The following is a 72,089-nucleotide window of genomic DNA, read 5'->3' on the forward strand; positions in this document are numbered from 1 at the left end:
GTGGGGATTGTATGATGTTGGAGTTTGTTTGTATGAGTGAGGGGAGGGTGGTGAGGGAACAATAGGTGGGAGACTATCCAGCGCCAGGGATGGGGGCCACCAAGCGAGCTGGGTGGGCTTGCTCATGGAAGCGCAGTGGGGGGGGGGGGTTGCATATGTTCGGTTTATTAAAGGGTTTGGGTTACAGAGTGTTGTTACTAGGGGGAGGGAGGGGGTGAATGTTCTGCTGACGAAGGAGTGATTTGGGCTAAGGGACAGAGAGGAGGTTGGGGGTGGAGGCTGTCTGGGGGCGGGCTGGTGGAGGTGCGGAGCATGGGCTGCAGGTGGGCCCAAAAAAGGGGATGGCTGATCGGTGAAAGGGGGGGGCAATGAGCCCCCCAACTAGGTTGATCACCTGGAATGTTCGAGGGTTATATGGGCCGGTCAAGAGGGCATGTGTGTTCGCTCATCTTAGGGGACTGAAGGTGGATGTGGTAACGTTGCGGGAGATGCACCTTAGAGTAACTCATCAGATTAGATTGAGGAAAGGCTGGGTCAGTCAGGTCTTTCACTCGGGACTAGACTCAGAGACTAGAGGGGTCGTGATCCTGATCAATAAGCGGTTGGTGTTTGAGGCGGGTAGAATAGTCTCAGATGTGGGAGGTCGGTACATTATGGTCCGTGGGAAACTGGAGGGGGTGCAGGTGGTATTAGTAAATATGTACGTGCCAAATTGGGATGATGTGAAGTTTATAAAGAGGCCGCTGAGGAAGATACCGGACCTGGACTCGCAAAGTTGGTCATGGGAGGGGACTTCAACAGTTATTGACCCTGGCTTGGACCGGTCAAACTTGAAAACGGGCAGGGTGCCAGCAATGGCAAAGGAACTAAAAGGGTGCATGGAGCAGATTTGGGGGGGGGGGGAGGGTGGGTAGATCCATGGAGATTTGGGCAGCCGAGAGTGAAGAAGTTCTCCTTCTACTCACACGTGCACAGAGTGTACTCCCGGATTGACTTCTTTGTTTTTGAGTAGGTGAGTAGGGCCTTATTGTCCTAGGTGGAGCAGCTGAGAAAGGCGAGGGGGGCGATCTATGGGTATGGAGAGAAGGCCAGTAGAATGCGTGCACAGCAGCTTAGAAAGAGGGAGGCAGCCAGGGAGATAGGGAAAGTAAATGGCAGAGATGGGAACCTGGTTGGAGATTCAGCAGGGGTGAATAAGGCATTTAGGGATTTCTACAGTAGGCTGTATAGGTCAGAACCCCCTACGGGGCCGGAGGGGATGAGGCACTTCTCGGAGGGGCTGAATTTCCCAAAGGTGGACGGGGAGGTGGTAGAAGGGCTGGGGGCCCCGATTGGGCTGGAAGAGATAGTGGAGGGCTTGAAGGCCATGCAGTCGGGTAAAGCCCTGGGGCCGGACGGGTACCCAGTGGAGGTTTATAAAAGATTCGCTGGGCTATTGGGGCCGGTGTTGTTGAGGATGTTCAATGAGACAAAGGAAAGAGGGGTGCTGCCCCCGACGTTGTCACAGGCAACGATTTCGCTGATCCTTCAGCGGGACAAGAACCTGGAGCTGTGTGGATCCTATAGGCCTATCTCCCTGTTGAATGTAGATGCCAGATTGCTGGCCAAAATTTTGTCCTCCGGGATTGAGGATTGAGCTCCTGACGTTATTGGGGAGGACCAGACGAGGTTTGTTAAGGGTAGGCAGTTGGTGGCCAATGTAAGAAGGTTGTTAAACGTGATCATGATTCCCCCGGAAGGTAGGGAGTTGGAGGTAGTGATCGCAATGGATGTAGAAAAGGTCTTTGATCGGGTAATCTTTGATGGGATTATCTGTGGGAGGTACTGGGACGGTTTGGATTTGGGCGGGGTTTTATTGACTGGGTCGGGTTGCTGTATAAGGCTCCTGTGGCAAGTGTATGGATGAATAGGACAACATCGGACTATTTTAGTCTGCACAGAGGGGCGAGACAGAGATGCCCCCTTTCCCCACTGTTGTTTGCGCTGGCAAAAGAGCCACTGGCGATTGCTCTGAAAGCCTCAAGGGGCTGGAAGGGGCTGTTCCGGGAGGGGGGGGGGGGCGTGGAGCACAGAGTCTCGCTCTATGCAGACGACCTGCTTCTGTCTGTATCGGACCCAATAGAGGGGATGGAAGAAATTATGAGGATTCTCGGGGAATTTAGCTGGTTTTCGGGGTACAAGTTAAATATGGGGAAAAGTGAGATGTTTGTGGTCCAGACAAGGGGACAGGAGAGGCGATTGGGGGAGCTGCCGTTTAGATTAGTAGGGGGAAGCTTTAGGTACTTAACCATCAAAGTGGCGCGGGAATGAGACCGGCTGTATAAATTAAATTTGGCCCGGCGAGTAGACCAAATGAAGGATGATTTCTGAAGGTGGGACGCGCTTCCGTCGTCACTGGCTGGGAGGGTGCAGACGGTGAAGATGACAGTCCTCCCAAGATTCCTGTTCGCGTTTCAATGTCTCCCAATTTTTATTCCGCGGTCCTTTTTTAAACGGGTCAACAAAGTGATCACTGGCAAGACCCCACGAGTAAGGAAGGTAATGCTTGAGCGGAGTCGGGGAGAGGGCGGGCTGGCGCTGCCAAATTTTAGTAACTATTACTGGGCGGCGAATATAGCCATGATCAGGAAGTGGGTGGTGGGGAGGGGTGGGCATGGGAGCGTATGGAGGTGGCTTCATGCAAGGGCACCAGTCTGGGGGCATTGGTAACTGTGCCTCTGTCATTCCCATCGGCACGATACTCCACCAGCCCCGTGGTGGTGGTGACCCTGAGAGTCCGGGGGCAATGGAGGAGACATGTGGGAGCAGAGGGAGCATCGGTCTGGTCCCCAATCTGTAATAATCACCGGTTTGCCCCGGGATGTATGGATTGGGGGTTCCGGATATGGCAGAGAGCAGAGATTGAGAGGATGGGGGATTTGTTTATAGAGGGGAGCTTTCCGAGTATGAGGGCACTGGAGGAGAAGTTTGGTCTGGCGAGGGGATATGAATTCAGGTATCTGCAGGTGCGGGACTTACTACGTAAAGAGGTGTCAACCTTCCTGCTCCTACCGCTAAGGGGAATTCAGGACAGGGTAGTTTCCAGAGGATGGGTAGGTGAAGGGAGCGTCTCTGACATTTACAAGGAACTTATGGGGTCAGAGGAGATGCAGACCGAGGAGCTGAAGCGCAAGTGGGAGGAGAAGCTGGGAGGTGAGATAAAGGATGGTCTATGGGTGGATGCATTGAGTAGAGTCAACGCGTCCACAACATGCGCCAGGCTCAGCCTGATACAATTCAAGTTCGTTCAATCGGGCCTGGATGAGCATATTTTTGGGGGTGGGAGACAGGTGTACAAAATGTGCGGGAGGACCAGCGAACCATGTCCACATGTTCTGGACATGTCTGAAGCTGAGGGTATTTTGGCACGGGTTTGCAGATGTCATGATCACGGTGTTAAAAACAAGGGTGGCATTGAGTCCAGAGGTGGCGATTTTCGGAATGTCAGAAGACCCAGGAATCCAGGAGGAGAAAGAGGCAGACGTTCTGGCCTTTGCTACCCTGGTTGCCCGGAGACGGATATTATTAGCTTGGAGGGACTCAAAGCCCCCGAAGTCAGAGACCTGGCTATCGGACATGGCTAGCTTTCTCTGTTTGGAGAAAATCAAGTTCGCCATGAGAGGGTCAATGTTAGGGTTCACCCGGAGGTGGCAACCGTTCGTCGACTTCTTCGTGGAAAATTGATCATCAGCAGAAGGTGGGGGGGGGGGGGGAGGGGGGGGGGGTTAGTTTAGCTTAAAGTAGGGGGTTATTAAAGGTGGGACCTGGAAGGGAGGGTGACAGCTTTTGCACTATGTATATAGTTTCATGTACATTGTTTATTTTGTTGTTACAATACCAAAAAATACTTCAATAAAATGTTATTTTAAAAAAACAACGGGAAGGGGCTGTTTTTGAGTCTCTCCGTGCGTGTTCTCAGCCTACTGTATCTCCTGCCCGATGGAAGGAGTTGGAAGAGTGAGTAAGCCGGGTGGGAGGGGTCTTTGATTATGCTGCCCGCTTTCCCCAGGCCATGAGAGGTGTAGATGGAGTCAATGGATGGGAGGCAGGTTTGTGTGATGGACTGGGCTGTGTTCACAACTCTCTGAAGTTTCTTGCGATCTTGGGCCGAGCAGTTGCCATACCAGGCTGTGGTGCAGCCCGATAGGATGCTTTCTATGGTGCATCTGCAAAGGTTGTCAAGAGTTAATGTGGACATGCTGAATTTCCTTAGTTTCCTGAGGAAGTTTAGGCGCTGTTGTGCTTTCTTGGTGGTAGCGTCAACATGGGTGGACCAGGACAGATTTTTTGAGATGTGCACCCATAGGAATTTGAAACTGCTAACCATCTCCACCTCGGCCCCGTTGATGCTGACAGGGGTGTATACAGTACTTTGCTTCCTGCAGTCAATGACCAGCTCTTTAGTTTTGCTGGCATTGAGGGATAGACTGTTGGTTTTGGAGCTTTGATATGAGCTTGGCTGGGATTATGGTGTTGAAGGCGGATATGTAGTCAATAAATAGGAGACTGATGTCGGAGTCCTTGCTGTCGAGATGCTCTAGGGATGAGCGTAGGGCCAGAGAAATGGCATCTGCTGTGGACCGGTTGTGGCGGTATGCGAATTGCAGTGGATCAAGGCGTTCTGGGAGTATGGAGGTGATGCGCTTCATGACCAACCTGTCGAAATACTTCATTATGGCTGAAGTCAGGGCCACAGGACGGTAGTCATTGAGGCACGCTGCCTGGTTCTTCTTTGGCACCGGTATGATGGTGGTCTTCTTGAAGCCAATCTGGACAGACACAAGGACACTGGCACCATGGAGAAACCATGGAAATGTGGGGATTGTGGGAAGAGATTCAGATCCCTGTCTGTGCTGGAAATTCATCAATGGAGTCACACCGGGGGAGGCCATTCATCTGCTCAGAATGTGGTCAAGGATTCACTCAGCTATCCAACTTACATAAACACCAGAGAACTCACACCGGCGAGAAACTGTTCATCTGCTCTATTTGTGAGAAGGGATTGTCAACTAACTGACCTCACTTCAAACTGACTTCTTCACTCTGACTTGAGGCCGTTTAAATGCTCCAGCTGGGAAAAGAGCTTTAAAAGTAACAAGCTTTTGCTGACTCACCAGCGAATTCACAGTGGGGAGAGGCCATTCACCTGCTCCGTGTGCGGGAAGTGATTCACTCATTCAGCCTACTGAGACACCACTGAATTCACACTGGGGAGAGACCATTCACCTGCTCCGTGTCTGGGAAGGGATTCACTCAATCATTCAGCCTGCTGAAACACCAGATTACACCGGGAAGAGACCATTCACTGCTCTGTGTGTGGGAAGAGATTCACTCAGTCATCCATCCTGCTGAATCACCAGTGGGTTCACACTGGGGAGGGACCATTCATTTGCTTCATGTGTGAGAAGCGATTCACTCAGTTATCCCAGTTTCAGAGGCAGTGTATAGGGGAGATGGTGGCGTAGTGGTCTTGTCGCTGGACTAATGATCCAGATACCCAGGATAATGACCTGTGGACCTGGGTATGAAGATGATTGGGCCTAGGACACTACCCTGAGGAACTCCTGCAGTGATGTCCTGTAGCTGAGATGATTGACCTCCAAACACCACAACCATTTTCCTTTGTGCCTGATATGACTCCAGTAAGTGGAGAGTTTTCCCCCTGATTCCCATTGACTCCAGTTTACCTAGGGCTCCTTGATGCCATACTCTATCAAATGCTGCCTTGATGTCAAGGGCAGTCATTCTCACCTCTCACATTCAGCTCTTGTGTCCATGTTTGAACCAAGGTTGTAATGAGGTTAGGAGCAGATTGACCCTGGCGGACCCAAACTGAGCATCCAAGAGAAGGGTATTGCTGAGTAAGTGCCACTTGATCGCACTACTGATGACTCCTTCCATCACTTTGCTGATCATGGAGAGTAGATTGACAGTGTGATAATTGGCTGGATTGCATTTGTCATGTTGTATACAGGACACACCTGGGCAATTTGCGACAGTGTAGATGCTAGTGTTCTAGCTCTGCTGGGACAGCTTGGCTAGGGGTGCGGCAAGTTCAGGAGCACAAGTCATCAGTACTATTGTCCCTATATTGTCAGAGCCCATAGCCTTTTCAGTATCCAGTGCCTTCAACCGTTTCTTCATATCACGTGGAGTGAATTTAACGGCTGAAGACTGACATCTGTGATGCTGGGGACCTCCGAAGGAGACCGAGATGGATCATCCACTGGGTACTTTCATAGATTTCATAGAATTTACAGTGCAGAAGGAGGCCATTCGGCCCATCGAGTCTGCACCGGCTCTTGGAAAGAGCACCCCACCCAAGCCCACACCTCCACCCTATCCCCATAGCCCAGTAACCCCATCCAACACTAAGGGCAATTTTGGACACTAAGGGCAATTTGGCATGGCCAATCCACTAACCTGCACATCTTTGGACTGTGGAGCACCCGGAGGAAACCCACGCAGCCACGGGGAGAACGTGCAGACTCCGCACAGGCAGTGACCCAAGCCGGGAATCGAACCTGGGACCCTGGAGCTGTGAAGCAATTGTGTTAACCGTGCACGGCGCAGAGAAACATCTATCTTGGAGATGTTTCCCGTGCCACGGAAGCCTAGTGAACCCACCTCACTGCCAGCGGATGTTTTCTTGCGAGGTTAGGATCTCGACTGGAATGGAAATAACTATTTGACCCATATTAATAATAACGTAACAGTAAAGACCAGAAACAGAAACAAAGGAGAAGGCCTTGAAGCACATTAAACATGTTCAAAGTTACATTCACCCCCCCCCCCCCCCCCCCCACTTCTTCCTGTAACCTCAGCTCCCAAAACAGCAAATTCAACATGAGGGGGACTCGGGCAAGATGAAAGATTTAAGCAACAGTTGTCCAAAACAAAAAAAGTGTCAATCGCGTTCACCAATGTGCAGGATGGGCGCAAATTAAAATATCACCAGAGACATTAAACCTTCAGGCACAAGAGTCACAACATTCTCGAGCCATTCGATTTGATCCTGGAGGTGAGTTTTGCCAATAATGTTTAGTAAAGTCTTCTAAGTATAATGTCCAGTGTCCGTGAACTCTTGAAGCAAAAGCATTCTCATCGGTAACAGGCGATTCTTCAATATCCTGGTTCCTCGGTATCTTCAAAAAAATAAATTTCAGTGCGATCTTGAGAGAGGGCGAGCCAAGCTGGAGGGAACAGCAGAATATCGGAGCTCAAGGAATCCAAGTTTCAGATACCAGATCTCGCAGGGTGCTAGAGGATTCCGCCACAATGACAGTATCCTCCATGAGGTTATATCTAGAGAGCTCCGTACGTAGCAGAGTGTCTACCACAGAGAGGTCGGGCCACAGTGCAGGTCGTACAACATCCCCACCACATATCTAGGTAATGCAAGAGGGGACTTTGCCAACTCTTAGATCAAATCAAGACATCCTTGATGCCGCACGGTGATGTGGAGCACAGAAAAGTGACAGATTGGGCAATTGTTGGTACTCGGCAGGGTTGTTAGAGTGGGGCGATTGGGGGTGGGCAGGGTAAGCACGTAGGCACTGGTCTGCTTAATCTGGTTACCACTCTGGTCAGAAACAAGCAATGCTTCCTCTCCCTTGCAGCTCCCGCGATGGCTTGGTTCACGCTGTGTTCTGGCTGATGATTGTTGCAAATGCCTCAGCCTTGCCTTTTGCACATATGTGCTTGGCTCCTCCATCATTGAGGATTGGGGTATTTGTGGAGCCTCGTCCTCCAGTGAATTGTTTGATTGTCCACAACCATACGTGACTGGATGTGGCAGAACTGCAGAGTTTGGATCTGATGTGTTCGTTATGGAACCGTTTAGCTCTGTCTATTACTTGCTGCTTATGCTGTTTGGCACACAAGAAGTCCTGTGTTGTAGCTTCACCAGATTGACACCTCATTTTTTGGTATGTCTAATGTTGTTCCTGGCGTGCTCTCCTGCACTCTTCATAGAACCAGTGTTGATCCCCTGGCTTGGTGGTAATGGTAGAGTGGTGGCCATGAGGGTGGCAGGTTGTGGTTGAATACAATTCTGCTGCTGCTGATGGCCCACATAGATGCCCAGTTTTGAGTTTCAAGATCTGTTCGAAGTCTATCCCATTTAGCACAGTGGTAGTGCCACACAACACGATGGAGATAATATCCCCAATGTGAAGACGGGACTTTGTCACCACAAGGACTGTGCGGTGGTCACTTCTACTGATACTGTCATGGACAGATGCATCTGCAGCAGGCAGATTGGTGAGGATGAGGTCAAGTATGCTCTTCCCTCTTGTTGGTCCCCTCACCACCTGCTGCAGTCCCAGTCTAGCGGCTATGTCCTTTAGGGCCCGGCCAGCTCGGTCTGTGGTGGTACTACCAAGACACTCTTAGTGATGGACATTGAAGTACCCCTCCCAGAGCATAATCTGCTCCCTTGCCACCCTCAGTGCTTCCTCAAAGTGGTGTTCAACATGGAGGCGTACATCATTCATCAGCGGATGGTGGCCGGTACATTGTAATCAGCGGATGGTGGCCGGTACATTGCCCATATTTAACCTGAAGCCGTGGGACTTCATGTTGTCTTCATGTTCTCAACAGAGTCCATGTTGAAGACCCCCAGGGCATCTCCTTCCTGAATGTATACCACTGTGCCGCTGTCTCTGCTGGATCTGTCCTACCGGTGAAACAGGACATACCCAGGAATGGTAACAGTGCTGTCTGGGACATTGTCTGTAAGGTATGATTCTGTGAGTATGACTATGTCAGGTTGTTGCTTAACTAGTCTGTGAGGCAGCTCTGCCAAGTTAAATATAGTGTTAAATTCAAAGTCAAAACGTATCTTGGCAAATATATTCCCAGAGGTTTGGGAAAGTTTTCAGAAAAAAAACAATAGATGAGCAAAAACAGGGAGGACATATACCATGAGGATAAACTAGGAAGTAATATAGAAATGGACTGCAAGAGTTTCCTTAAATTCTTAAAAATGAAGAGAGGCACTGAAGTGGACGTCGGTTCCTGAGAGAATGAGACTGCGGAAAGAATGATGGGGAGTCAGGAAATGGCAGAGGAGTTAAATAAATACTGTGAGTCAGTCTTCACGGTAGGAGACAGTAATAGCATTCCACAAATACTAAATAATCAAAGGCAAAAGGGGAAGGGAATAAACACAATAACTAGACCGGAGAAAAGGTATTCTGGAAACGAATGGAGCAAAAGTCTGCTATGTTCCTGGCCTGATGGGTTGCCTCCCAGGATAGTAAAGGAAGTAGCTGCAGAGATAGTGGATGCCCTGGTCAAATTCTTGAACAGTCCCGAAGGATTGGAAAACTGCTAATGCAACATCTTTATTTAATAAAGGAGGGAGACAAAAAACAATAATGATAGGCCAATAAACTTAACATCTGTCATCGGGAAAATGTTAAGAGCCCATTATAAAGGATGTAATAGCAGAACATTTTGAAAAGCATAATATCATCAAACAGAGTCAGCATGGCTTCATGAAGGGGAAATCATGTTTGAAACATTTTTAGAAGTTTTGAGGTGGTAACAAGCAGGATAGATGACGGGGAGCCAGTAGATCTAATACACTTGGATTTCCAAAAAGTGTTTGATAAGGTACCACACAACTGGCTACATAATAAGATAAGAGCTCATAGTGTTGGGGAACTGACCATGATAATGCATGTTCTCTCCGTGTCTCCGTGGGTTTCCTCCAGGTGCTCCGGTTTCCTCCCACAAGTCCCGAAGACGTGGTTGTTAGGTGAATTGGACATTCTGAATTCTCCCTCAGTGTACCCGAACAGGTATCGGTGTGTGGCGACGAGGGGGTTTTCACAGTAACTTCATTGCAATGTTAATGGAAGCCTACTTGTGACAATAATTATTACTATTATAAAAGACAGAAAATTGGGATAAGGGGGCATTTTCAGAATGGCAACATAACTAGCGGAGTGCCGCTGGGATCCATACTGGGGCCACAGTTATTTACCGTATATATTAATGACTTGGACAAGGGAAGCGAATGCACTTTTGCAAACTTTGTGGATGACACAAAAATAGATGGGAAGTCTACACACGGCTATAAACAGGTTAGTTGAGTGGGCAAAAACTTGAGAAATGGAGTATAATGTAGGAAACCGAAAATGTATGCACATTGATGGGAAGAATAAAGGAGCTGAATATTATTCAAAGTGAGAAAGACTACAGAAAACTGCAGCACAGAGGGGCCTGGGTGCCCTCGGGCATTAATCACAAAAGCTAGCGTGCAGGTTCAGCAGGTCGTTGGGAAGGTAAATGGAAGGTTGGCCTTTATTTCAAAGGGAATGCAGCATAAAAATAGAGAAGTCCAGCTGAAATTATACAAGGCAATAGTTAGACCACACTTGGAATACTGTGAACAACATTAGTCCCCTTTCCTGAGGAAAGATATGCGGGCACTGGAGACAGTCCAGAGAAGGTTCACTAGGTTAGAACATAGAACATAGAAAAATACAGCACAGAACAGGCCCTTCGGCACACGATATTGTGCCGAACCTTTGTCCTAGATTAATCATAGATTATCATAGAATTTACAGTGCAGACGGAGGCCACTCGGCCCATCGTGTCTGCACCGGCTCTTGGAAAGAGCACCCTACCCAAGGCCAACACCTCCACCCTATCACCATAACCCAGTAAACCACCCAACACTAAGGGCAATTTTGGACACAAAGGGCGATTTATCACGGCCAATCCACCTAACCTGCACATCTTTGGACTGTGGGAGGAAACCGGAGCACCCGGAGGAAACCCACGCACACACGGGGAGGAGGTGCAGACTCCGCACAGACAGTGACCCAAGCCGTAATCGAACCTGGGACCCTGGAGCTATGAAGCAATTGTGCTATCCACAATGCTTCCATGCTGCCCTTAAGAACAAATTAATCTACATTATATCATTCTACCATGATCCATGTACCTGTCCAATAGCCGCTTGAAGGTTCCTAATGTTTCCGACTCAACTACTTCCACAGGCAGTGCATTCCATGCCCCCACTACTCTCTGGGTAAAGAACCTACCTCTGACATCCCCCCTATGTCTTCCACCATTCACCTTAAATTTATGTCCCCTTGTAATGGTTTGTTCCACCCGGGGAAAAGGTCTCTGACTGACTACTCTATCTATTCCCCTGATCATCTTATAAACCTCTATCAAATCGCCCCTCATCCTTCTCCGTTCTAATGAGTAAAGGCCTAGCACCCTCAACCTTTCCTCGTAAGACATACTCTCCATTCCATGCAACATCCTGGTAAATCTCCTTTGCACCTTTTCCAAAGCTTCCACATCCTTCCTAAAATGAGGTGACCAGAACTGTACACAGTACTCCAAATTTGGCCTTACCAAAGTTTTGTACAGCTGCATCATCACTGCACGGCTCTTAAATTCAATCCCTCTGTTAATGAACGCTAGCACACCATAGGCCTTCTTCACAGCTCTATCCACTTGAGTGGCAACTTTCAAAGATGTACGAACATAGACCCCAAGATCTCTCTGCTCCCCTACATTGCCAAGAACTCTACCGTTAACCCTGTATTCCGCATTCATATTTGTCCTTCCAAAATGGGCAACCTCACACTTTTCAGGGTTAAACTACATCTGCTATTTCTCAGCCCAGCTCTGCATCCTATCTATGTCTCTTTGCAGCCGACAACAGCCCTCCTCACGATCCACAACTCCACCAATCTTCATATCGTCTGCAAATTTACTGACCCACCCTTCAACTCCCTCATCCAAGTCATTAATGAAAATCACAAACAGCAGAGGACCCAGAACTGATCCCTGCGGTACGCCACTGGCAACTGGGATCCAGGCTGAATATTTGCCATCCACCACCACTCTCTGACTTCCAGCGGTTAGCCAGTTCGTTATGCAACTGGCCAAATTTCCCGCTATCCCATGCCTCCTTACTTTCTGAATAAGCCTACCATGGGGAACCTTATCAAATACCTTACTAAAATCCATGTACACTACATCCACTGCTTTACCTTCATCCACATGCTTGGTCACCTCCTCAAAGAATTCAATAAGACTTGTAAGGCAAGACCTACCCCTCGCAAATCCGTGCTGACTATCCCTAATCAAGCAGTGTCTTTCCAGATGCTCAGAAATCCAATCCCTCAATACACTTTCCATTACTTTGCCTACCACCGAAGTAAGACTAACTGGCCTGTAATTGCCAGGGTTATCCCTATTCCCTTTTTTGAACATGGGCATGGCATTCGCCACTCTCCAATCCCCTGGTACCACCCCTGTTGACAGTGAGGACGAAAAGATCATTGCCAACGGCTCTGCAATTTCATCTCTTGCTTCCCATAGAATCCTTGGATATATCCCGTCAGGCCCGGGGGACTTGTTTATCCTCAAGTTTTTCAAAATGCCCAACACATCTTCCTTCCTAACAAGTATTTCCTCGAGCTTACCAGTCTGTTTCACACTGTCCTCTCCAACAATATGGCCCCTCTCATTTGTAAATACTGAAAAAAAGTACTCGTTCAATATCATACATATCATATCAAGGACACGTAGTACCTGTTCCTTGAACAAGTTCCACATTTCACTTGGGTCCTTCCCTGACAGCCTATATTCCCAACTTATGCACTTCAGTTCTTGTCTGACAACATCGTATTTACCCTTCCCCCAATTGTAAACCTTGCCCTGTTGCACGCACCTATCCCTCTCCATTACGACAGTGAAAGTCACAGATTTGTGGTCACTATCTCCAAAATGCTCCCCCACTAACAAATCTATCACTTGCCCTGGTTCATTACCAAGTAACAAATCCAATATGGCCTCCCCTCTGGTCGGACAATCTACGTACTGTGTTAGAAAAGCTTCCTGGACACACTGCACAAACACCACCCCATCCAAACTATTTGATCTAAAGAGTTTCCACTCAATGTTTGGGAAGTTGAAGTCACCCATGACTACTACCCTGTGACTTCTGCACCTTTCCAAAATACGTTTCCCAATCTGTTCCTCCACATCTCTGCTACTATTGGGCGGCCTATAGAAAACTCCCAACAAGGTGACTGCTCCTTTCCTATTTCTGACTTCAACCCATACTGCCTCAGTAGGTAGATACTCCTCGAACTGCCTTTCTGCAGCTGTTATACTATCTCTAATTAACAATGCCCCCGCCCCCCCCCCCCACCTCTTTTACCACCCTCCCGAATGTTATTGAAACATCTATAACCAGGGACCTCCAACAACCATTTCTGCCCCTCTTCTATCCAAGTTTCCGTGATGGCCACCACATCGTAGTCCCAAGTACCGATCCATGCCTGAAGTTCACCCACCTTATTCCTGATGCTTCTTGCGTTGAAGTATACACACTTCAACTCATCTCCGTGCCTGCAAGTACTCTCCTTTGTCAGTGTTCCCTTCCCCACTGCCTCACTACACACTTTGGCGTCCTGAATATCGGCTTAGTTGCTGGACTACAAATCCGGTTCCCGTTCCCCTGCCAAATTAGTTTAAACCCTCCCGAAGAGTACTAGAAAACCTCCCTCCCAGGATATTGGTGCCCCTCTGGTTCAGATGCAACCCGTCCTGCTTGTACAGGTTCCACCTTCCCCAGAATGCGCTCCAATTATCCAAATACCTGAAGTCCTCCCTCTTACACCATTCCTGCAGCCACGTGTTCAACTGCACTCTCTCCCTATTCCTAGCCTCGCTATCACGTGGCACCGGCAACAAACCAGAGATGACAACTCTGTCTGTCCTGGCTTTTAACTTCCAGCCTAACACCCTCAACTTGTTTATTACCTCCACACCCCTTTTCCTACCTACGTCGTTGGTACCAATGTGCACCACGACTTCTGGCTGCTCCCCCTCCCCCTTAAGGATCCTGAAGACACGATCCGAGACATCCCTGTCCCTGGCAACCAGGAGGCAACATACCTTCCGGGAGTCTCGCTCGCGACCACAGAATCTCCTATCTATTCCCCTAACCATTGAATCTCCTATTACTATTGCTTTTCCATTCTCCCCCCTTCCCTTCTGAGCCCCAGAAGGGGTCAGACTCAGTGGCAGAGACCTGGCCACTAGGGCCTTCCCCCAGTAGGTCATCCCCCCCCCAACAGCATCCAAAACGGTATACTTGTTTTGAAGGGGAACGGCCACGAGGGATCCCTGCACTGTCTGCCTGTTTGTTTCCTTTCCCCTGACTGTAACCCAGCTACTCTTGTCCGGTACCTTGGTGTGGTTACCTCCCTGTAACTCTTCTCTATAACCTTCTCTGCCTCCCGGATGATCCGAAGTTCATCCAGCTCCAGCTCCAGTTCCCTAACACGGTCTCCAAGGAGCTGGAGTTGGGTGCACTTCCCGCAGGTATAGTCAGCGGGGACACTGGTGGTATCCCTCACCACCCACATCCTACAGGAGGAGCATGCAACTGGCCTAGCCTCCATCCCCTCTTACCTTACAGAATATAGCTGCCCTGTGGACCAACTGGACCCCCGCCCTCCGACTCTGCTCCCAGTCAGTTGCACTCACTGTAAACACCTGGCTCCCTTCTCGCTCTTTGAGGAAATGTAGGAAACAAAATGAAAGGAACACCTTACTCCCTCCTCACCCAACTCCCTCAGTCACCAAACTCTCACTATAGCACTCAAATGCACCAAATTCAGCACTCAGTGCAAACAAAGTCTGCACTGTCGGTGGATCACTTTTATACTGTGAATCTAGCCTCTGAAAACTGGCCTAATCCAATGAACTAAAGGTTAGTCCCGGATATGGAGAGATTTTCTGATTAGAAGAGGTTGAGTTGTTTGGGCCTGTACTCATTGGAGTTGAGGCGAATGAGAGGTGACCTTTTTGAGACATAAGCATTCTCAGGGGGGTTGACAGGGTAGATGCTGAGAGGACGTTTCCTCCTGTGGGAGAGTCCAGGACCAGAGGGCATAATCTCAAAGTAAGGGGTCTCAAATTTAAGACATACATGAAGCGATATTTCTTCTCTCAGAGCGCAGTGAATCTGTGGAATTCTTTAGCTGTGCAATCATCCTGTCGCTGGAGTTTAACCATAAAAAGGCAAAGGTGAAGATGTGTTTACCCGGATGGGCCGCTTGGTGGCGAAGTGGCTCTTTCACTGAGGGGCCTTGAGTTCAAACACATCCCAGATAGGACTGGTGAGAAATATCTGTCTGGGAAAGGGGAGAAAACTGGATAATCGGGGAAATGGAGCGGTGCCGATGGGCCTGAGAGAAAGGAGTTCAGACAAGTCTTATTTTCTTCATTTTTCATTCAATATTTATTAAAATTTCAGAGAACATATTACACAAAAGTTTATTTTGAAGTTGGCGAAAGGGAACATAATGATTGAGGGTCACAGTGAGAACAGAACACATGCCCTCTGAGCTGCCAAATGTATGTACAACTGTAACAGACACCAGAAAGAGAGGACAGGAGCTCAACATAAAGGGAAGGCCAAAGTTATGAGTAAGGAACGAGATAAGTTACTTTATTTAGACATGATATTGAGGGAAATTATTAGCTACAGTTACATTACAGCCAAAATTATCTCGTACATTTCAAACTGGGAAACAGAAATATTGTCCATGATTGTCTCAGTTACAGATGCAGAATAATAAACTGAGAGAATTTTACTGTTAGAGTCACCAAGAGGAGATATTGTATTTGTGTCACACACAGATCATAATAAACAGCTGAGGAAAATCTACAGCGTCCGAACGTCAACCGATCACTTGATCTGTAAAAGAGAGAGAAAATGATGAAGCAGATGTTTATGATCGGGGACATTGATGTTAGAGTTTTTAATCAATCAAACATTTAGAGATTTTTGAAACGGCTTCTGTCAGTTTGAAGTGTGAGTGGATTGAATCTTCTCACCTTCACCAGAGTGACTGCAGCGCTGTAGGAAATGCTCAGGAAGAACAGGGTGATGAATGTGGAAGCGGTTGTCCAGATGTTCCCGTTATCATCCTCATCGTCTTCAGTCCAGGTGTGATCTGTGGTATCTACGGGGATAGAGCAAATAAATATAATCAGATTGTTTATTAATCCAGGATATATTTTTAATATTCTCGTTTCATTTTCTCCCGCTGCTAATTCATTCTTTAATATATTTGTCATTGCATATCTACTGTTGAGTTCGTGACACTCAGAAATTGATGTCTTTAACTTTTTTTTTCTAATTAAGGGGCAATTTAGCCTGGCCAATCCACCTACCTTGCACATCTTTGGGTTGTCGGGGTGAGACCCACGGGTCATGGGAGAATGTGAAAACTCCACTGGGCCAGGGACCCAGGAGCGGGATCAACCCCAGGTCCATGGTGGCGTGAGGCAGCAGCGCTAACCACTATGCCACCGTGCCGCCATTGCCTGCCGTTTCTGTTTGTTCCTTAGCTTTTGTGTCTGTGTCGATGCGAAATTCCGTGTTTTGATTTACTCCTCTGTTGTGTGTCCAGATGTCTGTGTAGGTTCACTGTGTGTTCATCGTGTCAATGAGTATTGGTCTGTGTATTTGTGTGTCAGCGCCTGTGTGTGAACTTTGTTTGCCTTCTGTCAATGTGTATATATGAGTGATATATTGTATGTGTATGTGTTGAAATCTATGTTTATATATTATTGCCTGTGTTAATATGTGTTTATACTTTCCTGTCCAGTAATATATGTGTTAATGTGTCTTTTTGCGTTCAACATGCATGCCAGTGTCTTAATGTTTGTGTCTGGATAAATGCGTTTGTGTGTGTCAATGCGCGTATTTCATCACAGAATCATCATCATATAATCCCTACAGTGGAGAACGAGGCCATTCGGCCTATTGAGTCTGCACCGACCCTCCGAAAGAACACCCTACCGAGGTGCACGGTGCACGCCCTCCCCTATCCCCAGAACCTCGTAACACCACCTAACGTTTTGGGCGCGAAGGGGTGATCTAGCATGGCTAATCCCCCTAACCTGCACATCTTTGGACTGTGGGAGGAAACTGGAGCACGCGGAGGAAACACGGACACGGGAGAATGTGGAAACTCAACACGGACAATCACCCGAGGCTGGAATTGAACCCGGGTTTCTGGCGCTGTGAGGCAGCAGTGCTATTTGTGCGTTGATGTTTGTTTATATCTATTGCTGTGTATTGACGCCTCCATGTGTATTCATGTGTGTTTGTATGAGCGTGAGTACGAATCTGTTAATATGTAACTACATGCGCCCATTAGTGTGTTAATGTGGATTATTGTCTCTGTTTTAATGGAAATATTTCTGTCATTGTGAAATTGTGCGATTACGGGCGGCGCGGTAGCACAGTGGTTAGCACTGTTGCTTCACAGCGCCAGAGTCCCAGGTTCGATTCCTGGCTTGGGTTACTGTCTGTGCGGAGTCTGCACGTTCTCCCTGTGTCCGTGTGGGTTTCGTCCGGTGCTCCGGTTTCTTCCCACAAGTCCCGAAAGATGTGCTTATGAGGTAATTTGGACATTCAAAATTTTCCCTCTGTGTACCCGAACAGGCGCCAAGAGTGTGGCGACTAGGGTTTTTTCACAGTAACTTCTTGCAGTGTTAATGTAAGCCTTCTTGTGACAATAAACTTTATTTTTACTATTATGTATATGTTATTGCTTACAGTTGTGTTTCATATTCTTGGGTCAGTCTGCGTGTATGGTTTTATATGTTTGTGTTTGCATATTTGTGTGTCTGTGTGGACATGTGGATGTATGTGCATGTTTGTGCATGCCGGCTTGTGTGTGTGGATTTGTGTGTGTGTACACGAGTGTCTTTGTGTACATAAACGTGTGCTTGTTTGTGTTTATGTGCATGTTTGTAAATTTTTGTTTGTTTGTGTGTATATGTATGCATGTGTTTCTATGTGTACATCTATGTGTGTGTTTGTGTCTATGTGTGCTCATGTATATGGTTGTGGGTGTGTGTACGTGTGCATGTATGTTTAGTGTTTGTGTCTTTATCTGTCTGTGTATTTGTATCAGCTGCCTGTAGCTTTGCCAGTTGTGGGTATTATTGGTACCGATGTGGAATATGTTGAACTTTCTGCTTATAAATGTGTTTTCTGTGAGGTGCAAGCTGACATCATTGACAGAATGCAAAAATACAAGGAAGTGCCTCAGGAGAGAACAGTGAAAACCCAGGGAGAATTCAATCACCATCTGGATTTGGATTTTGGGAAATCAGTTGTCGCATATGGATAAGAGGAACAAGGGTGCTAAAGAAAAATATGTTGCGTGAATAGATAGTTTAAGAACATATTTAGCATGATGGGCTTTTAAAATCTTCAGCCAGTAAGCTACAAGCCATCTTGTAATGTCAGTAACTGAATCCTTAGTGTAGAGACACATCCACTCCCAAATTCCCTGCTTGGGGAGTAGGTGGATAGTGATTTAATAGTCTCTCCCTCTCTGGCCAGCTGAACAAATTCTCTTTGGGTTCCCCCTGCTGAGGAGGTGGAGATACAGAGAGTTCACTCATCACATTCCTTCTCTTTTGGTCGGGAAAGTGGAGGTAAAATGGGTTTATAATGCCCATCCCCCTCTCTCTGTTGGGGAAGTGGGCTGACAGTGCATTTATTTAGGCCCCCCCCCTCTCTTTGTTGGAAGCGGCTGTACAGTGAATTAACTAATGTCCCAGCTCTTTGGTGGGAAAGTGGGGGTACAGGGTTAATTAATGCTCCTCCCCCACTATTTGTTGGGGCGTGGTGATACACTGGATTAACTACTGCCCCCATGCTTTGGTGTGGAAGTGAGGGGTATAGTGGGTTCACTAAGTCCCTTCCTCTTTGTTAGGGAGTTGGGGTGCAGGGCATTAGCGAACGTCCATTCCCCACTCTCTGTTGGAGAAGTGGGGGTGCAGTCGATTAACTATAACCCCTCCCCCTCTCTGTTTGGGAAGTGTGGTTGCAGTGGATTAATTTATGCCCCTTCCTCTCTCTTTTGAGGAAGTGGCAGTAGAGTGCATTAATTAATGCCCCTCCTCCTGTCTCTGTTGGGGAGGTGGGGGGACAGTGGATTAACTAACGCCCCTCCTCCTGATTTTGTAGGAGAGGTGGAGATATAATGGATTAACAATTTCTCTTTCCCCTCTCCGTGATGGGCGATTGTTGGTCCTTGTTTCTGTTTGATTCTCAATTCAGTTCCCAGTGGGTGTGATGCAGCAATTTTAAGCTGACATCAATTTTAAAGGGATGGGCAATGGGAGAAGCAGGAACACCGAGATCTAAATGTGATGTGTTTGTCTGTCTGAAATGGGAAATTGTCCGATTTCTCCTCAGCGGGAAGAAAGTCAATGAATATATTTTGTGAATACTGCAATGAATGAATTTTACTCTGTCTCTGACCCAGGGTGCATCTGAGCTCGGAGCTCTGGTTGTATCAGACTTGGGGCTGAGGCCTGTAGAAATCTTGATCTCCTTGAACAGATCTAATATCAGCAAAGTCGAAGCTCCATTAATTAAGCGGCTGTGCATTTAAATCACAATTAGAGGAAAAAAAACTTTATTATTTTTAATTTAGTTCGAAATGCAATTGATAGATTCTCATTGACATGAATTAACGGTGTCCATCAGAGCGAGGGAAATGTTCACAAAACTCGGTTTACCGCTGGATTTATCAACCGTTCTGTTGATGATCTTCAAGGGGATGGCTTCATGTCCCACCACACAGGAGTAAGAAGCGCCGCTGGCCCACTCCTCCGCTGCAATGGATAACAGGCTGTACATGAAGAAGGAGCTATTGCCGTTCTCCGCCATCACCTCGGTGTTCTTGTAGTTCCCGGGATTCACCGGCTTGTCATTGACGGTCCACTTGACGAAGATCTCTCGGGGGGAGAAACCTCTCACTAAGCAGCTGAGGGAGACGAATCTCTGAGCGGAGACGTCTTCAGCCGAGGGCAGGAGGACAGAGACGGACGGTTCCCGCGGATTGGGATCTGCAGAAGATGTACAATAGATGTCAGTAAAATGGGGAATTCGGGAGACATTGGAACCGCGGGTTAGATGTGAGAGAAATGTGTTTTGTGTTGGATTTTAAAGGTTTCCATTTTCCACTTTGGGATCTGTCCGGTTTCATAGCTCGGAGCAGAGGTGGACACAAGCCTTTTCCCTGAGAATTTACGGATATTGGATTCGAAAGTTTCAGAAAGTGTACAGCAGGGAAACAGGCCATTCGGCCCGCCTGTTCTGTGCTGGTGTATAAGCTCCACACCAAGCTCATCCCACCTTACTCCCAAAGGATTGGGAAACTGCCAATGTAACACCCTTATTCAAAAGGGAGGGAGACAAAAACAGGTAACTATCGGCCAGTGACCTTAACATCTGTCAGTGGGAAACGGTTCGAGTCCATTATAACGGATCCAATCGCTGAGCATTTAGAAATACACAATATAATCAACAGAGTCAGCGCGGCCTCGTGAAGGCGAAATCAGTGCCGAACAAATTTAGATGGAGGAATACTGGATAAAGCTGAAGTAACGGGGGAATTGGGGGCCCCCGTGCAGAAACCACACAAAGCAAGTTCTGCAGGTAATATGGAGACAAATTGAATGTTGACATTTATTTCAAAGGAAATAGAATATAAACATGGGGAAGTCTGGCTAAAACTATACAAGGCACTAGTTAGTCGACACCTGGTATACTTTGAATAGTCTCGGTGCCCTTATCTACGGAAGACAGATTGGTTTTGAAGGCAGTCCAGAGAAGGATCACGAGGTTGATCGCGAGTATGGAGGGATTTTCTTATGGGGAGAGGGTAAGTAGGCTGGGCTGTACTGATTGGAGTTTAGAAGAATGAAGGCGACCTAATCGAGACATGAAAGATTTTCAGGGAGCTTCTTAGGATAGACGCTGGGAGGTTGTTTTCCCCTGTGGGAGCGTCTAGGACCAGAGCGCAGGATCACAAAGTGAGGGTTCTCCCATTTAACAAAGAGATGAGGTGGACTTCCTCTCTCAGAGAGTAGTGAAGCTGTGGAATTATTTAACCCGGGGGCAGTAGATTCTGGGTTGTTCAATATGTTCAAGGTTGAGAGAGAAATATTTTAAATCAGTAAAGGCGTCAAGAGATATGGGGATAAGTCGGGAAAGAGGAGTTGAAGATTATCACATCAGACCAGTCATGACCTCACTGCCGGCTGGACCGGTGTTGATGGGCCCAATGGCCTATGTCTGTTCCTAAGTCTTGTGGTCTATGGTCTCGCTCCATCTAAACCCAATATCACTGCTTTCAATTCATTGTTCGTTCATCTGCATATCAATTTCCCCCTTAAACTCTAATCGCCCAGAGTATTTAGTTAGTGGAATTCCCAATCAGAATGGACCATAAATACCCTGAATGCTAAATACTGACCGCTGCACTGACACTAGAAATAGACACAATGACTCACTTACTGCTTCAATCTCTCTACCCACCTATTTTTTTGTGGATTGAAATTCTTAAAGGAGTTGGCAGGTCCTGATGGCTCGCCACACAGTCAAACACAGCACCACTCAGCCAGGCTTGTGTCGAGATGTTTAATTTGCTGACCACGCTTTCAGTATCTGCCCCAGGCTGGTCGGCAATCTCTGATTTCAGCGGCTTCTTTGCTTCACTCCAGGACACGTTGACTCCATAAGGAGCCTTCGAAATGACGCAGGTTAAGGTTACAGTCGCCTCCAGTAAGACCTGTTCTATTGGTGGTGGCAGTATTGTTACTGAGGCATCAGTGCAACCGGAAGGATCTGCGAATGAAAAAAGTGGAAATTAACCCAAGTTTGATCTTCAGAATCAGGGCAGCAGTACTCAGCCTTCACTCTACATGGGAATAAATCAACTTAGAAACATCAACCTCTAAAGATCGCCTTTAATCTTCTGTAAGCAATGGAAAACCAGTTTGGTTTGTGAAAACTATTCTCATTGTGAAATACAGTCAGCCCCGATATCGTTCTAACGAATCAGTATTTCAGCATTCCCAATACAAATATTCCATTCCTGATCTCAGGAACGAAGTACTGGCGGCTGATCCATAAATAGGTTGGATGAACTTTCCAACACTTTACCCCGGAGCTGTTATCAGTTAAGTGTTTGAGACACCCACTGACTCAAATATAATCAGCTGTCTCAGGATAAAGCTGGCATCAAGTACCCCAGGGGCTGGTTTAGCACGGGGCTAAATCGCTGGCTTTTAAAGCAGACTAAGGCAGGCCACCAGCGCGGGTCCAATTCCCGTACCAGCCTCCCCGAACAGGCGCCGGAATGTGGCGACTAGGGGCTTTTCACAGTAACTTCATTTGAAGCCTACTTGTGACAAGAAGCGATTTTCATTTCATTCATTCACCTCACTCACTAAATGACTTCAAATTATACGGATACATTTATTTCTATATTCATAAAATCGTGAATGATTAGCAACCCTCATGCAGCTCTTACATCAGAATGAAACACAAACGACATGGCAGTAAATTAGAAGTTATTCTGTGCTTTGCACTAACTTCAGTAAATTCCTGATTTGGATTAACATCAGAGTGCAGGATGATTTATTGTTTCCTCTGTTTGAGTCTCTTACCAGACGCGGTGATGTTGCGACTTTGGGTGACCTCTTGATGAGTGACCAGGCAGGTATAGACGGCTTTGCTGAACCATTCCCGAGCGGAGACTGTCAGCCGACTGCTCGCCGAGAAGTTCCCGTTCACTTCACAGGGGGGCGAGGTGACAAACCCTGAACCCATGGGTTGTCCATTCTTCAGCCACTTTACCGTCATTGACTTTGGCTGGAAATCGTTGATTGAACAGACCATGGTTGCAAATTTCTGTCTTGAGATTTCTTCATTGGAACTCACGGTGAGGAGAACATTTGGAGTGTTGACAGGTGGAGGGCCTTCAAGAAACACAAGTTAGACATTTCTTGAAGAAGATGTTGTAACGAATAAAATGACGAATTATATTTTAACAGTTTCTCTGTGGTCACTATTTCGCGCAGGAATCAGAACTATGCAGAGAACCATAAATGTGTAATCACCAAAGATGTAAATAAAGTAATCAAAGCATCTGTTTCTCACAGATTCCACAAAACTTACATGGAATTCCAATGCTCTTGTCTGAGCCGCTGTGTCGAACCTCACAGCTGATTTTGCTGCATCCCCCCTCTGACTCGGTGATGGTTAACTGGCTGCTCAGGGTGTAGGTTCCCTTCTTGTTTCTCACTGACGGGTATTTCTTAACTCCAGTGGTGATCAGCTGCCCATCTTTCTTCCAGGTAAGGCTGGTGATTTCTGGGGAGTAGTCCATCGCCAAACAGCCGAAGGTCACGGAGCCGTCATTGTTGTGTTGCTGACAGGAGGAGACCAGGCTGTAGAGAGTGGGCGGAGACGGTGTTGCTGGGAAAGAATGGCCCATTCAACAAGTTAGACTCTGTTATTTGTGATCTATAAGTTACCAAGCACATCAAAATGTGACGATGCATTTAACTTAACATGTTCTCATTAACTGTTACATCCATATTTCAGCGTCTATTAGTTCTATGATTTGAGAATCACCATCTCTTTGCCGCTTCATTAGAAACTCGCATCCCTTTCTCCGTTTCTAACACATACAAAAAATAACATTTGATGCCGCCTGAATGATGTAACTGTCATTGGATTGAAGGAGAGGAGCAGAGAGTTTCCCCCATTATTTCAGCCACCATGTAAAATAAAATAGAAATGTTGCCATAGTCCCGGGGACTGCCCTTTCCTTCTGAGAGCTGACTGGTGGTGATTTAACCTGAGGGTCACCACACCCTCTTTATGAATATCCCCAGCCGGTACAACAATTGAATCCGCGCTGTTGGGATCGCTCTTCATCACAAACCAGCCGTCCAGCTAACTGAGTCGTATACGTCACAATCCAGCTAGCTGAGCTGTGTACGTCACAATCCAGCTAGCTGAGCTGTGTACGTCACAATCCAGCTAACTGAGCTGCGTACGTCACAATCCAGCTAACTGAGCTGTGTACGTCACAATCCAGCTAACTGAGCTGTGTACGTCACAATCCAGCTAACTGAGCTGTGTACGTCACAATCCAGCTAGCTGAGCTGTGTACGTCACAATCCAGCTAACTGAGCTGTGTACATCACAATCCAGCTAACTGAGCTGTGTACGTCACAATCCAGCTAACAGAGCTGTGTACTTCACAATCCAGCTATCTGAGCTGTGTACGTCACAATCCAGCTAACTGAGCTGTGTACGTCACAATCCAGCTAACTGAGCTGTGTACGTCACAATTCAGCTAACTGAGCTGTGTACGTCACAATCCAGCTCACTGAGCTGTGTACGTCACAATCCAGCTAACTGAGCGCGTACGTCACAATCCAGCTAACTGATCTGTGGACGTCACAATCCAGCTAACTGAGATGTGTACGTCACAATCCAGCTAATTGAGCTGTGTACGTCACAATCCAGCTAACTGAGCTGTGTACGTCACAATCCAGCTAACTGAGCTGCGTACGTCACAATCCAGTTAACTGATCTGTGGACGTCACAATCCAGCTAACTGACATGTGTATGTCACAATCCAGCAAACTGAGCTGTGTACGTCACAATCCAGCTAACTGAGCTGTGTACGTCACAATCCAGCTAACTGAGCTGTGTACATGACAATCCAGCTAACTGAGCTGTGTACATCACAATCCAGCTAACTGAGCTGTGTACGTCACAATCCAGCTAGCAAAGCTGTGTACTTCACAATCCAGCTAACTGAGCTGGGTACGTCACAATCCAGCTAACTGAGCTGTGTACGTCACAATCCAGCTAACTGAGTTGTGTACATCACAGTCCAGCCAACTGAGCTGTGTACGTCACAATCCAGCTAACAGAGCTGTGTACTTCACAATCCAGCTATCTGAGCTGTGTACGTCACAATCCAGCTAACAGAGCTGTGTACTTCACAATCCAGCTAACTGAGCTGTGTACGTCACAATCCAGCTCACTGAGCTGTGTACATGACAATCCAGCTAACTGAGCTGTGTACGTCACAATCCAGCTGACTGAGCAGGGTACGTCACAATCCAGCTAACTGAGCTGTGTACGTCACAATCCAGCTAACTGAGTTGTGTATGTCACAATCCAGCTAATTGAGCTGTGTACGTCACAATCCAGCTAACTGAGCTGTGTACGTCACAATCCAGCTAACTGAGCTGTGTATGTCACAATCCAGCTAACTGAGCTGTGTACGTCACAATCCAGCTCACTGAGCTGTGTGCGTCACAATCCAGCTAACTGAGCTGTGTACATCACAATCCAGCTAACTGAGCTGTGTACATGACAATCCAGCTAACTGAGCTGTGGACATCACAATCCAGCTAACTGAGCTGTGTACGTCACAATCCAGCTCACTGAGCTGTGTACGTCACAATCCAACTAACTGAGCTGTATATGTCACAATCCAGCTAACTGAGCTGTGTACGTCACAATCCAGCTAACTGAGCTGTGTACGTCACAATCCAGCTAACTGAGCTGTGTACGTCACATTCCAGCTAACTGAGCTGTGTACGCCACAGTTCTGCTAACTGAGCTGCGTACTTCGCAATCCAGCTAGCTGAGCCGTGTACGTCACACTCCAGCTAACTGAGCTGTGTACGCCACAGTCCAGCTAACTGAGCTGCGTACGTCACAATCCAGCTAGCTGAGCTGTGTACGTCACACTGCAGCTAACTGAGCTGTGTACGTCACAATCCAGCTAGCTGAGCTGTGTACGTCACAATCCAGCTAGCTGAGCTGTGTATGTCACAATCCAGCTAATTGAGCTGTATACGTCACAATCCAGCTAACTGAGCTGTGTACGTCACAATCCAGCTAGCTGAGCTGTGTACGTCACACTGCAGCTAACTGAGCTGTGTACGTCACAATCCAGCTAGCTGAGCTGTGTACGTCACACTCCAGCTAACTGAGCTGTGTACGTCACAATCCAGCTAGCTGAGCTGTGTATGTCACAATCCAGCTAATTGAGCTGTATACGTCACAATCCAGCTAACTGAGCTGTGTACATCACAATCCAACTAGCTGAGCTGTGTACGTCACACTCCAGCTAACTGAGCTGTGTACGTCACAGTCCAGCTAGCTGAGCTGTGTACGCCACACTCCAGCTAACTGAGCTGTGTACGCCACAGTCCAGCTAACTGAGCTGCGTACGTCACAATCCAGCTAGCTGAGCTGTGTACGTCACACTCCAGCTAACTGAGCTGTGTACGTCACAATCCAGCTCACTGAGCTGTGTACGTTACAATCCAGCTCACTGAGCTGTGTACGTCACAATCCAGCTAACTGAGCTGTCTACGTCACAATCCAGCTAGCTGAGCTGTGTACGTCACAATCCAGCTAACTGAGCTGTCTACGTCACAATCCAGCTAGCTGAGCTGTGTACGCCACAATCAATTTGTGTTAAAGATGTTGTCTCTTCATTTGTATCTTTGCAGTTTTGGGAAATTCCCTTTGTTCAAATTTACTGATACCACCTCCTCTCTCCATTTCACTACCCCCATTCTCCAAACTAGAGAATAGTGGCATTGCTTCAAAAATACCTTCGGAATGCACATTTATATAATTACAATAAGGTTCTACATTTGAGTAATTGCAACATTCTCTAATTTTAAGATCATGAGGGAGGCGGCCATTCAGTCGGTCGAGCCTCCTCCCCCATTCAGTAAGCTCCTGGCTGTGCTGATTGTGGTGTTAACTCCATATTCCGCCTGTCACTGAGACCGGGCTGTCTGCAATCCCCCCGCACCCGCTCCGCGCTCCCTGCTCGTTCCCCCATCTCTCTGCGGTTCCCGCTGGATTTCTGTACCTTTCTCCTGGTCCCTTCACTTTCGTTTAGCTCTCTGCTCTTTTCCACGGCTCTCTGCGCTTTCCTCCGCATCTCTGCACTTTCTCTCGACTCTGCATTTTCTTCCTGCTCTTTAGTGCTTTGCCCAGGTGTGCTGCACTTTTCCCAGTTCTTTGTGCTTTTCCCGGTCCCTGGCACTTTGTGCGGGCTTTTTGAGGTTTTCGCCAGCACTGTGCGCTTTACTCCGATTCTTACCGCTTATCGCCCACTCCATGGACTTTCTTCCGGTTCTCAGCACTTCCCCCGGCTCTGTGCTCCTTCACCCGGCTCTCTGCACATCCCCGGCTCCCTGCACTCCACCCCCCCCCCCCCCCGTCCCCGTCCCCCTCCCCCGCTCCCGGCTCTCTACACATCCCCCGGCTCTCTTCACTTTCCCCGGTCCACGCACTCTCACCACCACCACCACCCCCCCCCCCCCCCCCCCCACCGCCCCCCATCCCCATCGGCTCTCTGCACCTTTCCCTTGCTCTCTCCACTTCTTTCCAACTCTCTGTCCTTTTCTACGACTCTGTGTGTTCCGCTGCATCTCGGTCTATTCCCCTACATTTCTGTCCTTTCCCCTGCATCTCGATGCTTTCCTCCCAACTCTGCCTTTTCGCCGCCTCTTTGCTCTTTTCCACCGCTTTGGCGCTTTCTCCCGGCTCCGGGGTCTTTCCCCGGCTCTCTGCACTTTCCCCGGCTCCCGGCAGTCCCGTGTCATGCAGCCACATTCGGGCGCCACTCGTCATCAGTTTCGCTCCAGTTCTCCATTCCTCTCTCGATGCAGCCGCTCCCTTGCCCATTTCCTGGGCATGAGTGAGAGAGGATGAGTGAGTAACTGAGTGAGGGTAGGAGAGTGAGTGCGGGTGAGTGAGTAACTGAGTGAGGGTAGGAGAGTGAGTGTGGGTGAGTGAGTAACTGAGTGAGGGTAGGAGAGTGAGTGTGGGTGAGTGCGTAACCGAGTGAGGGTAGGAGAGTGAGTGTGGGTTAGTGAGTAACTGAGTGAGGGTAGGAGAGTGAGTGTGGGTTAGTGAGTAACCGAGTGAGGGTAGGAGAGTGAGTGCGGGTGAGTGAGTAACCGAGTGAGGGTAGGAGAGTGAGTGTGGGTGAGTGAGTAACTGAGTGAGGGTAGGAGAGTGAGTGTGGGTTAGTGAGTAACTGAGTGAGGGTAGGAGAGTGAGTGTGGGTGAGTGCGTAACTGAGTGAGGGTAGGAGAGTGAGTGTGGGTTAGTGAGTAACTGAGTGAGGGTGAGTGAGTTGGGTGATTGAGGATGTATGAATGTTGATAAGTGGCGGATCAGGGGTGACTGACTGAGTGAGGGTAGGTATGTCACCGAGGACAAATGAAGGGTGTGTGAGGGAGAGTGAGTGAGACGCAGAGAATGTGTGACTCTGGGTGAGTGAGGTTGTGTAGTGAGAGTCAGTGAAGGTGAGTGAGCGAGGGTCAGTGAGTGAGGGTGAGTGAGTGAGGGTGGGTGAGCGAGGGTGGGTGAATGAGGGTGAGTGAGTCAGGGGGTCGACTGCTGGTGAGTGAATGTAGTGGGTGAATGAATGAGGGGAAGTCAGTGAGCGTGGGTGAGTGAGGGTGAACGAGTGAGGGTGGTTGAGGGACGATTGAGTGAGGGTGGGTGAGTGAGAGTGTGTCAGGGTGGGTGGGTAAGTGAGGGTGGGTGAGTGAGGGTGTGTCAGGGAGGGCGGCTGAGTGAGGGTAGGTGAGTGAGAACGTGAGTGTGGGTGGGAGAGTGAGTGAGTGTGAGCGCCTGAATGAGGGTGAGTGAGGATACGTAGGTGTTTGAGGATGAGTGAGTGACGGTAGCTTACTGAATGAGGGTGTGTGAGGGTGGGTGAGTGAGGGTGTGTGAGGGTGGGTGAGTGAGAATGTGTGAGGGTGGGTGAGTGAGGGTCTGTGAGGGTGAGCAAGTGGGCGTGGGTGGGTGACTGAGTGAGGTTGAGAGCCTGAATGAGGGTGGGTGAGGATGGGTGGGCGTTTGAGGATGAGTGGTTGAGAGTGTGTGAGTGAGGGTGAACGAGTTAGGTTGGGCGTGTAAGGGTGAGTCAATAACGGTGAGTGGTGCTGAATAAGGATGGGTGAGTGTGCGTGAGGGTGAGAGTGAGGGTGGGTGAGTGAGAATGTGTCAGGGAGGGTTGGTGACCTAGGGTGGGCGAGTGAGAGTGTGCGAGGCGTGTGAGCAAGAGTGTGTGAGGCGTGTGAGGGAGGGTGGGTGTGTGAGCGTGTGTCAGGGAGGGTGTGTGAGTGAGGGTGGATGAGTGAGAGTGTGTGAGGGTGGGGGGTGGGGGAGTGAGGGAGCATGAGGGTGGGGAAGTGAGGGTGTGTGAGGGTGGGTGAGTGAGTGTGTCAGGGAGGGTGGGTGAGTGATGGCGTGGGAGTATGGGTGACTGAGGGTGTGTGAAGGTGGGGGAGGGTGTGTGAGGGTGTGTGAATGAGAGTGTGTCAGGGAGGGTGGGTGAGTGAGGGTGTGTGAGGGTGGGGGTGTGAGGGTGTGTGAGGGTGGGTGATTGAGGCTGTGTGAGGGTGGGGGAGTGAGGGTGTGTGAGGGTGGGTGATTGAGGGTTTCTGAGGGTGGGTGAGTGAGAGTGTGTCAGGGAGGGTGGGTGAGTGAGGGTGTGTGAGGTTGGTTTACAGAATGAGGGCTTGTGAGGGCGGGTGAGTGGGGGGGGGTGTGAATGACTGAGTGAGGATGAGAGCCTGAATGATGGGGAGTGAGGGTGGGTTCGGATGGGTGGGTGAGGGTGGGCGAATGAGTGTGGGTGGGTGGCTGAGTGAGGGTGAGAGCCTGATTGAGAATGGGTGAGGATGAGTGAGGATGGGTGGGTGTTTGAGGATGAGTGGGTGAGAGTGTGTGAGTGAGGGTGAGAGTTAGTTTGGGCGTCTAAGGGTGAGTCAATGACAGTGAGTGTTGCTGAATGAGGATGTGTGTGTGTGAGGGTGTGAGAGTGAGGGCGGGTCAGTGAGAGTGTGTGAGGTGGGGGAGTGAGTGTGGGTGGGTGACTGAGTGAGGGTGAGAGCCTGAATGAGGGGGGTGGGGGTGAGGATGGGTGGGTGTTTGAGGATGAGTGGGTGAGAGTGTGTGAGTGAGGGTGAGAGTTAGTTTGGGCGTCTATGGGTGAGTCAATGACAGTGAGTGTTGCTGAATGAGGATGTGTGAGTGTGTGTGTGAGGGTGTGAGAGTGAGGGCGGGTCAGTGAGAGTGTGTCAGGGGGGTGAATGACGGTAGGTGAATGAGGGTGGGAGTGTGAGGCTGCGTGTGAGGGTGGTTAAGGAAAGGTGTATCATTGAGGATGGTTGAGTGAGGGTCAATGAGTGACGGTGAGAATGGTGAGTGAGGGTACGTGAGTGAGTGTGGGTGAGTGATCATTCCCAGGTGCTCCCAGCACATTGGGACGATGTTTCTTGGGATGATTTTCCGCTCAGGCTCAGCTTTCTGTTGCCTGTTGTCCACAGCCGAGCTTGGGGCTCCTCCATTCGGGTCCACCACCTCCACCTCCTCCTCTTCCTCTCCATCGATCCTGTCCTGATTCTCCACATTGATCAGCTTTCAGTAACACCGGCTGTGTACAGTCAGACAGCAGTGTAGATCACTGGGCAGCTGCTTTAATACTTTCAGTAACACCGGCTGTGTACAGTCAGACAGCAGTGTAGATCACTGGACAGCTGCTTTAATACTTTCAGTAACACCGGCTGTGTACAGTCAGACAGCAGTGTAGATCACTGGACAGCTGCTTTAATACTTTCAGTTACACCGGCTGTGTACAGTCAGACAGCAGTGTAGATCACTGGACAGCTGCTTTAATACTTTCAGTTACACCGGCTGTGTACAGTCAGACAGCAGTGTAGATCACTGGACAGCTGCTTTAATACTTTCAGTAACACGGGCTGTGAACAGTCAGACAGCAGTGTAGATCACTGGACAGCTGCTTTAATACTTTCAGTAACACTGGCTGTGTAAAGTCAGACAGCAGTGTAGATCACTGGGCAGCTGCTTTAATACTTTCAGTAACACCGGCTGTGTAAAGTCAGACAGCAGTGTAGATCACTGAGCAGCTGCTTTTATACTTTCAGTAACACCGGCTGTGTAAAGTCAGACAGCAGTGTAGATCACTGAGCAGCTGCTTTAATACTTTCAGTCACACCGGCTGTGTACAGTCAGACAGCAGTGTAGATCACTGGGCAGCAGCTTTAATACTTTCAGTAACACCGGCTGTGTAAAGTCAGACAGCAGTGTAGATCACTGGGCAGCTGCTTTAATACTTTCAGTAACACCGGCTGTGTACAGTCAGACAGCAGTGTAGATCACTGGACAGCTGCTTTAATACTTTCAGTAACACCGGCTGTGTACAGTCAGACAGCAGTGTAGATCAGTGGGCAGCTGCTTTAATACTTTCAGTAACACCGGCTGTGTACAGTCAGACAGCAGTGTAGATCACTGGCCAGCTGCTTTAATGCCGATGCAATTTCATTTTCCACAAAACAATTTAGAACTGGGACAATGAGCATTCCTGTAACTTAACGGATTTTCATTTTGTAAATGGGATTTTTCTGCCCGTAGAATTCTTGTCATATTGTGTCAGAGAGAGTGTGTTGTGTTTATTCATTCTTGTGATGTAGGCGTCTCTGGCTCGGCCAGCATTTATCTTCCATCCCTCATTGCCTTTGAGAAGGTGGCGAGCTTCCTTATTTAACCATTGCAGTCCATGTGGTGTTTCCCCGAGTCAGTTACATGATTTTGAACCAGCGGCAGTGCAGGAACGGAGATATATTTTATAGTCATGATGCTGAATGGCTTGGGATTGAACTTCCAGTTGGTGGTGTTCCCATGTCTCTGCTGTCCTTGTCCAGGTGGCCGCTGTCATGGGTTTGGAAGGTGCTGTCTAGGGAGACATGATGAGCTTCTGCAGCGGATCTTTAAATGGCGGACAGGCTTTGGGGAGTCAGCAGATGAGTTTTTCACCGCAGGATTCCTCACCTTTGATCTGTTCTTCTGGCCTCAACATTTATATGACTCACCCAGATCACTTTCTGGTCCATGTTAATCACCAGGAGGTTGTTAGTGGGGATTCAATGATGGTATTGCCAGTGAATGTCAAGGGGCGGTGGTGGGCATTGCCTTCAATTGGGTGACTAGACTGTTACTTACCACTTGTCAGCCAGAACCGGATAGAGCCTCCATGTTGCTTTATTTACAGGTTTATTTAGTGACTGCACAGTTGCAAATTGTGCTGAGCATGGTGCAATCATCTGCCATCAACCCCTGTTCAGACCTGATGATGGAAAGAAGGTCATTGATGAACAAGCTGAAGATGGCTGGACCTGGAACACTGCCCTGAAGAAGTCTCGCAGTGATGTCCTGGAACTGAGCTGATTGGCCTCCAGCAATGGAATCCATCCACCTTGGTGCTGGTTGTGACTCCAACCAGCGAAGATTCTTCCCCTGATTCCCATCCATTCATTCTTTGGTTGGGCTGCTTGAGGTCACACGTTTCAATGCTGCCTTGATTTGGCGGCACGGCAGCACAGTGGTTAACCCTGTTGCTTCACAGCACCAGGGACCCGGGTTCGATTCCCACTTGGGTCATTGCCAGTGCGGAGTCTGCACGTCCTCCCCAGAGTCTGCGTGGGTTTTATCCGGGTGATCCGGTTTCCTCCCACAAGTCCCGAAAATCGACCTGTTAGGTGGTTTGTATATTCCGAATTCTCCCTCTGTGTACCCGAACAGGCGCCAGAGTGTGGTGACTGGGGGCTTTTCACAGTAACTTCATTGCAGTGTTAATGTAAGCCTACTTGTGACAATAATAATGATTATTATTATTGATGTTAGTTCAGTCGCTCTCACCTGTGTATCTGAAAGGGTGTGCGTGTCTGAGTGTGTGTGTGTGTGAGGGAGAATTTGGGTATGTGTCTGAGAACCCATGACTGTGTCTATGTATGAGTCTGCATGCATGCGTGTGAATGCGTGTGTGTGTTTCTGCGAGAGATGGATCAAGAGAGTGGGAGAGAGAGAGTCCACGTGTGAGTGTGTGTGCGAGAGAGTATCTGTGTGTGAGAGAGTATCTGTGTGTGAGAGAATATCTGTATGTATTTGCGCGAGCGAGAGGGTGTGTGTGTGTGAGGGAGCAAAACAGTGTGCACAGGAGAGAGACTGTATGTGCAAAATTGTGTGTGTGAGAGAGCATGTGTGTGAAAGAGTGCTTTCACAAGAGAGCATGTGTGTGGGAGAGCATGTATGCACCAAAGCATGTGAGTGAGACAGCATGTATGTGAGAGAGCATGTGTGCGAGAGATCATGTGTGTGAGAGCATGTGTGTGTGAGTGTGTGTAACAGAACATGTGTGGGAGAGCATGTGTGCAAGAGAGCATATATGTGTGAGAGAGCATGTGTGTGAGAGAATGTGTGCACATGAGAGCATGTGTGCAAACGAACATGTGTGTGAGAATGCATGTGTGATAGAGCATGAGTTCGAGAGAGCATGTGTGAGAGAGCATGTGTGTGAGAAAACATGAGTACGAGAGAGCATGTGTGTGAGAGAGCGTGTGCGCAAGAGAGAATGATAGAGCATGTGTGTGAGAGAGCTTGTGTGCAAGGGCGAATGATAGAGCATGTGTGTGAGAGAGCTTGTGTGTGAGAGAGTGTGGGTGGGTGAGAGCATGACTGTGAGAGAGTGAGTGTATGAGAGAGCGTGTATGTGAGAGAGCAATTGTATGAGAGAGCATGTGAGTGAGAGGACATGTGTGTCAGGGAGCGTGTGTGCAAGAGAGCGTGAGTGTGAAAGATACATGTGTGCGAGAGCGTGTGTGTGAGAAACCATGTGTGGTAGAGTACATGTGTGTGAGAGAGTATGTGTGCAACGGAGCATGTGTGTGAGAAAGCATGTGCATGAGTGAGCATGTGTATAAGCGAGCATGAGTGTGAGTGAGCAAGTGAGTGAGAGAGTGTGTGCGAGAGAGTGTGAGTATGAGTATAAGACATGTGTATGAGAGACCATGTATGCAAGAGAGGATATACGTGTGAGAGAGCAGGAGTACAAGAGAGCATGTCTGTGCGAGAGGCCGTGTTTGAGAGGGCGTGTGTGAGAGAGCATGGGTGTGAGAGCGTGCGTGTGAGAGACCATGCATGCCAGAGCGAGTGTGAGAGAGAGCGTATGAGTGAGAGAGTGCATGTGTGAGGCAGCCTGTATGTGAGAGAGCGTTTTCATGTGAGAGAGATGTGTGTGACAGAGCATGTGTGTGAACGAGTGTGTGTGCAAGAGATAATGTGTGCGAGAGTGCATTTGTGTGAGAGTGTGTATCTGTGAATGCGTCTGTATGTGAGTGAGATTGGTAAAACGTGTAAGAGAGAGTGTATGTGAGAGAGAGTGTGTGAGATTTACATACTATTTTTGTGAGTGAGACTGTTTGTGTGACAGTGTGTGTGAACGAGTGTGCACATGTGTTTGAGTCTGAGTGAGAGTAAATGCATGTGAGCGAGAGAATGGGTGTATGAAATAGAACTAAAGAGGGAGATAATGCATGTGTGTATGTTTGTGAGAGTGTGTAAGGTATGTACTATTTTTGTGAGTGAGACTGCTTGTGTGAGTGTGCGTGTGAGCGAGTATGAATGTGTAGTTGAGAGGCCAGTTGTGAGAAAGAATGTGTGTGAGGTGTGCGGGAAAAATGATTGTGAGAGAGAAAATGTGTGAAAGAGAAAGGGAGATAACGTGCCTAAGTATGTGAGAGAGCGAGTGACAGTCTGTTTGTGTGTGAGGTAGAGTTGGAGAGAGAGAAAGTTGGAGGCAGAGAGTATGTTAGAGAATGGGTGTGTGAGGCAGTGCGTGTGTGTGTGACCGAGTGTGTGTGAGAGAGACTGTGTTTTTGAAGAGCTATTGTGCATATGAGAGTGTCTGTGTGTTTGAGGAATAGTCCGGGTTTCTGGGAGAGAGGGTGTGTGTGAGGGAGAAACAGTCTGCGGATGAGAGAGTGCCTAGTATATCAAATTTCACTCTGAAACACAGGGAAAGAATCATTTAAACTGCTTGATACTAATTGATAAATGGTCAACTTACGACAGAAGAAATACAATAACCTCTTTGAAATTAAACTGATATTAATTTCAAACTCCCTTCGCCTTTCAGCTATTTCCCCTGTCTGTCTGAACTGGGCAAAATGTAGTATCACTGAGAATGAACACATTAAATACAACAGATTGAGGGGAGTTTAATGTCCGTGACAGAGATCCAGTGTTTGATAAGAAGTAAACAAACCAGGAAACATTCACATTGGAAACTGATTACCTGATTTGATCCAATGTCTTAATTAAATACAATCAACAAAACAATGGAGGCGGGCCACCTCATCAACTGGAGCAAATAAATGTATTGTTTTCTAAATTATTTTCAGTACAATTAAACGTTCTCCAATAGCTTTGATATAACACGCCAGTATGCTACTCAATTGTAGGAGTTAATTTAAGTTGAATTAGTTAGTACTAATGTCGTATTGCAAGTTATTGCCAATTGTCAATTAGTTGACCTGTCAGCTGATTTGTACTCGAAAATATAAATAATAAAAAATGGTTATCTGTAATTCAGGCTCCTGCCTGAAATTTGTTAAATAATTTGGATTTAATTAAATATAAAATTTCAAATAATCGGATGGAATAATTCAGACATGTGTAATATATCATCTGTTTGTTAAAGCGGTACTCCCGAATTGCTAAACTATTGTAACTCGAAACTATGTATATATAACAATAAAGCCCTTGGTAGTTTGTGATCAATAAAAGTATTTCCGAGATTTAATCATTCAGGCAATTCGATTAACTTTATTATTGAAAATATTGCTTAAAGAAAGGAGATCCAAATTAATCAGTGCAAAACTTAATGAAATAAACTCAGTCAGATCCTCTACAGCACTGAAACATAATGAAAAAATGATGGAGAAATGTTCTTATTCAATTTACGATTTAATAAGAAATAAGCTTGAGGCCAGATATAATCTATTCTTCTATTGTATAATTTGTGTTATTTCTATAATGTTATATTGTGTACAGCACAGCTCTGCGAGACAGGATATTATTATTATTGCAAAGCTAATATTCTCCTTTTGTAATTAAATTAATCTATTTGAATTTCAAGCGTTTACTTGTCAATCTCCAGCGCTGTGCAGTATGAACATTCCTACAATTTAGATAAAATCATAAGAACAATTCCTGCACTGTCAGCGACTTCCACCTCTGGGAAAACTCTTTATGATTAGGTCAGAGACAACTACAAATGACGTTGAAGAGATAATATTCCAGCTGTTGCACAATAACCGGATACATAAATTGTCAAACTGCAATATAAAACTCCTATACTCCAAACGTAATCAGAGAAATAAAAAATAATTCAAATATATCTTGTGTAACTGAACAGTGCTGTAGAATCAGTATGTTATTATTAAAACAGTTTCATAAATAATCACAAATTATTGTGAAACTTTTCCGGTCATGCTAATGATGTGCAGAGCACAGCAGAATTGTGGAAGGAGATTGATGATTAATGATGTTACATGAAAACATATTTGGATAATATGGTTATAATGCCACATTATAATTGTTGATGCTATATTAATTTTACTGACTAATTTGAAAACGTTTTGATTAAATAGTTTCAGACTGCAGTAACGAATTGCGTTCTGAATGAAGTCATGGTTCCGTTTAATCAGTAAGCATTAGGGAAAATTTAAAAACGTCTATCAAATCTTTAATTCCTTTCTTTATTTTCGAAACCTGCCGCGTTTATTCCCTACAATTGTGTTTCAAGGAGATTCAAACGCGCAAACCTTTTTACATTTAACCAGAAAACGTGTAACTGCTCAATGTCACCCAATTTGAACAATGCAGAAACAACGTAGAAACAGAAAACCGCTTCACAAATTGTACTTATTCAAAGTCACCCAGACACACCATCTCCGCAGCAGCAAAACACCAAAACTCACCGTAAGGACTGAACCCGTTTCATTGAGAAGCAGCTCAATTCTACATTCAACAGAATCAAATGTAACATTTCAAAAACATCTGAATATCGAATCCAGCAAACCAGTTCGCTACCAAATGTATGAATTTTCAAACTAAATAGAAATACAGAATAACAGTAATATCATTGTGAGGATGTGGGGGTATGTGCAAAATATTTTTGAAACTTTACCACATTTTATTCATGTTGGACCATATTTCAAACGCATTTAAACAGTTGACAGGAGAGATAAAAGCTGCATCCATCAATCCCACCAAGATGGAACATTGAAGAAAAGCCAGGCCGTAATTGCAGTAACAAATTATGTTCGGAAAGAGCATTTTAAACCGAGGTTTACTTTAATCTCCAATCATCACTTTAAAAAAAGACTCTAATCCCCTGACTGTTTTCCACCTGCAATCGTGTGCCAAGCAGTTTCAAATACGTGTACTGTTTTCGTTCAATTAGAAAACATGGAAACGCTCAGTATCACCGAGTATAAAGAACATAGAAACGCCAGAACCGTTTCACAAACTTTACTCATTCAAAATCACCCAGACACAATCTCCTCAGCAGAAAACACCAAATCACATCACCGAGGGGCTGAAACTCGTCTCATGGAGAACCAGCTCAATTCTACAAACACTTTCAACAGAATCAAACAGCATTTCAAGAAAATTTATATCTAGAACCCACCAAATCCGCCTTTCAGCAAGTGAATGAACAATTAAAACAAACAGAAATATGGAAGAATGTCATCAGCATTGTCAATACGCGGGAAGTGTTCAATAAATTGACACAGATACTGCAGCATACTTTGTGAATATTGGGTAGATTTCTAACACTTGTGCAGGAGGCGGTAAAACCTGCAGCCACCAGGTGTCACCGAGATTAAACATTGCAGAAATACCAAACTGTTTAACAGGCGTTGGGCATTTAAAGTAACCCGGCCACAGTATCCTCAGCAAATAAACATTAAATCACAACAACCAGGGACTGAATCCCTCAGCAGAACCTTTTGTCAAGAGACAGAATAATTTCTTTTTCAGCAGAATCACATGAAACATTACAACAAAATCTCAATACAGAATCCAGCAAACCCGCAATTCAGTGAATGAATGCATAGTTAAAGTAGAAATAAATAAATAAAATAAAGACTCAAGTAAAACAGTTCATAAATAATAGAATGGTTCTTACCTGCAGTCACCGTCACCATGGTCCCCTGTCCCCAGTAGTCGAGATAGTCACAGTGTCACATTCCCTGGGCAGCTCCGTGCAATAACCGCACCTGCACAAAATAGACAAAAATCCACCATTATTTTAAATATTCACAAACCAGAGACAAGGTAAAGTCACGGTAAATTTTCATTAAACTAGAATTGTGCTTGTGGAGATCGCTTGCTGTTCAGAAATGACCCTAATGTTTTATATTTCAGAGTAACACATGAACATGTTATTGAAATCACGAACTAATGAGTGAAGTATTATCACAGATTTTCCATATTAATTATTGTCATTTTGTCAGAGCTGGACATAAATAATACTTCACTGTGAATAAAGTTGGATTGTAAAAGCGAGCACTGACCCAGCCTCAGTTAATTGGTGCTGAAGGGCTTTTTGTATTGACAGTAACTGCTGTGCTCCAGTTATCACAGTGAGACACAGCGTGTCAAATACTGCGGCAGACTGTTAACTGTAAAATACAGAGATTTAATTTCACTGTTCACTCAAAAAACTAACTCGGTCTCTTCCAAGAGCGAATCTGAGTTATTTCAGCTTGTCCTGGTCATTACATTTATAAAGAGGATCGGAACACTTTTAAACCCTCTGGGCACATTGAGCGTGTCGGTCCACAGAGATAAAGTGGAAGATTTTTATATCTTTTCACAAACTAATATTTTGTTTTATTTAAGCCTCATTTAAGTTGACAATCCTGCTGTGGCCCTGATCACCAATTTGAGCAAACTCTTTCTCTGAGGTTTTTGTGTGAGGATGTCGCTGTGCGCAGCACCGTGACCCACTGCTGTAGTCACAGTGACAGACACCCGCACAAAAACTGCACTCACTCTCTGTTCAGTCCTGCCGCTCAATATTCACTTCAAATAGACGATTACTTCTGATCTAATTTACAATTTAGGCAGAAGTTTATCAAACCCAATGCATACAGTCTTTCTCCAAGTATCAGAAATAATAAAACGAGGATTATATCCAAGTCTGCATTTGCTGAAACTGTTAACAGTAAACATCAACAGACAAAAGCTCCTCAATTTAGATCGATTGGTTTGTTCGGTTTTACTGTTTAATTTTCTCTGTGTCAATTATGTAAGAAGCAGCTTGTGTTTTGACTCTGATCACTGACATCAATATTACATTTGGATCAAGTACTGACCTTCAGGTTAAGGTGTAAGTTGCTGAATTCCCTCTCGAGCTGTTCTTGTGCGGGTCCAGCCCTGGTTCCTCTCGCTGTGCCCACCTTGCGCAGTAATAGATGGCGGTGTCTTCGGTCTTCAGGTTCGTCATGGCCAAAGAGAAGATGTTGTTTGAAGTGTCTTTGGACGCAGTAAATCGATCTTTAATTGCTGGAGCGTAGTTGTTGCTGGATGAACTATAGTAGTAAAGCAGCCACTCCAGCCCGTGTCCGGGGACCTGGCGGACCCAGTGCATGGTGTAGCTGCCAAGACTGAACCCGCTGGTTTTACAGGTCAGTCTCAGGGAGCCTCCGGGACGCCCGGTCTCTGCCTCCGGCTGAGTCAACACAACCTCCGACTGGACACCTGTAAAAATATATCAAAAAGCCCGAGGATTAATGCTGGTGAAATGATTGGTGACTCTGGAACATTCCAGAGAGAGACTAACACTGAGACAGTAACAGTGAGAGACTTGGACAATAAAAACTACTCACGGGATAAGAAAGTCAGCAACAAACTGAGAGAAATGGCCCACCTCATCCTTCTGGTCATTTGGGGGAAATGGTTGTGTCAGGAACTCAGTGAACAAACCAGCTCCCGGACTGTTGGATTCGGGTCCCAGTGAGCGGCATTTAAATACCCGGCAGAAGGGGCGGGTTTCCAGGCGCCGCCTGTTGATTCCCTGGTGGAGGCGGCGACTGGATCCACGTCCCACCTTCCACCACCCCCAACAGGGTGGACTCAGAGATTTACAATCGGATATTAGTAAAAGTTGGGATTTATCTGTATCGGGATATTTATTTTTCTGAATGGATTCATTGTAATGTCTCTCCTCATCCTAATGGCGAAATTACGTTTCAGCATCTGTTAATAAAAGTTAATTCCAGTGCAAATCCAGTCCCTTTATCTCTACTCTTCAACATAAGGGGATGAACAGAAACATATCAAATTATAGTTACAGGGATTAAGATGCCTGTCTGATTTGTAACAGCTCCGGGTCTCTATCCAATTAAAACAATAACTTATAATTGATCAGAAGAATTGTTCTCGATTTCTGTAACTAAATACGGGGAATGAATAAAGTGATTCTATTTAAAGTGTGCAAGGCTATCTTTAAACAATGTAGGTCTGGGGGCATGAAGAAACTCTCACATTACACAATGTCTCTGCTTACATTTCTCGAACTGCCCCTGAGCCTCAGAGAGTCCTGTGAACATTAGCGGTAAAAGAAGCCGCTTGCCTGATAATTGAGCAGTGAGTTGACAGAGAAACAGAAAATTCACATCAGCTTTTGACAGAGAAGTTAATGAATCGGAATAGACACGGCGATCAGTAAAGTTATCCTTCAGCATCCAAATCATTGCCGCTAATTTTACTGACCACCGGCTGTCTAACATTCACTGGTGTTGGGAACACAGTATATCAGGACTTTGTGGCCTATTAAACACTATCACAAGAATAAATGTTTTCTCTTCCACTGAAGCAGGTCATGAACTGGTCATTTCTCCACTCATTGGCAGCAATGAGTGTGACTGTTAAACAATGGAAATCAGCACAAATTAAACTGTACAGAACACGGTGCTAATCGGGTTCAAGAGACGCCCCCGTTTAAATGAAGTCAACAACTCCGAAAATATTCCAGGAATTCCGGCGGGTTCAAGGCAGAATTATGATTTTCTTTTAATTTAACTTATTTATTTTACAATTCCACTCATCTTATTGGACTTGTGGACTTGGTCCATCAACACCACTCACTCTCACTCCATTAGGTTCTTAACAAACGGACTTTAATAACTAGCGTGACCTTTACTCGGAATCAATGTAAATTAAATAGCAGTTAGTCCGTTTACTATTTTCCGATGGTGTTTAATCTCAAAGTGAACAGAACATTCACTGAATATGTTGGTTTGATGGATCACCATTTAAAAAGTTTAGTTCATGTGAGACTGAAACATTTATTGTTTGAATGGATAAATCCCGTTTTATCCATTCATATTCAGGCTAATCTGCCCCACACAGTATTTGGCAGCAATCCAGCCCCCTGCAGTCAGGCAGGCTCGAAAGTTCAATGTTGTTTACAGGAAACATCTGGATTTTTTTTCAAATATCTGTTTCTTCAGTACTGACCGCTTGGCTGCAAGCCAACTTCAAACTCTTAACATTGTCAATGAGGACTATTTATAAATACATCTACCCAGCAACAGTACTGGAGATAATTTTATGTTTTAAAATTGTGAACCTATTTGAACTGCTCCCCTCTCTACGGAAAGGATAATTATCCAGCTTCTTCGACCCCTCTGAGCAGCAATATCCCGCTGGAGGATCTCTCCCACATCTCATAGCATTGTGATAATTGATAGAAATACAAGCAGACTATCAGACAGAGGGTACATTTTGTAATAGATAAACATGTATATTTATGTATTTTTCCCTGTATTCTTCCATGGAACGTGGGACTCACTGTCAAGATAACCGTGTGATCCCTGTCCTTAATTGCTGGTGAACTGAGCGGTTTGCTGGGCCAGCTCAGAAGGAGCTGAAGGGTCAGACATGTTGCTGTCCGATTGGAGCCACATGTAGGTGAGACCAGGGAGGGATGTCAGATTTCCTTCATTGGTGAAGCAGAGGGGATTTCATGGTCACAGTTAGTATGCATTCCCGATTTATTAATTGAACTCAAATCCCCCCACCGGCTATGGTAGGATTTGTACCCAAGTCCCCGCAGAATTAGCCTGGGCCTTTGGATTACTGGTTCAATGTCATTAATACTCCCCCACCATCCACCCAAAAGATAAAGGGATTACTGATTTGATGTACGGGTCGGGTGTTGGTTGGATGCCTGAATATTTTGATTGTGGAATCAGTGAATGGGGTTGATGGATGGATGGATAGATGGTCTGAAAGATACTGTTCTACATTCTCAGTTTTGCGTTGATGACTTCACAAATTAAAGCTGGTCCATTATAATTTGTGTCAGTGTAATGCATTCGGTGGCTGAAGCTGTTCTAGGTGAATTCCACCCCCCAGATGGACGTCACTAAGAGGAAACTGGAGATATTCCTGCAGTGCTGGTGATTCTTCTCCGCTGATGGTGAATCTTCATCTCAAACACAGAAAGCGGGAACATGATTACATTGAGGAGGGACGGCTGTAATTTATGGCACATGTCATTTCATGTACAATAAGTCACTCAAGATGTCCTCGCCCAAATCAATGAAGACACCAGACTTGGGACAGAAATACTGTGGAACTCAGTGGACAGCTGCAGACGTTGAATTACTTTCCAAAACAGTGTAATAACATACTGGGATTCAAAGATTTATTAACGTCACATTAGGTACAGGAAGTTTCATTTCTACCGACACTTTAAAAATCATCTCACACTCCAGTCTGGAGATTCTGTGACGACGAGGTGATTACTGACCAATACATCGCAGAGGCTGCTGGGTGGCTGCACATTATCCTTTGTGTGGTTTAATTCCAGTTCACATTGAATTCCGGTGAAGATGTGACTTCTTGGTGGCAGAATGGTCAGTGCTACCTCAGTTAAGTTTAATCTCAATAGATTATGTTAAACATACGAATCTAGGAATGAGGAGCGGAAGTCGGCAATTCAGGCCCTCGAGCCTCCTCCGCCATTCAGTCATCATGGCTGATCTCTTCCTGGTCTCAAATCCACCTCCCTTAAAGGAATTGCATTTACATTTTGTAAAACTAAGTGCGGATCATAATTGGCGAATATAACTTTTTATGTTGTGAGTTGATGATAATTGATTAATATCATTATTTAACTTTGTGAATTGTGACAAGTGGTAATATGCGCCACGGAATTGCTGAACAATGAGCATTTCCAGGAAAATAGAATCCAACCATCGCCCACTTGATATTGACTGATATTGCCATCGCTGAATCCCCCACGATCAATACACTGGGGTTACCCTTGACCAGAAGCTGTACTGGACTGATCATATAAATGCTGAAGCTACAAGATCCGGTCAGCGTCTAGGAAACCTGCGGCGAGCAACTCACCTCCTGACTCCCAAAGCCTGTTCGCCATCTGCAAGGCACAAGTCAGGACTGTAATTGAATATTCTGACACCATGCAGGCCAAAGCAGCCCGCTTGATTGCCACCCTATGCGCTAACACTCATTCCACCCACCACCGAAGAACAATGACAATAATGTACCATCCACAAGATACGCTGCAGCAACGCAGCAAGTCTCCGTTGAAACACCTTCTAAACCCAGGACTTCTTCCAGAAGGAAAAGGCAGCTGACACATGGGAAGATGACCACCTGGAAATTCCCCTCCAAATCTTATAGTCTCTGCTCTGCTGACGATGTCGAATGTTTATTGAGATTGATGAAAGTAAGGTGACGAGGTCTACCTCCAAATCACTCACTATCCTGATTTGGAAATATATCACCAAATCTTCGCTGTCGCTGGTTCAAAAACCGACAACTGCCTCCCGAACAGCATCGTCTGTGTACCTACACCAGAGTGACTGCAGAGGTTCAAACGGGCAGTTCACCGCCTCTTTGTGAAAGGCAATTAGCGATGGACAATAAGTCATGGCCTAACCCTCTACGGCCACACCGTACAACTTAATTTAAAACTGCACTTTGTGGAACGAGGGCAATTTGTGAATCTAACTATTTATATTCATAAATGAATGAAAATTGGCAAATAGAATTGCTATGTTTTGGAACATTTATGACCTGCGCCTTCTCTGCTGGAAGATATAAGACATCCCACAGGAGATGCATGATGCAAAGTCATAACCAATATCGGAAAATAAAGTGGACGGAGGAAACTGCAGCAACTATTGGCATATCCTGGAGTATTGTGTTCAGTTTTGGTCTCCTTACTTGAGAAAGGGCGTACTGGCACTGGAGGGTGTGCAGAGGACATTCACTAGGTTAATCCCAGAGCTGAAGGGGTTGGATTACGAGGAGAGGTTGAGTAGACTGGGACTGTACTCATTGGAATTTAGAAGGATGAGGCGGGATCTTATAGAAACATACAAGATTATGAAGGATATAGATAGGATAGATAGGTTGTTTCCACTGGCGGGTGAAAGCAGGACTAGGGGGCATAGCCTCAAAATAAGGGGAAGTAGATTTAGGACTGAGTTTAGGAGGAACTTCTTCACCCAAGGGGTTGTGAATCTATGGAATTCCTTGCCCAGTGAAGCAGTAGAGGCTCCTTCATTAAATGTTTTTAAGATAAAGATAGATAGTTTTTTGAAGAATAGAGGGATTAAGGGTTATGGTGTTCGGGCCGGAAAGTGGAGTTGAGTCCACAAAAGATCAGCCATGATCTCATTGAATGGTGGAGCAGGCTCGAGGGGCCAGATGGCCTACTCCTGCTCCTAGTTCTTATGTTCTTATCTCACTCATAGCAGCACTGGGAAGGCCTTTGCTAGCTTCACACTTTAAACACTTCATCTGCTTGTAGGCCGAATGTTGCTGGAAGAAAGGCGCTGTGTTTGCGTCGCAAGATTTACTCTGGACATGATCTGCTCCCTCTGCCACATGTCTACCTCTTCACCTTACTTTCGTCAGTCTCAATAAACATTCAACACTGTCAGCGGAGTAGGGACTATATGATTTGGGGAAAATTGGCTGTCTGCTAAAGCTCCCCTGTCTCATTCACTCCTTCCATGGCAAAATGCACTGCACTGTACAGATTGATGATTCCACATCCGAATGATTCTCAGTGAATAATTGAGTGAAAGATGACCATGTCCCACACCCAACTCTATTCGACAGCTTCCTCTCCATGCTGCTGATCTTCGCCTTCCCTGAAGATATGGATGAAATCCAGGAGCACACTCGGTCAGGCTGCAACCTCTGCAACCTCAGTCATCAAACGGAGACATAATCAGAATACATCCTCATCAGAGAATTCCTCTACTCTGAAAATCCGATCATCCAGCCAAAACATCATCTGTAGAGACTTGTGGACTGTGACCCTGGTGCCCGTATCTTGTTCTTCCTTACCATACGCATGAGGAAAACCGTGGTCGTGGGTCAAGGTGTTGCACTTTCGCCATGGTCACACTAAATGAGAGCAGGCGAGCAAATTCTGCTGCCGAGTTTTCATGGCGAGAGACTGCCTTGAAGTAGAATGTAATGCTGTCATGGGGAAAGCAGACACGACCGTTGTTTTACTCATTAAATGCCCATGGAATAACAGCAAGCTGACCCTTTGGAACAAGCTGATGGTTTATATGGCGTCAACGCCCAGAAACTTGTTGTATGGCTGTGCAACAAGGAACACTTACAGCTGTCAAGAAAAAAAGCTCCGCCAATTCCATCTTTGTTGTCTGCAATGCATTATGGATATTTACTGCCCGGACAAAATCAGAAATGCGGCACTTCTCTCAAAGACAGAGTTTGCAAGTCTCTTTGAGACAATTAAAAAGAGGTGGCTTGCACATTTCCAGTATGGTCGCTAAATGGGACATGGTCACACGACCAAGGAATTTCCACGTTGCGAAGTAGCCGGAGCCACGCACCCAGTGGGAAGCCCGATATTCCGCTTCAATGATTCTTCCAAGTGTGACATAATGTCCCTAAACCTAAACATTGATCAGCACACTTGGGTGTCACCAGCTGCAAACTGAAAATATTGGCGACACCTCCGGCGGGCTGGTGTGAACCACCAGGACCAGTGGATTTAGCAGCTTTGAAATAGACACAAACCGAGAAAATGACAACCCAGAAGACAATTGGGAGCTTCAGGTGCAACATTTGTGGAAATATTTGCTGTGTATTTATTGGAAATAGAAGGATGCCGTGGCCTTTGTGAAATTTAGTTGTGCGCAACATGTGTTTCACACAAACACACACACACACACAGTCTCTCACACACGCATTCTCTCTGTCTTACACGCACACCCACATTTCACCTTTAAAATTAAAATCCCATGTTAACTTCCTGGGAAGGTTCGGAGACAATGGCCCCAACCATTTTCCAGGTGGTATAATGAATCAATAAACTCTCCCCAACACTATGTTTGTTAGATGAATGTTACATTTCCCATAGACTCCATCCAGCGCCCAGGTAAACATTTCTCCATTTCACAAAGATGAACATAAATGCATGACCAGGAATTGAGCCGCTTTGCTCTGGTGCTGATCTCAATGTGGGAGAATCAGCCAGCGACACCTGCAATTAGTTACACTTTAAATGTTGGCACCTCCCGCAGAAGGCGATGTGATATTACATTTGTGGAAATGGATTATGGATACATCAACATCATAGATTATATCTGACAGCGACATTTTCACAGTAACTGCAATTGCAAATTTTGGCCAGCAGATGGAATTTAAATCGAGATGCCTTGCATTACATGAAGCAGACATTGCCTCAATAATTACTGCTGTCTCTGCTAATTTTAAATTGGACTTCATCTGTATTTTTGTCAGACTAGACTCTGTCTTTGTTTATAATACACAACAGTCTGTCTAAATTAATACTGCACCAGTACTTGTCAATGTTTATATCACACAATCAATGTGATCCTATTTTCAATATACAGGATCTATCTCTGCAGTTTTGCCACATCCAGTCCTGAATATTAATGAATAAATAAACAAAAAGCCAGCATAGGAGCCTCAATAAAATACCCCTCTTCAATGATGGGGGACCCCAGCACGTCAGAGCAAAAAACAAGACTGAAAGTTTCTGCCAGAGGTGCCGAGAGGATGATCCATCTCGGCCTCCTCCGGTGGTCTGCATCATCATGGGTGTCAGTCTTCAGGAAATTTGATTCACTCCACACGATATCAAGAAATGGCCGATGGTGCTGCAAATGCATTATCCCTGGCAACGTTCCAGCAGCAATATTGAAGGTTTGTGCTCCAGAACTGGCTGCGCCCCAGACAAGTTCCTCCAGTACAGGTACAGCACTGGCATGTACCCAACAATGTGTAACATTGCCAAACATGACCCGTCCACAAAAGGCAGGATAAATCCAACCCGGCTAATTATTTCCCTGTCAGTCCGCATTCGATCATCAGCAACTTCATGAGAAGTGTCAAGGATCACCCTGTCACATATAGTCTCCATAGCATAATGTCCCCGGCCCTAGCTTCTCAATTCATCATAAGGTCAGAAGTGGGATGTTCGCTGATGATTACTAAATGTTCTGCACCATATTCGACTCCTCTAATACTGAAGCAGTCTGTCTTCTATACAGCAAGACTTGGACAACATTCAGGCTTGGGCTGACAAGTGTCAGGCAATCACCATCCCAAAAAGGGAGATTCTAACCATCTCCCCTGGATTTTAAAAGACACTACCGTGATTGAATCCCCCACTGTCAACATCCTCTGGATTATCATTGATTAATAACTGAATTGGAAGAATCTTTTAAATAATATGGCTACAAGAGCAGCTCAGTGGCTGGAAATTCTGCGGTGAATATTTAACCTCCTGACTTCCGAACCCACATCCATCATCGTAAGGCAGAAGTCGGGAGTTTAACTGAATGTTCTCCATTTGTCTCACATGTGCCCCTCAAGCAACACGAGAGAATCGCGACGCCATCCAGGACAAAGCAGCCGTCTCGACAACTCCCCATCGACCAGCTTAAACATTCACTCCCTGAATCACGGGTGTACAATTCTAGCAGCGTGAACGATATTCAAGAATCTATTGCAGCAACTGCCTCCTTCTATAGCACCTTCCAAACCCACAAACTCAGCCATTTAAAAGAACCAGGCCCGACCGATGCATTGCAACAGTAGGCCTTGCAAGTTCCCCGCCAAGCCACACACCATCTTGATGGGAACTATGTTTCTGTTCCTTCACTATCACTGGTCAAAATCCTGGAATCCCTTCCTATCAGCACTGTGGGTGCACTTGCTCAGGGTGGGATGCAATGGTTCAATAAGAGGGCTCAACACCACATTCTCAAGGGCAATTAGGAATTGGCATCAAATGTTGACGTTACTGGTGACGCCAAGACCCTATGAAATCATTTTAAACATATCTCTCAGCTTACATTCACCTAGCCCCCGCCTCGGTTTAAAGTACACTCGGCCGTGTCTCTATCACATTGCAACAGGCTCTCTCTCAGTTTTCCTGCACTCGGCTGAATATCAGTTGTTAATATACCAGCTCACACCCTGTTTATGTTACAAATCATTAATTATGACGCACTGATCCATGTCTCGGTTAATCTGGCAAGAAATGCGTCACAATCGTTACTGCATCAGAACGTTTATCTGTGCATCGTAAACTGGAACAACATTCTGTTTGCATCACATGTGGTTCTGTCTCAATTATTACTCTACTAGATAGTTAGATTCTAATAAAGTAAATCCTGCCTTAGTTAATGCTACACCTGCCCATGTCCCTGTTTATACAACACTAGGCCCTGCCTGTTATTCTTGTATTGTACAATATCCTTCTTATTGCTGCATTGTTTATGTCTCAATTTGTATCAGTCGACACTCCGCTAGACCAGAACTCAGTTTAGATTGCACTAGACCCAGTCTCTGCTTATGTTACCGGCGGGACGGTGGCACAGTGGTTAGCACTGCTGCCTCAAGCTCCAGGGTTCAATTCTTGACTATCGTGCCAAGTTTGCACTTTCTCCCTGTGTCTGAGTGGCTTTCCTCCGGGTGCTCCGGTTTCCTCCCATAGTCCAAAGATGCGTCGGTTAAGTTTATTGGCCATTCTAAATTGCGCAGGTCATGGTGCAAGGGCGGGGGATGGGGGAGGGTGATCTTTCATAGGTAGGTGCAGATGCTATGGACCGAGTGATCTTCTGCCCTATAGGGATTCTATATTTGATCCTAAATCTGCCTATTTTTTCGAGACCTGCTCACTTTTATTAATGCACCAGATGATACCTCTGTTTTTAACTGTGGGCGCATTATTCCACATGTCTTTGAGATGGAAATATAATATATTAAATACATATTTTGGACAAGAAATCAGTATATGGCAACAGCCTGAAACGGGATGTATAGTGTCTCCAGTGTGTGCGATGCAACATTTGATATTAATTTTCAGTGCAGTTAGCGGAATTAGATTTCAGTTGGCATTTCTTCTTTGCCAATGCCCAAGGCCAATTTCTGCCCCAGAGAGCTGTATGTGTAGGAGGATGCAGAGTATTGTGTTCCCATGTGCTTGCTGCCCTTGTGATTCTCGGAGGTCTCGGGTATGGAAGGTGCTGTTGAAGAATTCTTGGTGAGTTGTTGCAGTGCATCCCGTCGATGTTACACACTGCAGCTACTGTGTGGCCGTTGTGAAGAGAATGAATGTTGCTGTAACATTAAGTACTCAGTTATTTATCTAATGGTCCTTTGCTTATGTTGCACAATTACAACTGGTCCATTCCCTTAGTTTATTGCACTAGGCCCAGGCAATAGAAGTTAAGTTGCACAATTTGAAATGGCTGCAAGAAGATCAGGGAGATTTGCGGTTGTATGTCCACAAAGCTAGGGTGCTGACAAGACAGATGGCGACGTTTATCTGGGCATAGATCAGCATTGCTCGCTGAAGAATTTTACATTATTACTGTTACCTCAGTTTTTCTTTATCTTCACAATTTCCACCCCAGCCACTTTCGACATTATTGTGCATGGTTTACCGCAGCAAATACTGAGGCCGGGTCCAATGTAATATGAACAGAGATATGGCCCAATGCAGAACTGAGGCTGTGTCTAATTTAATACAGAGACAGGTTTAAATTAATAGAAACAGAGTCAGGTTCTAGGTTAATGTAAACAGAGACAAACAGGTTCCATGTGTCCATAAGATATAGGAGCAGAATTAGGCCATTCGACCCATCGAGACTGCTCCGCCATTAAATCCTGGCCGATATGTTCCGAATCCCCATTCTCCTGCCTTCTTCCAATAACCCCTGAACTCCTTATTGATCAAGGCAAGTCCTCTAATTGGTGGCCTAGTTTAATATGAACAATCAGAAACAGATCCTTATTGAGGAAACCCTTTGGATTTCGGCGGCAGCGGTGCGCAGGGGCCTTCTGGGAGGTGAGTAGTGAGTTTAAAAACCCTTACCTTTACAGGAGCAGCCCTTTGGATTTCGGCGGCAGCGGTGCGCAGGGGCCTTCTGGGAGGTGAGTAGTGAGTTTAAAAGCTCTTACCTTTACAGGAGCAGCCCTTTGGATTTCGGCGGCAGCGGTGCGCAGGGGCCTTCTGGGAGGTGAGTAGTGAGTTTAAAAGCTCTTACCTTTACAGGAGCAGGATATACCCCTTTGGATACTGTCGGGGGGATAGCCTATCAGGGGGAAACAGCAGCAGACAGAGCAGTGGCACCACGGCTGGCTCTGATGTTCAGAAGGGAGGGTCAAAGCGCAGAAGAGTAATAGTAATAGGGGACTCTATAGTCAGGGGCACAGATAGGCGCTTCTGTGGACGTGAAAGAGACTCCAGGATGGTATGTTGCCTCCCTGGTGCCAGGGTCCAGGATGTCTCCGAACGGGTAGAGGGAATCCTGAAGGGGGAGGGCAAACAGGCAGAGGTCGTTGTACATATTGGTACCAACGACATAGGCAGGAAGGGGCATGAGGTCCTGCAGCAGGAGTTCAGGGAGCTAGGCAGAAAGTTAAAAGACAGGACCTCGAGGGTTGTAATCTCGGGATTACTCCCTGTGCCACGTGCCAGTGAGGCTAGAAATAGGAAGATAGAGCAGACAAACACGTGGCTAAACAGCTGGTGTAGGAGGGAGGGTTTCCGTTATCTGGACCACTGGGAGCTCTTCCGGGCAGGTGTGACCTGTATAAGATGGACGGGTTGCATCTAAACCGGAGAGGCATAAATATCCTGGACGCGAGGTTTGCTAGTGTCACACGGGAGGGTTTAAACTAGTATGGCAGGGAGGTGGGCACGGGAGCAATAGGTCAGAAGGTGAGAGCATTGAGGGAGAACTAGGGAATAGGGACAGTGTGGCTCTGAGGCAGAGCAGACGGGGAGAAGTTGCTGAACACAGCGGGTCTGGTGGCCTGAAGTGCATATGTTTTAATGCAAAGAGCATTACGGGTAAGGCAGGTGAACTTAGAGCTTGGATTACTACTTGGAACTATGATGTTGTTGCCATTACAGAGACCTGGTTGAGGGAAGGGCAGGATTGGCAGCTAAACGTTCCAGGATTTAGATGTTTCAGGCGGGATAGAGGGGGATGTAAAAGGGGAGGCGGAGTTGCGCTACTTGTTCGGGAGAATATCACAGCTATACTGCGAGAGGACACCTCAGAGGGCAGTGAGGCTATATGGGTAGAGATCAGGAATAAGAAGGGTGCAGTCACAATGTTGGGGGCATACTACAGGCCTCCCAACAGCCAGCGGGAGATAGAGGAGCAGATAGGTAGACAGATTTTGGAAAAGAGTAAAAACAACAGGGTTGTGGTGATGGGAGACTGCAACTTCCCCAATATTGACTGGGACTCACTTAGTGCCAGGGGCTTAGACGGGGCGGAGTTTGTAAGGAGCATCCAGGAGGGCTTCTTCAAACAATATGTAAACAGTCCAACTAGGGAAGGGGCGGTACTGGACCTGGTATTGGGGAATGAGCCCGGCCAGGTGGTCGATGTTTCAGTAGGGGAGCATTTCGGTAACAGTGACCACAATTCAGTAAGTTTTAAAGTACTGGTGGACAAGGATAAGAGTGGTTTGAGGGCAAATCAACATCTGACATGTGGGAGGCTTTCAAGTGTCAGTTGAAAGGAATACAGGACAGGCATGTTCCTGTGAGGAAGAAAGATAAATACGGCAATTTTCGGGAACCTTGGATGACGAGTGATATTGTAGGCCTCGTCAAAAAGAAAAAGGAGGCATTTGTCAGGGCTAAAAGGCTGGGAACAGACGAAGCCTGTGTGGCATATAAGGAAAGTAGGAAGGAACTTAAGCAAGGAGTCAGGAGGGCTAGAAGGGGTCATGAAAAGTCATTGGCAAATAGGGTTAAGGAAAATCCCAAGGCTTTTTACACGTACATAAAAAGCAAGAGGGTAGCCAGGGAAAGGGTTGGCCCACTGAAGGATAGGCAAGGGAATCTATGTGTGGAGCCAGAGGAAATGGGCGAGGTACTAAATGAATACTTTGCATCAGTATTCACCAAAGAGAAGGAATTGGTAGATGTTGAGTCTGGAGAAGGGGGTGTAGATAGCCTGGGTCACATTGTGATCCAAAAAGACGAGGTGGTGGGTGTCTTAAAAAATATTAAGGTAGATAAGTCCCCAGGGCCTGATGGGACCTACCCCAGAATACTGAAGGAGGCTGGAGAGGAAATTGCCGAGGCCTTGACAGAAATCTTTGGATCCTCGCTGTCTTCAGGGGATGTCCCGGAGGACTGGAGAACAGCCAATGTTGTTCCTTTGTTTAAGAAGGGTAGCAAGGATAATCCCGGGAACTACAGGCCGGTGAGCCTTACTTCAGTGGTAGGGAAATTACTGGAGAGAATTCTTCGAGACAGGATCTACTCCCATTTGGAAGCAAATGGACGTATTAGTGAGAGGCAGCACGGTTTTGTGAAGGGGAGGTCGTGTCTCACTAACTTGATAGAGTTTTTCGAGGAGGTCACTAAGATGATTGATGCAGGTAGGGCAGTAGATGTTGTCTATATGGACTTCAGTAAGGCCTTTGACAAGGTCCCTCATGGTAGACTAGTACAAAAGGTGAAGTCACACGGGATCAGGGGTGAACTGGCAAGGTGGATACAGAACTGGCTAGGCCATAGAAGGCAGAGGGTAGCAATGGAGGGATGCTTTTCTAATTGGAGGGCTGTGACCAGTGGTGTTCCACAGGGATCAGTGCTGGGACCTTTGCTCTTTGTAGTATATATAAATGATTTGGAGGAAAATGTAACTGGTCTGATTAGTAAGTTTGCAGACGACACAAAGGTTGGTGGAATTGCGGATAGCGATGAGGACTGTCTGAGGATACAGCAGGATTTAGATTGTCTGGAGACTTGGGCGGAGAGATGGCAGATGGAGTTTAATCCGGACAAATGTGAGGTAATGCATTTTGGAAGGGCTAATGCAGGTAGGGAATATACAGTGAATGGTAGAACCCTCAAGAGTATTGAATGTCAAAGAGATCTAGGAGTACAGGTCCACAGGTCATTGAAAGGGGCAACACAGGTGGAGAAGGTAGTCAAGAAGGCATACGGCATGCTTGCCTTCATTGGCCGGGGCATTGAGTATAAGAATTGGCAAGTCATGTTGCAGCTGTATAGAACCTTAGTTAGGCCACACTTGGAGTATAGTGTTCAATTCTGGTCGCCACACTACCAGAAGGATGTGGAGGCTTTAGAGAGGGTGCAGAAGAGATTTACCAGAATGTTGCCTGGTATGGAGGGCATAAGCTATGAGGAGCGATTGAATAAACTCGGTTTGTTCTCACTGGAGCGAAGTAGGTTGAGGGGCGACCTGATAGAGGTATACAAAATTATGAGGGGCATAGACAGAGTGGATAGTCAGAGGCTTTTCCCCAGGGTAGAGGGGTCAATTACTAGGGGGCATAGGTTTAAGGTGAGAGGAGCAAAGTTTAGAGTAGATGTACGAGGCAAGTTTTTTACGCAGAGGGTAGTGGGTGCCTGGAACTCACTACCGGAGGAGGTAGTGGAAGCAGGGACGATAGGGACATTTAAGGGGCATCTTGACAAATACATGAATAGGATGGGAATAGAAGGATACGGACCCAGGAAGTGTAGAAGATTGTAGTTTAGTCGGGCAGTATGGTCGGCACGGGCTTGGAGGGCCGAAGGGCCTGTTCCTGTGCTGTACATTTCTTTGTTCTTTGTTCTTTGAATATAAACTGACACGGGTACGAGGTAGTATAACATAAACAGAGGTGGGTTCACGGCCTGGTACAATACAAAGGCAGGGCCTACTGTCCCTTCAAACACTCGCAGGACAGTTGCATCATTGCTTGGAGGCAAGGTGTCGCCCGGACTTCTTCAATCAACTGTCCCCATCAAACATTCCCAGAGCAGCTGCAGATTGCATGAGGGGCTGGTTTCGCACAGCGGGCTAAATAGCTGGGTTGCAATGCAGACCAAAGCCAGCAGCGCGGGTTCGATTACCCTACCGGCCTCTCTGAACAGGCGGTGGAATGTGGCGAGTTGAGGCTTTTCACAGTAACTTAATTGAAGCCTACTTGTGACAATAAGCGATTATTATTATATGGAATGAAATTATTACATGGAATAACTCGCTTAGACACATTAAAGGCCTGGAAATCAAGGGTTCTATACCAGGTAAAAGCTCTTCTGCCCTCTTCCTTCCGAGATCCCGAAGCCAGGTTGACAGTGAGGTTAGTTACTGCGTAAAGAAACCTCTGCATCTTTCCATCAAACTCACCCAGGTCAGGTCCAGCAGAGTTCAGATACGGAGTAGATCTCCCTGTGCACATTCATAACAAACACTCACAGGGCAGGTTTAGTGCAGGTTACATGCAAGTAAAGCTTGCTCCACCCTGGGCAAACAAATGCTCCAAGGTCACGGCAGCTTGGTGAAGTACAAGGAAAGATTCTCCGGCCCTGCCACATCAAATCCTCGCCACCAGGTGCAGCCCAGATCAGATATAGAGTAAAATTGTCCTACAGTTCTCATTAAACACTCCAAGATCATTGAATGCTCCACCCACATTTTAGAGTTAAACTCCCTCTACGTATTCCAATTCATTGGATTCAATCCATTTAGTTGGAAACCAATGGGGTGCGATTGGGCTGAGAGAATGTATTGGCCACATGTTGACTTCATGTTCTCGATTAAGCACAATGACCCATCGTGGAGAGTTATGAGAAAGGCAGAGAAAGAGATAGGATGCAGAAAAACTCTACGAACACATTTTGCAGGTCCTTATATTTAGAGATTAGAGGGAATCTTTCCTAATTCTGAACATGGATATCATCATGAAATTTTTCTCATATAACTGATGAATAAAAAATGTTGAAAAACAAGCATTACTGGAATCCGTTGATCTATTTGCATCCTTGCCTCTATTTCAGTGTTGTGTTGGTGGGGAAATATTTGTTTTGTTTTTCTCAGTCCACAATCTAAACTGGGACTTCTATTTCTGTGTACATAAACACCTCACGTATTGATTAGTTTCAACTCCAAATAGTGGTTTATTTTAAGAATATTGACAGTTGGTTAAAATGAATTGAAACTTCCATTGGAACAGATGTTACTTAATTGAAAGAAAAATAGATTTAAATTAAGTATTCATTCTGAAAGTTATGAAGCCTCAATTAATAAAGCACCTTTAACCAGCTACTTTTCCACTGAATGTGACTTTGATTGAAATATTAACCAGTTTAAAGTATTTAAATTAAAACGTAAGGCAGAGGAGTGATCTATTGTCACATTAATCTCAGATCATTCGACATGTTACAACTTGCATTTTAAAATGTAAACATTTGGAAAGAGCTTGCTTTTGTAAAATGCTTTACTCGACCTCAGGTCATCCCAACGCCCTTAAAACTCACTGATATATTTTTGCTGAATTTAGTCACTGCTGTAATGTTGGAAACAGAGCAGGGAATTTGTGCACAGCAAGCTCCCACAAACTGAGATGTGATAAGTGACCAGCTAATCTGTGATTTTAGTTGAAGAACGGACATTGGTCTAGCATACTGGGAAAAGCAACTCTGCTCTTGAGAATTATATCAATGAGGTAATCCACCTGAAATCTGAATCTGTTTCTCTCTCTGCTGATGATCACTGACCTGCTGAGCAGCCTTTCTTGTTGTTTTAGTTTTAGATTTCCAGAATCTGCAGCACTTTGAACAGTTTTGGATTCATTTCCGCCATATGGCCATCAGTGACACAGTCAGCATTAACTGTCCATCCCGAGGAGCCGGATGGGAACCACCTTTTTGATAAGGTGCACTTCGGGCGGTTTAATTCACATTTGACTTTCTGTAGCATCGTCCCATCAACTGACTTGCTTGCTCGGCAATATCAGAGATAGTTAATAGTCAACCCATCACTGTTGAACTAGAGTTACATACAGGGCAGACAGATTAAGGAGGGAAGCTTTCTTCTCCTGAAGGACATTAGTGAATCTGCTGGACTTGGCGAAATTTCGATAGCTTCATGAGTATTATGAATGACACGATGATTTTTATTTCTGATTTATTAATTCATTCAATTGCTATTTCCCCCAGCTACCATAAAACTATAAGAGGGAGGAGCAGATGTTGGCCATTCAGCTGATGGAATATGATCTGCCATTCAATGAGATCGTGGCTGATCTGATAAAATCCACAACTGCTTCCGGTTGCGGCTATGCGGGGCTAAGCCGCACGATTCGGCAGCTCCCGCTACCACGGACTTTCGGGCTCGCTAAAGGAGCCCCAACGGAACTTTTTTTGACGTCAACCCGTGGGGAAGGGAAGAGCGAGGTCCCTCTCCAACTTCTATGAAAGGGACCAGAAGTGTAACGGCCAAAAAAATCGGCACTGGAGCAGCGGGAGAAGCGAGGGAAAGAAAACAAAATGGCGGCGGCCAGAGACAAAGGGGAGCTGCAGGAGTTCATCAAGCGCTGCTCCGAGGAGCAGCACGAGGAGATGCACAAAGAGATGCTGGCGCCTATGCTTTTGGCAATTGAACGACTCGGGATCAGCCAGAAGACCCACGAGGTTAATATCCAGGAGTTAGAGAAAAGAGTCAGTCAGAACGAGGACGAACTCTTGGGCCTGGCGGTGAGAGTGGAGCAGCATGAGGCGCGACACAAGAGGTGGGCGGGAAGACACAAAGACCTGGAGAACAGGTCGAGGAGAAAGAATCTGCGGATCCTCCGTCTCCCTGAAGGATTGGAGGGGGCCGATCCCGGGGCATACGCGAGCACGATGCTCGGGGCGATGATGGGCAAGGAGGCCCCTGCGAGGCCGCTGGAGCTGGACGCGGGCACACCGGGTGCTGGCGAGGAAGCCCCAGGCAAATGAGCCGCCAAGGGCGATGGTGGTGAGGTTTCACCTGTTCATGGACAGAGAGTGGGTCCTGAAATGGGCCAAGAAGGAGCGAAGCAGTAAGTGGGACAATGCAGAGATCCGAATATACCCGGACTGGAGCACGGAGGTTGCAAAGCGGAGAGCGGGTTTCAACCGGGCCAAAGCGGCGTTGTACCGGAAAGGAGTGAAATTCGGAATGCTGCAGCCAGCGCGACTGTGGGTCACATACAAGGGCCAACACTATTACTTCGAAACGCCTGAAGAGGCGTGGACCTTTATTCAAACCGAAAAGTTGGACTCTAACTGAGGGTTTGTGATGGTGGGGGGGGGGATGTTTGAGGTTTGATGTGTGATGGTTGGTGTATATAGGGGGTCAACCATGTGCAGGAATGTTACATGGTCTGGGGGAGAGAGACAAGGCGGGAGAGAGACAAGGCGGGAGAGAGACAGGAGCTGCGCCAGAGGGGGCGGAGCGGGCTGTGGAAAGCGTGGGGCTTTTCCCGCGCACGGGAAGAAAGGCGGGAAGGGGAACGAAGGAACGCAGAAAGATTGGGGGACACCCACACGGGGAGGTCAATGGGACGGCGGGGGAAGCCGGGGTCAGCAGGTGTCAGCTGACTTACGGGAGTGATATGGGGGAGCAAAAAAGTTAGACAGGGGTCTAGCGGGGGGAGGGGAGGGCGGAAGGGGGGTGGGAAAGTGTTGCTGCTGCACTGGCCGAAAGGGAATGGGACACAGAAGAGGTGGTCGGGCGGGGGTCCCCCGTCTGGGGGACTGGAGGGTGAGGGAGGCGTGGACACGGGACTGGCCCAGAAAAGGAGATGGCTAGTCGGCGAGGGGGGGCGGGGTGAGAGCCCCTCCAATCCGGCTGATAACGTGGAACGTGAGGGGCCTGAATGGGCCGGTGAAGAGGGCTCGAGTGTTCGCACACTTAAAGGGACTGAAGGCAGACGTGGCCATGCTCCAAGAGACACACCTGAAGGTGGCAGACCAGGTCAGGCAAAGAAAGGGATGGGTAGGACATGTATTCCACTCGGGACTGGACGCGAAGAATAGAGGGGTGGTAATATTGGTGGGAAAGCGGGTGTCATTTGAGGCCAAGACTATTGTAGTGGACAATGGAGGGTGATATGTAATGGTGAGCGGTAGGCTGCAAGGGACGTGGGTGGTGTTGGTAAACGTATACGCCCGAACTGGGATGATGCAGGATTCATGAAGCACATGTTGGGGCGCATTCCAGACCTGGAGATAGGAGGCCTGATAATGGGAGGGGACTTCAATACAGTGTTGGATCCAGCACTGGACCGCTCCAAATCAAGGACTGGAAAGATGCCGGCGGCGGCCAAGGTACTTAGGGGGTTTATGGATCAGATGGGGGGAGTGGACCCATGGCGGTTTGCAAGGCCGCAGGCCAGGGAATTTTCTTTCTTCTCCCATGTACACAAAGCCTACTCACGGATAGATTTTTTTTGTTCTGGGCAGGGCGCTCATCCCGAGGGTGGAGGGGACGGAGTATTCGGCCATAGCCGTTTCGGACCATGCCCCTCACTGGGTGGAACTGGAGCTGGGAGAGGAGAGGGACCAACGCCCGCTGTGGCGGCTGGATGTGGGACTGCAGGCGGACGAGGTGGTGTGTGGGAAGGTGAGGTGGTGTGTGGGAAGGTGAGGGGGTGTATCGAAAGATACTTGGAGGCCAACGACAATGGGGAGGTGCGGGTGGGGGTGGTATGGGAGGCGTTGAAGGCGGTGATCGGGGAGAGCTAATCTCCATTAGGGCCCATAGGGAGAAGACAGAGGGCATGGAAAGGGAGAGGTTAGTGGGGGAGATTTTGAGAGTGGACTGGAGATACGCAGAGGCCCCGGAGGAAAGATTACTTGGGGAAAAACGACGGCTCCAGACGGAGTTTGACCTGTTGACCACAGGGAAGGCGGAGGCACAGTGGAGGAAAGCACAGGGCGACCTACGAGTATGAGGAAAAGGCTAGTCGGATGCTGGCACACCAGCTCCGTCAGAGGATGGCAGCGAGGGAAATTGGTGGAGTCAGAGATGGAAGGGGTGCCACGGTTCGGAGTGAGACGAAAATAAACGAGGTATTTAAGGCCTTCTATGAAGAGCTGTACAGATCCCAGCCCCCAGCAGGGGAAGAGGGGACGTGACGATTCCTAGACCGGCTGAGATTCCCGAGGGTGTAGGAGCAAGAGGTGGCTGGTTTGGGGGCACCAATTGGGTTGGAGGAGCTGAGCAAGGGTTTGGGGAGGCCGATTTGGTTGGAGGAGCTGAGCAAGCGGGGAAGGCCCCGTGACCGGACGGGTTCCCGGTGGGGTTCTACAGGAAGTACGTAGACCTGTTGGCCCCGCTATTAGTGAGGGCCTTTAATGAGGCAAGAGAGGATGGGACACTGCCTCCGACAATGTCGGAAGCGACAATTTCTTTGATCCTAAAGCGGGACAAGGACCCACAGCAATGTGGATCATACAGGCCGATCTCGCTCCTTAATGTGGATGCAAAGTTGCTGGCAAAAGTGCTGGCCATGAGGATCGAGGACTGTGTCCCGGGGGTGATCCATGAAGACCAGACGGGATTCGTAAACGGCAGGCAATTAAATAGAAATGTGCGGCGGATGATGATGCCATCGGTGGAGGGAGAGGCGGAGATAGTGGTAGCTCTGGACGTGGAGAAGGCCTTTGACCGAGGAGAGTGGGAGTACCTCTGGGAGGTGCTGCATAGGTTTGGGTTCAGGGGAGGGTTTATCAGTTGGGTTAAGCTCCTTTACAGAGCCCTGATGGCGAGTGTAGTGACGAACTGGCGGAGGTCGGAGTACCTTCGACTGTACCGAGGGACGAGGCAGGGGTGCCCCTTGCCCCCCTGTTGTTCGCATTGGCGATCGAACCATTGGCCATGTCATTGAGGGAGTCTAATAAATGGAGGGGGTGGTCCGAGGGGGAGAAGAGCATCGGGTGTCGCTATATGCGGAAGACCTGTTGCTGTACGGGGCGGATCCAATGGAGGGGATGGTGGAGGTCATGCAGGCTCTAAGGGAGTTTGGGGACTTTTTGGGCTATAAGCTCAATGTAGGGAAGAGTGAGCTCTTTGTATTACAGGCGGGGGACCAAGAAAGAGGGATAGGGGACCTACCGCTGAGGAGGGCGGAGGGGAGTTTTCGGTATCTGGGGATCCAGATAGCCAGGAGTTGGGGGGCCCTACATAAACTGAATCTGACGAGGCTGGTGGAGCAAATGGAGGAGGATTTCAAAAGATGGGACATGTCACCGCTTTCGCTGGCGGGTAGGGTGCAGTCGGTCAAAATGGTGGTCCTTCCGAGGTTTCTGTCTGTGTTTCAGTGCCTTCCCATCGTGATCACTAACACCTTTTTTAAGAGAGTAGGTAGGAGTATTATGTGGTTTGTGTGGGCGAACAAGACCCCGAGGGTAAGGAGAGGGTTCCTGGAACGCAGTAGGGACCGAGGAGGGTTGTCGCTGCCAAACCTGGGGAGTGCTACTGGGCAGCAAATGTGGCGATGATCCGCAAGTGGGTTATGGAGGGTGAAAGGGCGGCATGGAAGAGGATGGAGATGGCGTCCTGTAAAGGAACGAGCCTGGGGGCGTTGGTGACGGCACCGCTGCCGCTCTCGCTGTCAAAGTATACCACGAGCCCGGTGGTGGCGGCAACACTAAGGATCTGGGGCCAGTGGAGACGGCACAAGGGTGCAATGGGCGCATCGGTGTGGTCCCTGATCAGGGGTAACCACCGGTTTGTCCCGGGGAAGATGGACGGGGTGTTCCAGAGCTTGCATCGAGTGGGGATTAGAAGAATGGGGGACCTGTTCATTGACGGGACATTTGTGAGTCTAGGGGCACTGGAGGAGATGTTCGAGTTACCCCCGGGAGACGCCTCTAGATATATGCAAGTGAGGGCTTTTGTGAGGCGACAGGTGAGGGAATTCCCGTTGCTCCCGGCACAAGAAATTCAAGACAGGGTGATCTCGGGTGTATGGGTCGGGGAGGGCAAGGTATCGGCAATACGCAATGAGATGAAAGAAGAGGGGGAAGCGCTGGTAGAAGAGTTGAAGGGTAAATGGGAGGAGGAGCTGGGGAAGAGATCGAGGAAGGTTTGTGGGCTGATGCCCTAGGTCGGGTTAATTCCTCCTCCTTGTGTGCCAGGCTCAGCCTGATACAATTTAAGGTGGTCCACAGAGCTCACATGACGGGGGCGACGTTGAGCAGGTTCTTTGGGGTAGAGGACAGATGTGGAAGGTGCTCGGGGAGCCTGGCGAACCATGTCCATATGTTTTGGTCATGTCCGGCACTGGATTAGTTCTGGAGAGGAGTGGTGGGAGCAATATCTCAGGGCGAAAGTCCGGGTGAAGCCAAGCTGGGGGCTAGCACTATTTGGAGTAGTGGACGAGCCGGGTGTGCAGGAAGCGAAAGAGGCCGGCATTCTGGCTTTTGCATCCCGAGTAGCCCGGCGAAGGATCTTGCTAATGTGGAAGGAGGCGAAGCCCCCCAGCGTGGAGGCCTGGATAAATGATGTGGCTGGGTTCATAAAGTTGGAGAGAATTGAGTTCGCCTTGAGAGGGCCTGCGCAGGGGTTCTACAGGCGGTGGCAACCGTTCCTAGACTATCTTGCGGAGCGTTAGAGGAAGGTCGGTCAGCACTAGCAGCAACCTGGAAGGGGGGGTGCGGGGCGGGGGGGACGCCCTGGGAGGGGGGGGGGGAGGGGGGACTGCCTGGGAGGGTGGACGAGCAAGAGATAACATGAAGGGTTGGGGAAACTGGCACGTACGGGAGAGAGCCAGTGTACAAGCTATGTAAATATATCATCTTGTCCTGTATATCTTGCTCCGCGTGATTTCTTGCTCTTTTGTTACCGGGGTCAGGTGCCGGTCATTTCAGACGAGGATGAGTAGGAATTTCTTCTCTCAGAGGGTAGTGATTCGATGGAATGCTTATTGTTATTGTTTGTAAGGGAGAAAAATTGTGTTAAAAAACTTTAATAAAGATATATTTTTCCAAAAATCCACAACTCCACTTTAACCCTTGATTGCCTTACTGATGAAAAATCTGCCTGTCTCAGCCTTGAACGTATTTATTTATCAGGCCAACTCTCTACGGCAAAGCATTCCATCGAATCACTGCCCTCTGAGAGAAGAAATTCCTCCTCATCCTCGTCTGAAATGAGCGGCACCTTACTCTGAGATTGTGCCCTATGGCCCTAGACTCACCCACAAGCCGAAACAACCCCTATAGTCTCCACTGTCAAACCCCTTCAGAACACTATATATCTCAGAAAGTTCACCACTCATTCTTCTAAACTCCAATGCGTGTCGGCCTAACCGGCTTAAGCTCTGCCCATGTCAGTCTCTGAGGTGCAATTGGTCAGCGTGTTTGGCTGTTCACCGAAAGGCCTGTGATTGAAGGCCAGATTCTTCTTTTTCTGCTGACAGGTAGAGTAACGATGGGCCGAAAGGTCTCTTTCTGTGCTGTGAAATGCTACCTAGCTTTGAAAATCCCTCCATACTCGGGATTAACCTAAAGAACCTTCTCTGGATTGCCTCCAAAATATCTATCCTTATATAAGGAGACCAAAACTGTTCACAACATTACAATATGCCCTGGTGGAATTTGTACTCTTTTGTCTGGAGTATTATTCAGACCTCCAGATTACCAGTTTTGTAATAATATTGCGAGACTATCCCAAAGACTGTAATATCATCACATCTAAAAGGTGGAACAATTGAACATTAAACACTGGATCACAGGTCTGGATCCTGTGCTCAGGTATCTGTTGTGGGAGGTGATATTGATTCTACTGAGACAAGACTGTTAACCTTCCATGGTTTGTTTTTTGACATTCTGAAATATTGCTCGAGGAATCTAAAGTTCAAACTCAGAGTCCAGTCTTACATGGGTCAATTTAATTTTCAGAGGCTGGTCTTTTATTAGTCTTGGGTCTTATGCTGACATGATGCTAATGGTGAATCGGATTCCATTGGCTCCATACAAAATATCAGTTATTCCAAAAATAGAGCAAGGCAGAAACATAAGTACAATTTGATCTTCCCACTGCATGAGCTGCACGATCAGAGCGGTTGGAAGCTGGGATTGTTTTCCTTTAACCGAGCAGGTTATGGCAAGGCCTGGTAAAAATGTTCAAACTTAAGAATTGTTTTGTTTGATTAATTAGGAAGAAACTTGATTCACTGGCAGGAGGGTCAGAAAAAGAGGACACTGATTAATTAGATATTAATTAATTCCCCCCCCCCTCTAATTATCAACCGATCAAATTGCAACAGGACCAGACAGGGCGGATACAGAAAGGATGGTCCCGATGGTGGGGGAAGCTAGAACGAGGGGTCACCATCTAATAATACGAGGTAAACCATTTAGGATTGTGATGAGGAACAATATCTTCACCCTGCGAGCCGTGAATCTGTGGAATTCTCTACCATAGAACGAAGTTGAGTCGAAAGTATTGCATGTTTTAAAGAAACAGTTAGACATAGCTCTTGGGGATCAAAGCGCTAAAGGGGCCAAATGAAACGGGGGAAAGCGGAGCAGGCTCGAAGGGCAGAATGGTTTACTCCTGCTCAATTTTTATGTCACTGTATTACATCAAATCCGTTCTCAAGCCGAATTAGACTCTGTCTTTATTTAAATTAAAGTAAACCCTGTCCCTGTCTATACTACACTGTTCTGTTTCTGTTACACTCATTTAATACTACATTAGACCATGCATAGGATTATATTACATTAAGTTCCGCCTCTTTAATGTTCCACAGGAATTTGTCTCTTTACATCACACTAGGGCCTAACTCTATTGATATTTTACCGGACCATGTTCCTGTTGCCTGTCTCGATATAATGAATGATTGTATATATTTGCATGTTTGTACGAGTACAATCATTGTTGATTTGGAGATTATATTCATTTTTGTTAATACCTATAACTAGTTCTATGAAATTTGTATTTGCTCTGCTATCATGTGGGTAATATTGAGTTTAATATTTTACCAACGTCCCAGTAATGAACTGGGCTTGAGGGACAGGTCTACATGCGAACATCGGTGCTCAGCACTTTCCAAAAGTTAATGGAAATCTCTGTTTTGTTCAAAATGATGAATTTACTCTTGTGTTACACTCTGTCCATTGGAAAGTTGTTTTATGGTGAGGATTATTTTCCAGCCTCGTTTTATATTCACCAATCATCTGACACACTGGCAGTGTTAGACAGATCAGTGCTCTCACAGAATCCCCAGATTGGCACCCACAGTATAAATGTCCACCCAATCATAGAACTCTCATCTGGCTAAGAAGAGCAAGTGAATTCTCTGCAAAAAGGTATTGACCGTTCGTGTAGGTGTTTATATAAAATATTGTTCTCAAGTTTTGCAACTGTAATCGATCACGGCGTAATGTTACCGTCAGAATCAATTGTTTCACTTTGCGATGTCTTCATGCATCTCGGCCCTAATCTCTGGTATGCAATCCGTACTCCTCTTTACCTCAATTCCCTTAATAAAATCATCCCATATAACCTGCCTCGTCGACCAAGTTTTTAATCATCTGACCTAATAAGTCTTGACACTTATATTAATCCAGACCCTGCAGCAGGAATGACTGCAATAGACCCTACCTACGGGAGATGGAGGAGCAGATAGGTAGACAGATTTTGGAAAAGAGTAAAAACAACAGGGTTGGGGTGATGGGAGACTTCAACTTCCCCAATATTGACTGGGACTCACTTAGTGCCAGGGGCTTAGACGGGGCGGAGTTTGTAAGGAGCATCCAGGAGGGCTTCTTAAAACAATATGTAAACAGTCCAACTAGGGAAGGGGCGGTACTGGACCTGGTATTGGGGAATGAGCCCGGCCAGGTGGTCGATGTTTCAGTAGGGGAGCATTTCGGTAACAGTGACCACAATTCAGAAAGTTTTAAAGTACTGGTGGACAAGGATAAGAGTGGTCCGAGGATGAATGTGCTAAATTGGGGGAAGGCTAATTATAACAATATTAGGCGGGAACTGAAGAACATAGATTGGGGGCGGATGTTTGAGGGCAAATCAACATCTGACATGTGGGAGGCTTTCAAGTGTCAGTTGAAAGGAATACAGGACAGGCATGTTCCTGTGAGGAAGAAAGATAAATACGGCAATTTTCGGGAACCTTGGATGACGAGTGATATTGTAGGCCTCGTCAAAAAGAAAAAGGAGGCATTTGTCAGGGCTAAAAGGCTGGGAACAGACGAAGCCTGTGTGGCATATAAGGAAAGTAGGAAGGAATTAAGCAAGGAGTCAGGAGGGCTAGAAGGGGTCATGAAAAGTCATTGGCAAATAGGGTTAAGGAAAATCCCAAGGCTTTTTACACGTACATAAAAAGCAAGAGGGTAGCCAGGGAAAGGGTTGGCCCACTGAAGGATAGGCAAGGGAATCTATGTGTGGAGCCAGAGGAAATGGGCGAGGTACTAAATGAATACTTTGCATCAGTATTCACCAAAGAGAAGGAATTGGTAGATGTTGAGTCTGGAGAAGGGGGTGTAGATAGCCTGGGTCACATTGTGATCCAAAAAGACGAGATGTTGGGTGTCTTAAAAAATATTAAGGTAGATAAGTCCCCAGGTCCTGATGGGATCTACCCCAGAATACTGAAGGAGGCTGGAGAGGAAATTGCTGAGGCCTTGACAGAAATCTTTGGATCCTCGCTGTCTTCAGGGGATGTCCCGGAGGACTGGAGAATAGCCAATGTTGTTCCTCTGTTTAAGAAGGGTAGCAAGGATAATCCCGGGAACTACAGGCCGGTGAGCCTTACTTCAGTGGTAGGGAAATTACTGGAGAGAATTCTTCGAGACAGGATCTACTCCCATTTGGAAGCAAATGGACGTATTAGTGAGAGGCAGCACGGTTTTGTGAAGGGAAGGTCGTGTCTCACTAACTTGATTGAGTTTTTCGAGGAGGTCACTGAGATGATTGATGCAGGTAGGGCAGTAGATGTTGTCTATATGGACTTCAGTAAGGCCTTTGACAAGGTCCCTCATGGTAGACTAGTACAAAAGGTGAAGTCACACGGGATCAGGGGTGAACTGGCAAGGTGGATACAGAACTGGCTAGGCCATAGAAGGCAGAGGGTAGCAATGGAGGGATGCTTTTCTCATTGGAGGGCTGTGACCAGTGGTGTTCCACAGGGATCAGTGCTGGGACCTTTGCTCTTTGTAGTATATATAAATGATTTGGAGGAAAATGTAACTGGTCTGATTAGTAAGTTTGCAGACGACACAAAGGTTTGTGCAATTGCGGATAGCGATGAGGACTGTCTGAGGATACAGCAGGATTTAGATTGTCTGGAGACTTGGGCGGAGAGATGGCAGATGGAGTTTAATCCGGACAAATGTGAGGTAATGCATTTTGGAAGGGCTAATGCAGGTAGGGAATATACAGTGAATGGTAGAACCCTCAAGAGTATTGAAAGTCAAAGAGATCTAGGAGTACAGGTCCACAGGTCATTGAAAGGGGCAACACAGGTGGAGAAGGTAGTCAAGAAGGCATACGGCATGCTTGCCTTCATTGGCCGGGGCATTGAGTATAAGAATTGGCAAGTCATGTTGCAGCTGTATAGAACCTTAGTTAGGCCACACTTGGAGTATAGTGTTCAGTTCTGGTCGCCACACTACCAGAAGGATGTGGAGGCTTTAGAGAGGGTGCAGAAGAGATTTACCAGAATGTTGCCTGGTATGGAGGGCATAAGCTATGAGGAGCGATTGAATAAACTCGGTTTGTTCTCACTGGAACGAAGGAGGTTGAGGGGCGACCTGATAGAGGTATACAAAATTATGAGGGGCATAGACAGAGTGGATAGTCAGAGGCTTTTCCCCAGGGTAGAGGGGTCATTACTAGGGGGCATAGGTTTAAGGTGAGAGGGGCAAAGTTTAGAGTAGATGTACGAGGCAAGATTTTTACGCAGAGGGTAGTGGGTGCCTGGAACTCACTACCGGAGGAGGTAGTGGAAGCAGGGACGATAGGGACATTTAAGGGGCATCTTGACAAATATATGAATAGGATGGGAATAGAAGGATACGGACCCAGGAAGTGTAGAAGATTGTAGTTTAGTCGGGCAGTATGGTCGGCACGGGCTTGGAGGGCCGAAGGGCCTGTTCCTGTGCTGTACATTTCTTTGTTCTTTGTACCTCAGTTTATAATATTCCAGACCCTGAATCAACAATCACTGCTCTATATCCAATATCATTTAAGGGTAATCAAACTTTGTATCAGTGATTTCTGCACCAGAACCTTTCTCGGTTTATGCTAGTCTAGACCTTGCATCACTAATCACTGCACTAGATCCAATCTCAGTCGCACTGTTGCTTCACAGCTCCAGAGTCCCAACTGTGCACGTTCTCCCGGTGTCTGCGTGGGATTCCATCGGGTGCCCCGGTTTCCCCCCACAAGTCCCGAAAGAAGTGCTGTTCGGTAATTTGGACATTCTGAATTCTCCGTCTGTGTACCCAACCAGGTGCTGGAATGTGGCAACTAGGATTTATTCACAGTAACTTCATTGCAGTGCTAATGTCACCTTACTTGTGACAAAAATATTATTGGATTAGTTTAGGTTAATCTCCACCCTATATGAGTGATAATCGTTTTAGACCTTGTCATAGAGTCATGGAGAATTAGCGGTTTACAATACAGAAGGATGCCCTTCACCCACCATATCTGCGATGGCAATCAAGCACCTTTCTATTCTAAGATCGTCCATAGATGGTCTTCCTACCATAAAACCATAAGATACAGGAGCAGAATTCGAAGATTAGACCAATCGAATGTGCTCCGCATTCAATAACGACTGCTATGTTTCAAATAGCCTATCTCCTGCCTACTCGCCATAACCCCTGATCCCCTTATTAATCAAAAAACTATCTATCTCTGTCAGACTGGTTAGATAAAGGGAAAGATCCTTCGGCACTGCCACATCAAATGCTCACCACTCTGTGCAGCTCAGGTTAGATACGGGTAATTTTTTCTCTACAGTTCTCATTAAACCCTACAAAGTAATTGAATACCCCAACCACATTTTAGAGTAAAACTCCCTCTATATATTCCAATTAATTGGATTCGATCCATTTAGTTGGAAGCCAATGGGGTGAGATTGGGCTGAGAGAATATATTGGGCGCATGTTGACTTCATGATGTCGATTAAAGGAAATGTCCCATCGTGGAGAGACATGAGACAGAACCAGTTAGGAGAAAGGCACAGATATCAGATACAGGAAAACTCTACGAACACATTTCGCATGTCATTATATTTCGAGATTAGAAGGACACTTTCCTAATTGTGAACATGGATGTCATCATGAATTTTTTCTCATAAAGCTGATAAAGAAACAAATGTCCAAAAACAATCACTACTGGAATCCGTTGATCTATTTACATCTTTGCCTCTATTTCTGTGCTATGTCGGTGGGGAAATAGTTGTTATGTTTTTGTCCGTCTATCATCTAATCTGAGACTTCTATTTCTGTGTTTATTTACATAAACACCTCACTGGTCACAATGAAATGTTCATGTCAGCAAAACGAGATAAACACGGTCACATTGATTAGTTTCAACTCAAAATAGTGGTTAATTTAAAGAATATTGACAGTTGGTTAAAATGTATAGAAACTTCCATTAGAACAGATGTTACTTAATTGAAATAAAAAATACATTGAAATTAAGTATTCATTCTGAAAGTTCTGATGCCTCAATTAATGAAGCATCTTTAACCAGGCTGTTATTCCACTGAATATTAATTTGATTGAAATAGTAACCGATTTAAACTAGATAAATTAAAACATCAGGCAGAGGAGTGACCGATAGTCACAGTAATCTCAGATCTTTTAACATATTACAACCTGCATTTTAAAATGTTAACATTTGGGAAGAGCTTGCTTTTATAAAACCCTTTACCCGACCTCAGGACATCCCAACGCCCTTAAACCCCACTGATATATTTTGCTGAATTTAGTCACTGCTGTAATGTTGGAAACAGAGCAGGGAATGTGTGCACAGCAAGCTCCCACAAACTGAGATGTGGGGCGAAATTCTCCGTTATCGGCGGAAACTCCGCCGAACGGCGCAAAAAACGGCGCAAATCACACTTGCGTCACGTCATAAAAATGGGCCGATAGTCTGCGGCCCGAAATGGGCTAGCAGCGACGTAACGGGATCCGCGCTTGCGCAGTGGTTCACGCCGTGCAGCGTCATATGCGCTGCACGGCGTGACGGCTCATAAGGCCGCGCAGCTCCCCCCCACCCGACCGGAACAGCCGACCGCAACACCCGACTTGATGGCTGGCCATCGCTCAGCCCCGAGGTTCGAGTCACGCGATGTGGAGGCGCTCCTGGATGCGGTGGAGCAGAGGAGGGACGCCCTGTATCCCGGGCATGGCCGCAGAGTTGCCCCACGCCACAGCCGGCGTCTGTGGAGGGAGGTGGCAGAGGCCGTCACCGCTGTGGCCCTAACACCACGGACAGGCACCCAGTGCCACAAGAAGGTGAACGACCTCGTCAGAGCAGGCAGGGTGAGCGTCCCCCATATCCCCATATCCCCTCTCCCCCAAATCCCCCCCTCCCCCATATCCCCCCCCTCCCCCATATCCCCCCCTCCCCCATATCCCCCATATCCCCCCTCCCCCATATCCCCCATATCCCCCTCCCCCATATTCCCCCTCCCCCATATCCCCCATATCCCCCCTCCCACATATCCCCCCTCCCCCATATCCCCCATATCCCCCCTCCCCCATATCCCCCATATCCCCCCTCCCCATATCCCCCATATTCCCCCCTCCCCCATATCCCCCCTCCCCCATATCCCCCCTCCCCCATATCCCCCATATTCCCCCCTCCCCCATATCCCCCCTCCCCCATATTCCCCATATCCCCCCCTCCCCATATCCCCCCTCCCACATATCCCCCCTCCCCATATCCCTCATATTCCCCCCTCCCCCATATCCCCCCTCCCCCATATTCCCCATATCCCCCCCTCCCCATATCCCCCCTCCCACATATCCCCCCTCCCCCATATCCCCCATATCCCCCCTCCCCCATATCCCCCCTCCCCCATATCCCCCATATCCCCCCCTCCCCATATCCCCCATATCCCCCCTCCCCCATATCCCCCCCTCCCCCATATCCCCCATATCCCCAAGTGAATCCAGCCCTAACCTTAACCTCTGCAATGCACGCGCAACCGATGGCGTGCATTCATATACCTGCCTAACACTGTTGCCTTTTACCCCTGCCACCCCCCCCCCCCCCAGGAGAAGCGCGCACACAACAATAGGGAGCATGTGAGGACTGGAGGAGGGCCCGCTGATGAGAGGCCACTGACCGTACACGAGGAAAGGGCCCTGGAACTGGCTGGCGGACCTGAGGACCGGGAGGTTGCTGATGCAGAGGTCGGGGCCCCACGAGCAAGTGAGCCACCAACAGCCCGTCCCCATATCCCCCCTCCCCTATATCCCCCTCTCCCGTATCACCTGATCACTGCCTGATGTCTAACCATGCATGCTTCATTGTGTATCGCAGGACCAAACGTCCAGGCACCCATCCCCGCAGATGCAGACCGCCCGCAGGATGCCCCTCGGAGACCACGGGAGACGGAGAGACCCGCACCCTCCAGCATGCGACGCCCGCAGGATGCCCCTCGGAGACCACGGGAGACGGAGAGACCCGCACCCTCCAGCATGCGACGCCCGCAGGATGCCCCTCGGAGACCACGGGAGACGGAGAGACCCGCACCCTCCAGCATGCGACGCCCGCAGGATGACCCTCGGAGACCACGGGAGACGGAGAGACCTGGAGCAACAGGGAGACGACACCCCCGTCACGTGCGGGAGCGACCACCCAGCGATGAGGGGGGCAGCCACAGGCCCCCGTCACATCCGAGCCAGGACACCACTACCCAGGACACCACTATCCAGGACACCCCTACCCGGGACACCACTACCCAGGACACCCCTACCCGGGACACCCCTACCCGGGACACCACTACCCGGGACAGCACTACCCGGGACAGCACTACCCGGGACAGCACTACCCGGGACAGCACTACCCGGGACAGCACTACCCGGGACACCCCTACCCGGGAAGACGAAATACCGGACAGTGACTCAGAGTGGATGGGTGGAGACGAACCCCCACCCCAAAGTGCCATGGACTCAGAGTGGGACGAAGAGCACGACACAACGCCACTGCTGTCACCAACACCCTCCACCATCGCAGAAACACTCACCACGGTTGGGCACTTTAGTGATGAGGCGTCTGGTACACTCACTGGTGCGCACAACACAGCCGTCCCGGTACAGCAGGTGGAGGTAGGAGCAGCAGAGGGACCGGGCGGTCGGAGGGCAACCCAGGCCAAGCGAACATCTGCCGCCCAGATGGATCCCGGGTTCCTGCAGTTACCACACCCACACATAGATCCGATGCAACCACCGACACGGAGACGAGCGAATAGGGTGACGGGTGGCTTGTGGCGGCTGCGGTCGCAGGTGGAGGAGTCCACCCGCGTCCAGGAGCTGGGAGTGGTCCCGGTCATGCGTGCCACCCAGGCTGACACTGCACGGGTGGCGTCCGCGGTGGAGGCAATGGGTGCGACGGTGTCAGACATGGGGAACGGTTTGCAAGGCCTGGGGCCTTCCGTGCAGGCGGCGTCTGTGGCCCAGGAAATGGCTGCCCTCTCACAGGAGGCCATGAGCCAGTGCCAGCGCCAGATGGCAGAGGCGCTCAACGCCATAGCCCAGTCTCAGCACGCCATAGCCCAGTCTCAGCAGGCCATGGCCCAGTCTCAGCAGGCCATAGCCCAGTCTCTGCAGGCCATGGCCCAGTCTCTGCAGGCCATGGCCCAGTCTCAGCAGGCCATCGCTGAGGGCATC

At 47.4% G+C, this 72,089-nt stretch overlaps 1 gene segment (V, D, J or C); it reads right to left on the reverse strand.

Annotated features, from left to right (window-relative positions):
- Nucleotides 1–19,521: 19,521 nt before the first annotated feature.
- On the reverse strand, nucleotides 19,522–38,085 carry LOC140418550 (Ig heavy chain C region-like). The segment is given in 5 exon segments: nucleotides 19,522–19,971; nucleotides 21,446–21,754; nucleotides 22,579–22,890; nucleotides 23,090–23,389; nucleotides 38,040–38,085. Coding segments are annotated over 5 exon segments (1,332 nt in total).
- Nucleotides 38,086–72,089: the final 34,004 nt, after the last annotated feature.

This window comes from Scyliorhinus torazame, chromosome 5 (assembly GCF_047496885.1).
Source record: "Scyliorhinus torazame isolate Kashiwa2021f chromosome 5, sScyTor2.1, whole genome shotgun sequence".
In the NCBI taxonomy this organism is placed as follows: domain Eukaryota; kingdom Metazoa; phylum Chordata; class Chondrichthyes; order Carcharhiniformes; family Scyliorhinidae; genus Scyliorhinus; species Scyliorhinus torazame.